This window comes from Cottoperca gobio, chromosome 11 (assembly GCF_900634415.1).
Source record: "Cottoperca gobio chromosome 11, fCotGob3.1, whole genome shotgun sequence".
Lineage (NCBI taxonomy): Eukaryota > Metazoa > Chordata > Actinopteri > Perciformes > Bovichtidae > Cottoperca > Cottoperca gobio.
Window position 1 is genome coordinate 21,215,211 of NC_041365.1, and position 57,500 is coordinate 21,272,710.

At 42.9% G+C, this 57,500-nt stretch overlaps 1 protein-coding gene and 1 long non-coding RNA gene across 2 annotated transcripts; one reads left to right on the forward strand and one right to left on the reverse strand.

Moving 5' to 3' along the window:
- Positions 1-6,698: 6,698 nt before the first annotated feature.
- LOC115015851 (uncharacterized) lies at positions 6,699-13,787 on the reverse strand. The gene is made up of 3 exons (XR_003833035.1): positions 13,433-13,787; positions 13,039-13,146; positions 6,699-6,810 (listed from the first exon to the last, which is right to left on the reverse strand). It is a non-coding gene; the product is annotated as an uncharacterized LOC115015851 (long non-coding RNA).
- A 2,715-nt stretch (positions 13,788-16,502) lies between these two features.
- LOC115015850 (cbp/p300-interacting transactivator 3-like) lies at positions 16,503-21,885 on the forward strand. Its single transcript, XM_029443450.1, has 2 exons — positions 16,503-16,675; positions 18,751-21,885. The coding sequence occupies exon 2, from the start codon at positions 18,764-18,766 to the stop codon at positions 19,568-19,570; it is 807 nt and encodes a 268-aa protein (XP_029299310.1). The 5' UTR covers positions 16,503-16,675; positions 18,751-18,763; the 3' UTR covers positions 19,571-21,885.
- Positions 21,886-57,500: the final 35,615 nt, after the last annotated feature.

Below are 57,500 nucleotides of genomic sequence, written 5' to 3' on the forward strand. Positions count from 1 at the left end.
ATAACAACTGACCCTCAAAAAGTCAAAAGGCTTGGAAACAACATCTTAGTGACTTCCTGTTTGGTATTTAAGGAGCTGCATCGGGAGGATTTGGAGTTTAACTCGTTTTTAATTTAAACTCCGGACAAGAATCAGGTCCGGATATTGTCTGAAGTTGAAGTAGCACACGACAGGAGATTGTCCGTGTCAGAAACGTTCATACTTACTGGTAATACTCTAATTGGTTTAGACGAGGGGTGGTGGCGTGCAGGAGGCAGGACCTGACGTGGATAGCACCGCGGTCACGTAGCCGGTTCTTAATTTGGTCATAAACAACAGAGTCTCTTGTTGTTCCTTAAATTTAACTTTCTGACTGAAGTTCCCAAATCTTCGTGAGTCTTCGTGTAAGTTATTCTTCATGCTTAGATGTTTTGTTTTCTTCCGCATGGAAACGTCTTTACCAAGCGGGAGTGCTGCGGACAATGACCGGGCACAGTCGGACATTACACAGACTTTGTACTAGAGAGCGGACAGGGTAAAGTCCGTTTAATGTCCAGTTCAAGTGATTTGGACATTTGCGTCTAATGTCTAGTTCATTTAAGAGGCTCGTCTCTAACATCCTGGCTACGGCCCTGCAGCAGAAGCAGAAACCTGTTCATTAGTCCGTAAACTGTTATGGATTCCTAATATGGACAGTTTCGGTAACAATGTCACAGTGGAACTTGTTGTTAACTTTCAATGGTGGACAAAACTATGTAAATAAGAGTCAAGTTGTAATTAACTAGAATTATCCAATTGTTATTGTGGGCCAGTTCTCAGTACTGGGTGTTTCTACTCTGTCACATGACATATCTTATCAGACACCATGAAAGTGAAGTTATGTGCTACAACAATGGAGCTGTCACATGGGTGTAGTGCTGCTGTTGCAGAGGTGCTCGTTTCCCCCTCGGTCAGCCTCCCTCCCCTCCCTCCAGTCGTCACCCCTCCCTCCTCCCCCGGCCACGTGCTCTTGCTCGTCTGGATGGGTATGAGCAGGACTACTTCAAACACGTGTTCTATGCCACCCTGCCCCCCTCCCACCACCTTCCACCACCACTACCTCTCTCTCTATCAGCCTATTTTCCTTTGTCCAGACCATCTTGCTCTGTGTTGTGTGATTTACTCGAGCCGGGGACACACGTGATCACTCTGCTGGATACCAAGAACTCCAGGCAGCCAGTGTTTTTGGAGGAGGAGGAAGAAAAGGAACAAGGAAAACAATCTGACACAACCGGCCAACGATCAGGACATTTTGTGCGACCTGAGAACATGTAGACTCTGCCAGAAGACACTGATTACACTTAACAGGAAGGAGTATCTAATAAGTACACTACGTAGTACGATCATTCCCTCGGCCTTGGAAAGTTGCCACTGCTGAGCTAAAGATGCAACTCATAAACAGTTTAGTTTGTATTTAAACCAGTTATTTTAAATATGATAAATAAAAGATTGTACGTGAATAAAGAGAAATATTTAAGAGTGCGCTACACACATTAGCAAGCCACACCTGCCTGGCTTTGTTGGAGTTTAAAGCTTAACTGACTTAATTGTCGTGAGCCACATTAGGAGCGGTGCTCCAGGGTTTACAAAGTCGGGACTTTGCGCTACCAGCAGGTCAACGTTTTCACTCAGTCGGAAAAGGGAGAAGATATTGTGGGTTAAAGATAAAAACAAGTGTAAATATACGTCTCATTGTGGGGGCTGCAGTTTGCAGTGCTGTTGAATTGTATTGAGTTATACCAACAGGTGTTTCTATTACTTTGTCTAACCCATTTATATCGACGAGGGTCGACTAAATTACAGAAACACTTCTGTCAATGAATGTATAGTCTACTTATTTCTAAAGTACACTGTTTGCAGTTAGCAGCCTAAGAAGTCAACATACTTTACTGTTTTATAGTAACAGTAAAGTATGTGCACAGCTCATCAAACTGCAACGTTAGTATGAAACTGCCAGTTAAACTTAAGACCGAGACGGCTAAATGTTTACGACAGTGATGTTTTGTTTTCCCGGGGCTGTTTCACCACCGTCCACAATTGATTCTCATTTTTCATGGCTGCGAGCAGATTGTCCTTTTCCTCAGTGCATTGTGGGAGAACAGTGTACATCAACAGCCTCTTAAAATTAGTATGTAGTATGGATTTGGGACACAGCTTTGTACTAAAAATAGAAGTGAATGAGATTCATCCAAGGGTAGCCAACCTTGTTGACTGTGATCCCTCAAAGACAAATGCATCGTTTCACTTGCTGTAAAAACTATTTTGCCAAAGCCAAGAACCACTTGAGTGACTGTAGAGATTCTCAAAACACGCCACAATGACAACGTGTTGATGCGAACATGTAAATGTGTCATCTGTTTAAATAAACTATGGAAATGCAAATGAAGTGTCGTCCTCTATCCGAGAACCTGAGTGGATTCAAAAAGGTTTTTGACAAGCGTGTTTCAAGACCTCATGAGTATTAAGCACGATGTTTTCTTCTGTAGTGTCAACGGATACTCTATGAATATTTACAGATGCAGGTACATTACAGATATCCTCTGAGGTTGGCGAATGTTGTGGAAAATATCTTGATTGGTGCAGAACACCAGCACTTTTGTGCAGCCATTATCCACACAGAGAACATGAACCGATCTTTCAGTAACATTCGTCTTCGTTTATGTAGCTGCTCACATTTCACAGCTTTATAACCACAGATTTCTACTGGAGCTAAGTGCTCTTTTTCCCAAACATCTTTTCATAAAGTGTGTATCCTGTAATCACCTGCTCACACATACTGCTTCACTGCTACAGAGGATGTTATTATTGACATTTGCACATGGATTTTTACTATTAATGGTGTCAGGGAAACTATTATTGTGGCCATGCTGTATCAAACAAAGTCTACCTTTTATTTAAATAGCAGAATTTGAAAACTGAATCAATTGTATCCTTTAAAAAAACCAAACTGGACTTATTTGTGAGCAAATGTAAAAGAATTATAAGGAACACAATGTATTCTTCACAATATCTCGGGTTTTCCTTAACAAGTAACCACCAGGCATCTTGTTGTTCACCTTATCATGACTCTTCTTCTCCACAGAACGTCACAGGCCTCGGGGGCCGGTTGTTATCCTGGCTAAGAACAGCCAGGCCAAACACAAGTTTCCTAACATGACCGAAGCGAAGAGAGAGCAAACAAAATAACAGGGCGGAGAAACAGCATTCCATGAGAGCTAAGAATAGCAAACTGGACCCTGTGCTCCCTGCACTAAGTTCACATCTAGTCCTAGGCAACAAGCAGAGGGAGTCTGAGCAAGTTGCCAAAACTTTGCCAGATCGATAAGTTTGCTGAGCTGAGGACTTTAGCAGCTGACGCTCCAGATCAAGTTCAAAAGAAAAAGGCCAACAGTTAGGGCTGAGTAACCCCCGGTGATACTTAGCATTGCAATAAACGTAACGTAGCTTACAGTATATAGTAGAGATGTCACAATACCACGATACTCAAGACCAATTCCATAACATGGTAAAAAATAAAAATAAAAATCATATCACTATTTATTATTGTGTGCATACTGGTTTTTGTCAGGAAGTTTAGCACGTCATAATTGCCCGTCTAATATCCATTTTATATGGCTGTTACAACATCTCCTTCAAACAACTGGATTCATTCAAGTTTCTCGCTCAAATTTGAACACATCATGATAATGCTATAACTTACCTTCACCAAATAGTCATTCTTACTGAATAGAGCTTGACCGCACCTTAATGCAACTCTTTTCACCGGCTGCTAACTGCTAACAGCTAACTGCTAACAGCTAATGCTAACAGCTAATGCTAACTGGCTTTCCTCTCGCCCATTTCAACAAAGATCTGCTCACAATGTAGAATTCTCAGGGAAAACATCGCTGGTGAGTTTACTGCATCTCAAACGCGTTTTCTATCGTCTCTTAGACAACGTTTTTCCTTCGATTGGTGCAGAGCATAGGTTCTCGTGACATGGTTTACATGCCGTAATTTACATGTGAAACAGAGCTTCTACAGTAATTGTGTTGCCAATCTGAAAAAATGGACAGCTGCAAGAGTTGAAAGTTAAACCAGATAAAAGAAGAAAAGCTCTTCTGAGCATCCTCTACATTGATTTATCTTCTGCACGGGGAGGGACGTTCATTACAGAGAGTGACTGCACTGAGCTGCAAAAAGCTTCTGGCTGGAGTTACTTCAGAAGTGTCTGCGTTTCATTGACTTGCTATCTGGTAAACTGCATCCCCTGCACTTTGATCAAAAAAGGCAAAAGCTATAAAAGATGATAGGTTAGTCATTTTCCACGCAGCGTCACATTATCTAGACAACTTTCAGCAAACGTTTCCAAGGTTTGACATCTTACGTGTACACTGGCACACGCCGCCTAACAATTTGGAATTTTCCAGTTTGCTCTGCCAAAGCAAGAAATGCCAACGCTCTTCAGTTGTCCTGTCTCCTTCAACATCCTCGATATGTGATCTTATTTACTGGTTTGTAGTTGTGTGTGAATTATGACATATTGTCTTAGTAAATACCGAAGAACCTGCACTAGTGATAATAGTGTAGGGAGTTAAAACCATAAGAACTAAAATGGTTAAAAAAGGAGTAAAAACTTACAGCTGAGAAAACAATTTCAGGACAAGGTCCATTTAGTAGCTCTTCTGGACCTTTTAATCACATCACACGATTTCCATCAGCAGGTGGAGTTTGCAGTGGTCAGCAGTTCTCCACAGCAGAGGGGAAAACACTCAAACAGCTTTGTATACTTCAGATGACTATTTCCCACTAATGCTGTACAACAGCATCAGTCACTTAACAAAACATCGATTCTGCAAAAACCTCCCATCACTTCTTCTGACGATGCAGAGCAGCTACGTGGGTAAAGTCCGCTCGACGTTATGCAACAAAGATTAATTAAACATATAATAATCGTGTAGTAATTATCTCTATATTGTAGTTACCTCCGCTATGACATCGGGTTGTTTGTCAGCAGGATTACAGAAAAACTACTTGCCTGGTTTTTATTAAACTTGGTGGAAAGTGTGTAGCATGGGCAAAGAAATACACGTATGATTTACCACTAATAGAAATGTTCCTGGCGAACGTCTGTGCTCTCCGAGTGCCCTTCTACTTTTACTTGTTAATCTGTCGCTCCTGCACTTGATTCAAATTCACAAGGACAAGAGCCCTCCCTTAGCACACGGAGGAGACTGACCACTGCTCAGTGTAGCATGGACTACCAGCGAAATAGTGCCGGTAGTCACAGCTAACCAGCCATGAACAGCTATTGTCAGAGTCTCAGTGTCGCTGTCTGGAGACACAGGGAGTCTGGAGGAGCTGTGACAGTCACTAGAAGCCCATTTATGGCCCTTTGAGAGTCACTATGTAGGTACCTGTGTTGTAGCTGAACTAGAAGCCCTACAAGAGGCTCTCCAACTGTGTGTGTGTGCGTGCGTGTGCGTGTGTGTCAGGCCGTAACCCTGTTGTTTATTGCCTGTAACTGTTCGTTAGCCATAAATATCTTTTAAACTCTGCATACAGCAGTTATGGCAGTGTGTTTGCTGTGTAGGCTTGCTAATGCTACCAGCAGCTTTGTGCGAGCACTAACTGGCACTATGATTAGCTCATTTATGCTTTTTTTCCCGCCATGGCAGCTGCCATATGATCTTAATACACATGGCATTAATATGTGAGTCTCTACATTCAATGCGTTTTGTAGATCCTGACGTTTTCACTTGAATTGGTGAAAATGTCAGATTCTATTCATGTAATTATCATCTCATCTGTGAGACCATTACCCTCCACATACTTCAGCCTTTCTTTGATAACTAATCGTTTTTAATAAGGGTTGTGAAGTTTAATTCATTGTTATTGACATTTAAACATGTAACCAACTACCCAATGTATCTCTTAAAGAGAGAGTGCAAAGGTAGGCCGAAAACACACGTGTGGAGAAGACAGAAACTGTATTTGCTATTTATGTAATGTAATTCTGTGCAATTCTCTGGCTTTGCAGGTACACTATGAAACTGCAATTGCAGAAGCGTGAGGACAGGAGGTTAACCTGTGAGATGGGTGAGACACAAACTAAGCCTTCATCAGACCTGTGTTGTACATTATGTCTGTCTCCTATATGATGTCATAGTCTGTGAGTCTCTGTAGGAAACATGTATTTCAACAGAGGAGACCATGCAGCAGTGACTCATAGGCACTAACAACTCCGTATGAACATACAGTCTTGACGGCACATTGTGCCACTATTACTCATTAAACGTGTTAATTAAACCTAAAAAGGCTTTATTTACAATGAAACTGTTGTGTTCTGATCACGGCAGCATTTAAAATGCAAAATGATTTAAACGTGAGGAGAAGCTTAGTGTAGGTACAAAAACAAATGTGACATCTTTTATTCTTACTCTGACAGCAAGGTCTGTTCGACCTTGCTGTCAGCTCATATTGGTATCAGATATGGGTTGTGTCCTAGAATAGATTTGAATAGTCATCCAACAGAATCAGACAGAAGCAGTGAAGCCCCGCAGTGTCAACAGAGCCACAGGCTGCTATCAGTGTTGAAACTGTTTTCTCATTTCAAGTGAAAATACAAGTGCCAGTAGGGATGTGATCATTCTCAACAGGTCGTAATACTAAAGTGACCAAATAAATCATTTTCCAGGAGCGTCCCCGTCGCTCACCTGGTGGAGAGCAAGCCCCAAGTATCAAGTCTGGGTCCATAGCACAGCGGCCCGGGTTCGATTCTCTCTCTCTCTTCTGCCTCTTTCCAAGCCGTCACTATCAAATGAAGCAGAAATGCCATTTTTTAAAATATATATTATTTTCCCAAATACCCACATGACACCCAGAACACCTACTTACGGTTTAGTTATGTTTAGGCTCAAAGTATTTACCCTTTACTTTTCTAAGTTGGGCGATTCATACGGACCTAACGGAGCAAAGCCACAAAGCGCTTGGTGCTTGCCATTGCTCCAAAGATACTCAGAAGCACATGGCTAATTATTATGCAGTTAGGTCGTCTCCTGGTCACAATATTGAAAATGAATTGAGTCAGAAATTATGTGAAAGTTTCGTCACAAACTCGTAAAAAGCTATAAATAAACATGACAATGTTCGGAGATATAGAATCTCGTAGAGTTGATAGAAAACAACTTGTAAAATAAGATGCTCGCAGTAGTACCGTGTGAAAATGGCCTGTGTTGCCATCACATGCTTTATACACCTTAACCTCATCTTATGACGGTGACATAACAACATCAGGCTACTTCCATCTTTTGATAAAGGTCAGTCGTTCCTCACGTGACTGCATAAGAGGCGCTTGCTAGGAAAACATAAACACAGGTAATGTTAAGCTTTTGAGAAGAGGACAGAGTCGTAATATAATTAGTTCGTTGTTCTTGTTTCAGCACTTTTCTGGATCTGTCCACCCAAATTGTAGATCTGCAGATATTTCACTAAAAGTCTGGTTGAGTGACAGCATGGTTCATTCTTACATCACATAGCTATGTGTAATGAATCCTTTACTCGTACTGCTAAACGGTCATAGCAATACTTCCCTGTCTGGAATCGTACACATTTAAAACGCTGATTACAAACCCGGTCACACGTACAAAAGGCTAAGAAACGGCTGGAGGAATCGTGTTTCTTTTTATTTTATAAATTTGCAATGTGCAAGCTACATGCAACATCATTCCCTGTCGCTCACATGTCACTGATCAAAACAACTGTCACACTTGTGAGCCATGCATCAGCACGCAAGAGCCAAGTAGGATGATCTGTAATGAATGCCGACACCGTGGCCCAAGGGTGCAAACCGTTCTCCTGAATGTGGCTGGAGGCTGCTGCACAAAGTTAACTGTCACCCGGGTACAGAAAGTCCCAGTTTCTCCTGGTAATCTACCTCGCTGTCAACTGCTCTCTTCTAAAGAACGTTTCTATGAAACCAAGAGAAGAGAAACAACCTCAAACAAGATTCCAGTCACCTACACTGTAATGAAGGGAGGCAGAAATGTATATTATGACATCTCAAAACTTAAAGCAGAACTATCTACAGAGCTTGATTCCTCTATAGATGGCAAATAGAAAGTTGTAATTTTGAGTCAACTTGCTCTTTACGACATGACAGAAGGAGGCAGAACACTCCAAATATGAGGATTAAGAGTTCAGTTCATCTGATGAAATGTTTCAGTGTCTCTTACTCTGAAAAGGGAAGTTGGACGGGAGCGTAACCACTGTTACACCAGCTTCCTGTTGCAGCTTTGTGTCCAGTTACATTGTGTTGTTACAGTCACATTCATATGAGCTGCAACCTCTTCATGTTTATCTAATAAGCAAAGCGTTAACAGGATCAGACCTGATCTTGGCAGGCAGGACTTGTAAAGGTTGTCTAATGGGGATGGGGGTGGGGTGTTGTTGGCAGAATGGAACCGCTGGAGCACAACACAGCTCACACCAAGAGACCCAGGAATCTGAGAGCCGGCCCTCCCCCTCCCATGCAAACACAGACATGAGGAGAGAAACAGCACCTCGAGCACACATGCATGAACACACGTGGTTGCACACACACAAACATAGACTAATAAAACAACATATGCTCCTGTTTCTACTACCTGGAGCAGCAGGTGGGACGCCCCTCCCTACTGAGGAGAGCAAGAGGAGGGAACGAGAGTAGACCCCCTCTGTGGACACTGTGGTTAGGCAGATATATAAGGATTACAGTCAATTTGTGCTAGAAGAATGCAGTTCGATTAATCACATTTATACCTGACCACTATATAGTGTGTGTGTGTGTATATATATGTATGTACACACGTACACACACACACACACACACATATATAAACTGTTAGGGGTTGAATCATGGCTACAGTGGAAGTTTATGTCGTGTTTCCATTGCGTGGTACGGCTCTCCTCGCCTCGCTAGTTGTGGATAGTACCTGGTCGCAGGCACTTTCGAGGGAGCCGATACTAAAAGGTGACGTTGAAACACTGCAGACAGCTGATTGGTCAGAGAGAATAGTCACTAGAGGGTCACAGGACTTCCTGCACAAACTGGGAGTTTTTAAATAGTGACAAAGTGCAGACAGCTGATTTCCCCTCCTCTACTGGGGGGGTACACTCTGCAGTGGAAAACAAAATGTCTGAAAGGTCCCTGGCTATAGTCCCATGATGGTCTAAATATTTCAGAGCCACTCGTATTGTTGAACTGAGCTCGTAGTGTTCACGTCAACACTCAAGTTATAATCATGTCACGATATCTGATTTTCACTATTATCATGGCAAAAATAATTCCCTATAGAAAATTAGAAAACAAAGAAACGCTATGAAACTAATTCATCTTTAACTTTGTTTGTTTCGACTCTTGGACATAACTTACACTCGACATACGAGTGTAGGGAGGGGCAAAGCGTCCGTAACCAAAGGGAGATTTAAGGAGCTGGATTATTTACACGATGTTATTATCATGATATCAGTATTTCATTTTCTAAATATCACAGATATGGTTAATACCTGTATATCGCCACACACCTTCTCTGAAATCCACAATTTGGTGTTTGATGATATGGAAGTCAAGCAAACATAAACACCTTGTTGTTCCAGGTCACTGAATCCCAATGAAGTTATTTATTACGGTCGATGCGTTTAGTATCGTTCCATTCTGTCCCTTCGCAGTATTTCTAACCAACACATTACCAAATGGAATTGCCTCGAGGTGTTTGATGTTATGGACACTCATAAATCAGAGACATGGGAAGTCATCCCGTCTTCATAATGCGGCTGCGCTGTAGGATTTGGGGGTTGGCGTTAGATTTTCAACACGCTTGTTGCTTTTTCAGTATTATTTTTAAAGATAATTGACAACAATGATTTCAGACTGTGAAAATCATATCAGACATTGAACCCAAGTCAACGCACCTCATAATTACCTTCACTGTTGTGTGGCCTACAATAATAAAATACGTCCCTACTGATGCACCTAAGGACTTCCAATGTCACAAACAAACGTGAAAACACCCGCAATCTTCTTATTTATCATAATGTCACAAACAGGCTCTAATGAATATGCCACTCATACTCGTGACTCGAGAGCCAGTTTAAGTTGCCGGAGGACACACAGAAACACATTTTACTGTACCTAAGAGGCAATTTATTCCAATGACCTTTTTACAAATCTATTTTGCAGAGCTCTGTGTCTGGATGAGGGCAAGTGGCAGAGCGGGGGCTGCTGCTCCAGCAGTGGTCTGTTGTGATTACCTTGTGTGTGGCTCTGCCCTTCTGCTGGGGAATAATTGCCTTTTGCAAAAACTGTATTAATCATGTTGTGACAATACATAAAGCCCTTATTGGAATAAGCATTCAAAGTAGAGACTAGTGTGAATGGACAGGGGGGGCTGCGGGGGCGGGAAGAACAGGGAACAAGAAGCAGAGAGTAATATGAAACCTGGACGTATACGATGTGAGGGGGTAAAACAAGACGAGTTGGCTAGATAGAAAGAGAAACAGAGACAAGTCTTTGTTGCATTTGCACATAAACAAATTAAATCCAATCCGTCCTCCTAGCTTTGCATAGAAGCTGTGGTCATTACATAATGTGGCACGCAGGACAATAACATTCTCTCGATAGCATGCTGGCTAAAGGCTGCAGAAGATAAGTATGTAGGGCCCCTGAGTCATGATATGGATGCAGCGCAGCTTATGAGTAATGATTAATAACTAAGAGTAACAGTTTCATTCGTTAACAGACTGTCTCAGAGCACATTTTATATCTCGCTCAAGTCATTCGCAGACAAACAGATGAGGAGAAATAAGCCGAGTGATCTGAAGGGTTGTCACATTATTTCATGCAGCCATGTCTAACAGCACTCGACAGCGTTCAGCAAAGCAGGAATGACTGATGTGTTGTGCTGTGGCATCTAGGAAAATACATCTTACATCACAAGGACACGTCCAGCCATTTAAAATTATACCTAGACATTTTGAGAATGTCTTACTACTAGCAGCTAGCTAACTTAGCTTAGCACAAAGCCTGGAAACAGCAACGTTGGTTGCGTGTCAACTGATCTTGACCCTGTGAAATGTTTTGTTTTGATACCTTTGGCCAGTCTTTGTGCTAAGCTAAGCTAATTGCCTGCTATATATTTAGCCATGAGAGTGGTAATAAATTCTTCTTATTTAACCCCTGGCAAGAAAGCAAATAAGCTAATTTCGAAAGGTCATCCTTATATTGTTCTTCATTGGATCAATATTATTGATTAATTAACATTAACAGTATATTAATGTTGTAGTGGAGCTCATTTCAAAAGCTGTGGTTGGACATATTGGGAAATACACTTTTATTTTCTTGCCGAGAGTTAGATGAGAAGATTAATACAACCCTCATGTCCGTACACTAAATGTTAAGCTACAGCCAGCAGCCAGTTAGCTTAGTTTAGAAAAATAAAGACAGGAAAGACAGGTAAGGTAACACTATTTGACTGCCAGCTCCTTTTGTGGACGCTGAAAAATCATAAATTCAAAGTCCAGCTGTATTTGGCAGAATAGACAATATAAAGCCCGACTCGAGCACTGCTGAGAACAACTGCTCCTTGTTAATAAATGAAGGAGGTTGTTGCTGCATGTCAAAATACACCGCTTCCTCCCAAAAGGGAAGAAAACAACAACACAATGGTCAAGTGAATCGTGCATTAGAAAGAGGCTGGGAGTCTGACTGACTTCAGGGGCCCAAAAATAGGACACATTCCACTGCAGCAGAGGGTGTGTGTGTATGTCAACAGGAATACATACCAAGCTCCTGCTGAGGGGGTTTGACTTTCTCCACACAGGGAGGGAGGCCAAAACAAAAGGACTGCATGGCTGGTGAGTGCTCGCTCCGGAGCTGGATGGAGGGGTTTTGATTTCCATCATGCTCCAAAGAACAAGGCATCGTGTTTTTAACACATGCTTCAGTGTTTTATAGCTTTTGCATTGAAAGATTATCAAATATAATCTTATAGTTTTGACCAATTGAAATGAGGTCAAAGATAATAATAAATAAATGAGTAAATCATGGGCGAACATTGACTCCAACAGTATACCTGTTCAGACTGCTCTCATGAGGAATTCATACTGAAAATAAGTGTCTTGTTTTTCATGTGAGAAGGACTCATGGCATGTTTTTACAGTAAAAACAGTGAAACCATGAGGAGAACTTCACCTCTACCTGGACTAAATGACTGAAGCTACCTGTAACCCCATAGCAATATGCAACTTTTGCTCAACAGCAACTACTATTGTTTACAGAATAAATTCAAATGACATTTCCCTTAGTGTCGTCACTAGCCATTGTTTGTCAGGCAGAGGGCCCAGTATCACCAAGGGGCCTAAATATTAAATATTTTTCCTTTTTACCATCATTTTAAATTCAGTTTCTACGGACTGAAAACACTCACTACTGTATGTACTGTGCGTTTTCCTGTAGCCTTCTATTCTGCTAGCATCGTGGTGTTCCTACACCATTGTGCCTGTCTAGTAGCCCTTGAAGGGGCCCCTGAACTTCAACCTGTGTTAGAAACCCTGAGTAAAAAGATTTTAATTTTATAATTGATTTAGTTCATAAACACGTCAGTTATGCAAGTTGTTTAGGGATAGTTGGCTCCACAGGGGCTAAACTTCTGCAAAATGGATTGAATACAAAAGTCTGGTGCACAAGGCAGGTTTACAGCATGAAGCAGAGGGAAGGACATCTACAGCTGGACATTAATGTGCATTCAGTTTGTTGTTTTGAGTTAACTAAATAACCTAACCCATTATCTTGGAGTTTAAGGCTCCACTGAGAAACACACAGAGCTATGTAAGTAAAAATATATATTTGTGTACATTTCTGTGTGTGCAAGATTGACAGTAACGGAAAAATAGTTAATGGTTTATGACTGCAAAACTGTGCTGCTAATCTTAGTTCAAAGGATTATCGTATTGTATTCATACTGTCGTCAAACAGTTGACAGAAGTTGGTTTACAGAGATAAACCTTGTTGCATGGCCTCTCGGCTCTCAGCGGTGCAGTAGTAACAGCAGCAGGCAGGGTGCGGGGATCCTGTGGGTGTTTCACTGTGTTCAGCTGAGACTGCAGCAGGACCTGTTACACCATATAACATCAAACATATCATACTAGAGAATACAATAACCTCATGAATATTTTAAAGTGATGTTATAAACTCCATACTAGAATATGGTAAGGCTACTTGAAGAAGTATTTTTACCTCATTCCGAAAACTGTCAAACGTCAAAACCGTTAGCATGACAAACCGCTAAGCTAGCGCTAGCACTAGCTAGCTAGCAAGATACATCATTAATTCATGTTAACTGTAATAATATCTGGGAAACTAAATTTGGCTAAACAGTTGTGTTTGTAATGTACTTACCGGGGGAAAGAAGAGCAGAGTCTTTAGAGTGCTTTTTAGTACAAAAGCTAAGCTAACAAGCTAGGTATGGTGAGCACATACATCGATTCCTGCTAGTGCTAACACCTAAATGAAAGAATAGCCTACTAGAATGTCACTTTCACGGAAAGCTAGAGCTCAGACTTCTTAGTTAGTACAATTAACCGCACAGAAAACCGTATTATGTCCGATTTTAGCATGAAGGAAATCCCGACTGAGAGGTCAAGTTCAGTGACTGGGATTAGCTGAGGAGACACAGCTAGCTGCTAGCAACAGCACGGACCTGTCACTCAAAGTGGCCGCGCCCCTAATTATTCTTACTATGATTGAATTTAGCATTACACTCCTATAACATCTGTTAACCGATGAGCAGATATATCATCTTTTTGATTCCTCTTCCGACTCAAAACCTGGTGCCTACATTACCCACAGTGCATCTCGTCCGCCAACAGCTCAGCCAGAGGTTTTGGTGCGTTATGATTGGAGCAGCTGATGTGGCGTTAAGTGTTTATCCTGCAGAAGATGAGGAGCAGCACAAATGTCTTCTTTATAATCCCACACCCCCAGATTGTTTTTATTTTTAGTCTTGTAGTTTTTTTTTTGCCCCAACTGACTCAGATTACATTATTTGAGGCAATTTAATATAATGCAATACTACTTCCCAAAACCTAGAAACACACTTTAATGTGTAAAACCGCCTGAATAAAACGAGGCAATTTAGTCTTGCTGCCAGTTTGTCAGTGGACCACCCCAGTACTGTGACTAAAAATCCCCTCAACCACCATTATAAAGGTGACATCTGTAACAGGACACCTTCACCTGCCAACAAGGTCAATTATTAATCTTTGTGTTATGAATCTTTAAACCACTGAAGTTAGATATGTGTCAAACTTTCCTCACAGCTAAGAAAAGCAATTTTAGTACCAAGTAAGGCTGGTGGACTCAACTTCTTTGGTCGACCCTGGCGAGGCCTGTTCCGAGTGGAACCTGTCCTGGAAAACCGCTGTATGATCTTAGCCACTGTGCTGCAACTCATTTTCATGGTGTTGGCAATCTTCTTATAGCCAAGGCCATCTTTGTGAAGCGCAATAATCCTTTTTTTCAGCCGCTCAGAGAGTTCCTTGCCATGAGGTGCCATGTTGTCCAGCATTCAGAGAGAATTGTGCCCAAAACACCAAATTTAACAGCCCTGCTTATCATTTACACCTGAATCCTTGTAACACTAACGAGTCACATGACACCAGGGCGGGAAAACAACATCATTGGGCACAATTAGGACATGTTCACTATGGGGTGTACTCACTTTTGTTGCCAGCTGTTTAGACATTAACAGCTGTGTACTGAGTAATTTTCAAAGGACAATAAATCTATACTGTTATTCAAGCAGCACACTGACTACTTTAAGTTATATCAAAGTTTCAGTAGGATAATGTTATCCCCTGAAAGGATATAACAGAATATTTGCAAAAATCTAAAGGGTGTACTCACTTTTGAGATATACTGTAGTTCACAGATAAATAGTTGAAAATCTAATCTTGATCTGTAATTTCCGTAAAAATCACCAGGACATAACCAGGATTTCTTCTGTGGTAATGTTGGGTTTTCTCCTGTGTTACTATTTGATAGTCGAGTTTCACTTGTTGGGAAAACTGACGAGTCATCACATTTCTGGTTTTGGCTCCTCGTGTGTTTGTGCAATCCTGTCTTCTAAAAAAAAACATTTATACACAACTAAGTGGTTTTACCTAATACATTTTGAGCGGAGTGTAATTGCTGCATAGATTATGTTCACTGGCAAATGTTTCCTTTTTCCAGTCGATGAGGTTGTTTCTTTTATACCTGAATGGATTTCTTGTACATTACTCTTCCACCCTACGGATATTCAATCTATCTCACATTCGCTCCTCGGTGTGTCTACAGCCTACGTTTACAAATAACACCGCAGAGAAGTATCTTTGGAGAACCATAACTCCCGTTTTAGGCTATAAAAACACGTTGGTTAAAGCTGCACTCACTAATAGTATATTTTAACAATGGATCACAAAAATGTAGAAGGAGTCGTTTGTAGTGACAACCTATTGAGATTATCACCAAACTCTGCACTTCTGCGCAGCTTGTAAAAGCTTTTTAGCCTCTTTTAGCCTCTTTTAGCTCATTGTTTTGGTGTCACCAGATTTGATTTGTCAGATCTTGAAAAAGTAAAGACGTGCTGTGCTTCCACAACTTCTCTCTAACCTTTGAAATGTCTTGACATAAGTTTAAAAACCTTCAACACGCTTTAGTTTCCAAAGGCAGATAATATAATGAAAACAAATGAAATGAGACATTGTTATATTTATGTTGATGCAAAAACAAAATCTGAAAGTTTATTTAAAAGATGTAATTGTAACTTTGATGTTTGCACGTTCGAGCACGAGTTTAAGTCACAACCTTTGTCACATGTTACCTTTTTACCAAATTTGCTGTTGTAAAAATGAGGTAATGACACTTTTATTGAGTAAATAAAACAATAACAATTCCTCTGATACTCTCAATGTTGCTGTTCAAACACTCATTGGGATATAAACCTCCTTTTAAATGTAAGTACAGTAAATCTGTATTATCAGATCTTATGTTCTATCATTATATTGTTGTTAGTTGTATTTGATTGTGTCTATAATGCCGTGTTCCCTAAAGCCCTGTGTAACGTGTTTTAAGAAGTGCTATCCAAATATTATCTTATTATAATGAAATCCTCATATATTCATATAGTGTGATGCAGCTTGTTAAGTGGTTGTTATACATGTGCTCAGATGCACTGTGCAGAGAAAGGTTTCAGGTAAGAGAGAATGGATCATTAGGATTACAGTATGAGGTGGTGAAGGCAGGCTGCAGTGAAGCGTCTCCTGCAGGACACCCAGCAGCGGGCTCTGCTGCTCCTGTGGATCAGTGGAGGTAGTTAGTGAGTGTTTCTTTGCACAGTGATTAAGGGGGAGGACCAATGGCAACAAAGGAGACGGAGAGGACGGTGGCTCCTCCTCTCCCTATCTCTCTCTCTCTCCCTCTCTCTGTGCTTTATAGATGTATATAATCCCTGAGTTGACCCAGAAAACAAACTCCTCTGACTGCCGAGACGCCGCAGAGTTCGCATCCGCCGCAGGGCTGCATGTAGCCGGAGCATCAGCTGGAGAAACAACCCCGGCACAGATCCAACTTCTCCGTACGGATTCGACATTAATACATCGGGTAGGTGTCGTTCTGTGTTACTCCTTAAACAGGTAGAGAGGCAGCACTTTGCCTTTGTGCGCCGGACTATTTCATGTAATAAAAACACGCTGATTAGATCCGTTTATCCTGTTTCACCTTGTCACTTTGCGGACTTGTATGTGAGGCGGTGTTTATGGCATCGAATGTCAAATAGTCCCGAGGATAAAGAAGAAGAGGGTTCATGCTCTGTAATAATGTCAGCAGTTATTATCCTCCCTCAGATTATTTATTTACAAAGTGGCATTCTGCTGAATGAGATCCAGATCTGCACAGAAGCTCCACACAGAGGCTGTAATTAGGTAACACAAGATCAGAATGTTAAGGAGGATTTAGGCTGGGGGGGGGAAGTGTCTGGTTTTATCAGCACTACAAGGCTTGGATTGCTACAGGCAGGGGCCACACCACAGTCACATCTTCTGGAGGATTTAAAAGCCTGAAATGTCTTTTGTTTTTTCAGACGCACACATTTATTCCGTTGCTCTTTTTATTTATTTATGATCTCATTTAAAATGATGCCATCAGCTTTAACAAGACCATCACGTTGACAGCAAATTAGAGTTTGAGCGCGATCTGTTTGTCATCTGGAGGTAATCTTAATTGAAGATCTTTTGTAATGAGTGTGTGGAGACAGAGGCAATGTGCTGTGTGTTGAGGGGGGGGGGTGTAGTCTGGAGGAGCATTCCTCTGCGTCCTTTTGGCTGCAAGGGTATTGCTGCCCCCCCTCGACGGTGTGATAACTCACTGGTGGTGTAATTCTGCAGGTTTGAGATGTTTTTAACAGGAACACTTGTGGTGTGTGTTCAAACTGGGGGAGGAGTTTGAACAGAGACACTCATGAGAGTTTTATTGTGTTGTTGTTAAAGAGATATGTTGCTGGAGTCCAAACGGAAGCAGATGCTGAGATACGAGCACTGGATTCTACATTTCCTCAGATGCAGCTGGATAGTTTCTTTTGTTTGGCCTCCTGAAGGCTCTTCACACCAACACGTCCAGTTTGTAATGAAGACTGAACATTAGCACGCGCTGGACAGAATACACCCCGATGACATCATCATGTGCGATATATTGAATTAATTAGATTTAATTAAAATGTTGTTTTGTTGATCTTGACATGTTTTGGATTTGAAATGTTCCAAGTTTCCAGCTGCACGACGCCAAACGTAAACAAAAAACATGGCCGACCATGACAAACTGGTGGCCACGTTTTATTTGGGGGGCATTTTGAATGTTTTCCCCAATAACGTTTGTGCAGAGAAAATAACTTTCAGGTTTATAACCAGTTAATAACATTGGCCACATATTTTGACTTTAACTTAAATGCTGAACTGCTTTTACTATATGATAGTATGTATTATTATTTAAATACAGGCACATATACTTTACATTGCCTTTTAGTTGATAGTTTACCATTTGCAATAAGCGCTTCCATTGTTGAGTCAGACCACTTCTTCTTCATGAAGTCGGGGGTGATGGATTTTGCCAGAGTTTACAAGTTGGGTCTTTGAGTGGCGCAGAAGGTTCCTGGTTGTCTGGAACGCAGCATAAATCCTGAGACTGTAATCATTAGAATATAAACTGAAAGGTAACTGCTGGTAGCTGTCTGGAGTAACAACAGTCCTGTAGCTGGCGATCTGAATCTACCGGTATCATCTCCAGAGGGACAGACTGACGAGGGCTGTGCAGGATCTACTTTATTCAGTTTGTCTCGACCTGCTGGTAGCTAATGCTAGCTAGCATCTCAGGGGAATCTCTGTCAAGAAACAGAAACAACAAGAGCAGATGAATTAGTTTTATTAAAGTGGATTCTCTACTTAGTTTAAGCATCTTCTACTTTGAATATTCATAACGGTGACAGCCGTGCAGGAGCTGCAGGTCTTTATTATTCAACTGTCTTGTTGAATGAATGTGTTTCACTAATGTTTTTGTCTTTCTCCTCGAGATGAGTAAACATTGTGGATTGCCCCTTTAAATGATGGGTATTTTAAGCGTATTTAGGTTGTAACGATAATGAGTTGTATTAAAAATCTAATTTAATGTGTTTCAATGTTTTTCAGGGCGATATAGGCCATGGCTGAACACATGATGATGCCCATGACCCACAGCTTCAGGATGGGCATGAACGGATCCCCGCAGCACAACGGCCAGCCCGGCCTGCGCACTCTGCCCAACGGCCAGGTGATGCACTACGGGAGGAACCCTCAGAGCAACATGGAGGCTGCCATGAGACAGCGGCAGGGCATGGTGGGACTCGGCGGCATGGCCGGCCCCGTGAACGGAGCTCCTAACCCTATGGCCAACCACCACCACCAGATGATGTCTGGGAACATGATGTACAACGGCCAGGCTCCGCAGCAGCAGCAGCACCACCACATGCACCCCCAGCAGCAGCAGCAGCAGCAACAGCAGCAGCAGGGACACCCGCAGCAGCAGCAGGGACACCCGCAGCAGCAGCAGGGACACCCGCAGCAGCAGCAGGGGGGACACCCGCAGCAGCAGCAGCAGGGGGGACACCCGCAGCAGTACCTCCCTGGTAGCCTCACCTCTCAGCAGCTGATGGCCAGCATGCACCTGCAGAAACTCAACACTCAGTATCATGGACACCCGCTGGTTTCAGCCAATGGCCACCACATGCCCAACAGTGCTCAGTACCGGGTGGGGCCGGCCCAGCTATCGGGCATGCAGCACATCGGCGGCCCTTTGGGACTAAACGGCATGGACATGGACCTGATTGACGAGGAAGTTCTGACGTCACTGGTGCTGGAGTTTGGGTTGGACCGCGTTCAGGAGCTGCCCGAGCTCTTCCTGGGACAGAACGAGTTTGACTTCATATCGGACTTTGTGTGCAAACAGCAGCCGAGCACGGTGAGCTGTTGAGCGAAGCTGGTTGGGTCTGTTTGGACTGGACACCCCCAAAGAATGACTGAGCGGTCACAGTAGCACAGCGAGAGGAGACAATCTCTCTGTTCTGTTTGGGTGTTTCTGTGTCTGTGTATTTGACAGTGTCTTGTACGCCTTCACACTGACCTGCCTGCGAGTTGATGAAGAATTGTTGAGAGAGAAAACGCAGCAAAGAGCACCAGGTTTCTCGTCTTTGAGCCGGTGCCAGTAAGATCTGTCGTCTTTGGCCAAATTGAGGCATCCTGATGCAGCGGGCTCTGTCTGTACCCATCTGGCCCTCAGCACATGTGCCTGCACTGCCAAGGCTTGGGGATATTTACAACTTAACAAGCAGAACGGGGGAAGGCCTGAAAAGACTATCCATCTGGGTCTGCTCGATTCTGATAATGTATTTTATCTCTGATGACACCTTCAAATAGTAGCGGACATTTGACAAATTTACAAAAGGTAGTTTCTTCAAGGATGAAGGGATTAAGAATAAGGTTTTTTTCGGACATGCATATTGAAGGCTGGCTCTTCAAAACTTAGTTTCTACAAATAAAAAAGATGTGCAAAGTTCAGTGAGGTTGTGCAGCGTTCCTGGTGACGTGATGGGGTTTATTGTGCTACATTGATACATTGATAGCTTTCAGAGTCATTTACCTGACTCCAGATTAAATCTGCAATCATTAAATGTACCACATCTGTTCCGCGCTAATTAACTGTGATTGAATCATTGGCAGAGTAGCGCTTCGCTTCGAGTGTCTGCTTAAACAAAGCATTTATCTAGAAAATGGCCTGGAAGTCTCTCTGCTCCGACACTTTTAGACGATCATTGCGAGCAAAGTTTAGGGTTACTGCTTCTTAGAACTGCTAAGGAAGGAGAAACATGTTCGTATATGAGAAGCAACGGTGGCCTGTTACAAGATACAAGAGAAGCAGAGGGTGAAGGTGTGAGTCTCAGATCTGAGGTGGGATTTCTTTCTGAAACTCGATTGGTTTAAACAGAAAAAGAAAAAAAAACAAGTACGTGATTGCAGAATTTGCATCTGTGTGTTGTTTGTGTACGTCTGTGTGTGGTCAGTGCAGTGTGGCATTTAACACCCATTGAATGGCGTCCTCCTCCCTAAACCGTGGCCCTGTGTGCTGAAGGTGGTCGGAGGGGAGAGAGGTTGTGATGTGTGGACGCAGCACTCCCCGGCAGCACTTACTTTAATCATTATTTAAATCTGCTACCTGTGGCATTGATTTCATTTGGCAGAAAGAGCGAGCAAGGAGCGCAAAGCGTGCAAAAGTTGTTGTTTTTGCCATAGATTAGCTTACTCTGCTGCTTTTCTACTGATTAGATTTAAATTATATGTTCTCACACGCTTGTCTTAATTGAGGTCGGCTTGCACATTCTCCAATGACTCAATAATTATAAAACGGACATGTTCTGTGGCGCTTTTATTTTTTGCGCAGTTGGTAATTAGGTTTTTGTCAAGGTTGCTGCTTTGCTGCTGCAGGCTGGTGGAGAGAGAACTTCCTGCTCTGGTAATGCTATTTGTGGAGCTGTCAGAGGGGTCAGGCCTGCGCTATAGTGCACTGTGTTAATCTGTTCCAATGTAACTGTGCTGCGTTCCCTGTCTCTCTGGAGATCTGCCATTTCCAAGCTCTTCAGTCAAACAATGGCCATTGAAACGCTGTTGTAAAGGCAGAAAAGTGGCCGGGGGTTCACGCTCTGCTTCACTTTCTGCCTTAGCAAACTCACAAGCTCACAGTGAAAATGGAAATCCTTCTGGCCTTAGCGTGACAGTGGCCTCTGATTACTGCTATATCAATAAGCGCAGCCTTCTTGTGTATTGTATCTTTGTACTGTAGACTAGAGGTGAAGTTGATCTAGAGACATTTAAGGTACTTTTGGAGAAAACATTGTCAGATGTAAATGTAAATCAGTGGCTGATTTTCGATGTGTTAACGAGAGATTATATCCTACATTTTTACAAACGAGTGTGTAGATACAGTGTGAGTATACCAATGGGTGTTTGTGGTGCAGGGCCTGAAGCTTTACGAGCGAGTCGACTGCATGTTGAACGTGAGGGACGCCACCACTTTCCCACAATGCAGCTGAGAATGTACAGTACAACACAATGTGGGGTCTTAAGATGGTAGATAAACGTGTGAGATTGTACTCCTTGTTCCAAGTTACACATCATTCAGTTGGGTAAACCCCCCCCCCAGTCCTGTCCCACTTCCCCAAAGCTTTTGTAATGTTATTGATTCTATTTTAAGAAAATGTATTTATTTTCAAATAAAATATTTATTTAAAGAAATGTTTTCCACCGTTGTTTGATATAATATATCATGTTGCATGTGTTGTGTCTGCTGTGCATCCATCCTGTTGGAGTTTCACCCTCTTGTTGGTTCTACACACTTCTCCTCCCACAAGAAGTGATGAGCAAACACAAGAGCAAACATACAGTATCCCAAACAGGCGTGAGTCAGCACTATCTGCACAGAGCCGCTCGTGTTGTAGTAGTAATGAGCTTACTTTAAGTACTGCATCAAAGTAAAGTCACTTATTACACTTGAGCACTTTTTGATGAAGCTTCTCACAAATGTTTCAAACGAGGCAATAAGGTTTGACATACAGTAAAGCACTGAAAGACGTTCCTGTGCGACGTCATGACAGACTGCATTGATTTGATTGGCAGACGAGAGGCGGTGCGAGTTGAACAGCGTTAAAGATGGAGCCCGTCTGGACGTAGAGACAGATATGTCGGAAATATGTGAAAAGAAGTCACTCCTGCACGGCCAACACCTTCATTAGTAACTGTTTCATGTGATGAAACCTTCGCACCCTCGTACTGTCTCCCTTTAAAAACATATTCCATCTCCAGCTCCAAGTTTTGTTTTCAAGAAGAACATTTCTGTGGGGATTTATGGGAGAAAAAAAATAGAATCATTAAAATTCTAATTAGCTGCGTAGTAAAGTCACATTAAGAGGACCTGAAATACTCATGCTGCTCTACAAGGCAGCGATTTGTCCTTGAGCTGTTTTTAATGGATTTTTAAAAACGATCCGTGACTTGTGGACGTGCAGTAGAGCAAACCTGCAGCGGGGGCTCATGTTAGAGTAAGTCTACCTAACCTTTCAGACTAAATGCTGTGCAACACAAACACAATTACAAGAGGTTTCAGTTGTCAACAGGAAATCTAAAAGTTCCCCCTCAAATAAATGAAGGCGCACTGCTTTTTAAAGTACAACAGTTTAATAGAAACCATTATTATAATGGCTACACTATTAAAAATAAAGATAAACTCGTGTCCCTCAGGGTCACGAGTGAAGACTACAAACATAAGATATGTAACAGTAAAAGCAATATATGACAAGTACAAAGCATGCTTATAAATGAATAATGACAAAATAATTCAAGTTGAATAAAACAACACGTTTACAATTTTATATTTATTTATTAAAATGTGGTTTTTATGTGACATTTTCCACGAGTGTCACAAATGGCGCCTCACACCTATTTCCTGCTGTGCCATTTACCGCATCAACACCTAGTGCAGCTTGCAGTTCTGCAGCCTACGAGGGTAGATATAAGGCTTTTAGTAAAAGAGTATAAGAAAAGCACAACAAACACGTGTCATGAATAAACAAGGAGAACGAGAAGGGGTTGTGTAAACAACGCACAACTGCCATTCCCTGCAAAACTGCTCCCAACCTCACTGATGCTGCCATGTGGGAGTTCTTGAGTTTCAAACCTGTTTGTGGAAGTGACAGAAATGCTCCTCTGTCAGCCTTAATAACTGTGAGGAACGGTTGAATACAGTGTCACAGAGGGCGCAGCGCTTCACATCACAAGCTGAACGTTTAGGAACATGCATGAGAGCAACCGATTAAACATTCAGCCTCCAACAAACATGTTTATTATAATCTACGTGCTTTCGACTCAGGAACACATGAACAATCCAGGACAGTGTCATGTCTTTATTTGTACCCCCCCCCCTTAGGAGAGAGATCCAGAATATTATCCAGGCTCCATTACATAACAGACTCCATTATTAAAAATACCAACGGCTACACCTGAAAATGCAAGATGCAGTATGTGAGTCACACTCAGTGAATAACAACATGTTCAGTCTTGTCTGCTACAAAGAATTTGACATGGAACAAACGCGATATACAGATATGGATCTAAGATTATACAGATGTGGATCTAAGATTATACAGATATGGATCTAAGATTATACAGATGTGGATCTAAGATTATACAGATATGGATCTAAGATTATACAGATGTGGATCTAAGATTATACAGATGTGGATCTAAGATTATACAGATCTAAGATTATACAGATATGGATCTAAGATTATACAGATATGGATCTAAGATTATACAGATATGGATCTAAGATTATACAGATCTAAGATTATACAGATGTGGATCTAAGATTATACAGATATGGATCTAAGATTATACAGATATGGATCTAAGATTATACAGATGTGGATCTAAGATTATACAGATATGGATCTAAGATTATACAGATCTAAGATTATACAGATGTGGATCTAAGATTATACAGATCTAAGATTATACAGATGTGGATCTAAGATTATACAGATATGGATCTAAGATTATACAGATCTAAGATTATACAGATGTGGATCTAAGATTATACAGATATGGATCTAAGATTATACAGATCTAAGATTATACAGATGTGGATCTAAGATTATACAGATATGGATCTAAGATTATACAGATGTGGATCTAAGATTATACAGATGTGGATCTAAGATTATACAGATATGGATCTAAGATTATACAGATATGGATCTAAGATTATACAGATGTGGATCTAAGATTATACAGATGTGGACTACTAGCTGGAGAATTTGGGTTGTAAATGAATGCTGCTTTAAAGTTTTCTGAGCAACGACCATCGTGGCCAAGAGGAACAACTATGGAATAATGGCAAAGGATAAAATAGTGTGAATAGGAGAGCGGGTATGAAAGAAACAAGATATTCCTAACTACGTCTTAAAAACCGTGTGGATACGTAATACTGCAGCGTCATTGAACGCAAGTAATGTTTCGTTAGTCAGATTATTTCGTATTTAAACATCCATTTGTTTTCAGGAGTCTTTATCGGGCCGGTTTAAATGTTGCTTTCGTCCCTCTAAAGCAGGGGGGGGGAACCTTTTTCCTATCAAGGGCCTTTTTTTTTTCCAACATCCTTCGAGGGCCATACTAATTATTGAACTCATAACCTCTGCAAAATGTTTTTAAGACACAGCCCATTCATTTCACCTTCCCACAACGGAGACATTTATCTCGTCACAGCAGAAGAACATGAAGTAAAAAGGCAGAACACTATAATTAAATAGAATAAAACATAATATAAGTACCAAGTGATATAAATAAAGTGAGTATTGCACATGGCAGTGATAACTGCACAGCAGTGGTGCAACAGTCTGTTCTTGGTGTGGGGGTCTACCTCTCTATCTGTCCATGTTTGTATGTTCCTGCTCTGCAGAGAGCTGCTTGTTGGGCCGAACTCCACCGAAGAGTGTTAACTTTATCCAAACACTCGTCCTCTCAGCTCGCGCAGTTTGACATGTTTCGTGCAGTAATGACGCTCGAGATTATTTTTAATCACCGCAAGTACGTCCGCACAAACTATGCACACTGGCCTTTAACTTCCACAAAGAAATCATCGTTCGTCCATTTCTCCTGGAAAGTGTGACATTCTGCATCCAGCGTTCTCTGTTTTACACTCGCCATGCTGCGTTCACTGACGTCAGAGTCTCGTTTAAAATTGAAGTTTTTTGACATGAGGTGACCACGTGATGACACGTTCCGCTCGTGTTGTGTTCAAGGACCCTGACCGTGGCCAGGAAAAACAGTCAGTCCCCCGTTTAAAATATTGCGTCTAGTTTTTTTTGCTAGGATCAAATGGTCTCGCGGGCCGTATACGGCTCCACACCCCTGCTCTACAGTATCACAACAGGCCGCTAATGTGTTAGAGCGTTTAATAAAACATGTGTATGTCACCTCTCCCCACCAGAATACGCCTTGGGAAGGTTGGGTGCAGCGTGTCTTTTGTCTGCTGGTCCCGTGAGGCGTGTACTGAGGACACGGAGCACTTTCACTGTGATGATGCAAAAGAAAAGAGAAATTAAATGTTAGTGATGAGCAAATTAAATGTGTTATTATCAATAGAATTGTGAATTGTTACATATTATCAAGAGTATGACAAGTGACTCTAATATCTATCGTAAGTTACAGTTAGCTACTGCTCATACCTGAGGCTGCAGCAACACCCGTAGAAGTTTAATTGAGCAAAGATGCATTTAACTGCAGATTCATAGCAGCACACAGATTACACCAGCGCCGTGTTGATTCTGCTGGGCGCTGTGAGAGCTCCACAAATCTATACAACCTTAAGTTTGAGCGTTAGCCCAAGAGAAGCTTATCTCTTAAATATAAACAGGAAACTGTATCATTGAGCCACTTCCTAAAGCAAGGCGGGGAGGTTGATATCCACTCTCAGAATAGCCCTTCTGGCTGTAAGCATAGCAAACATGAGAGCCTGCTGGGTCACATATGGCAGCTCAAAGGCCCACTCAGAGCAGCCAATTAAATCAAGAGCACAGTCAAGGGAGACTTCTTTCCCCAATTATTAGGCTGAGCAATTGAAATGTTTTCTCCAAGATCTTCTTTAATTCAAAGCACAACCCAAATCGATGAGTCAAAACCCCCGTCCTGAATTACAGGCTGAGTCCTATTCAGCTAGTTTTGTGAAAACGTTGTATGAGCTCAAGTATAGCGTTGGATAGATCAGCACTTAATCCCATCTAACCCTTCTTCTCAAAGTGTGTCTGAAATCTTGCTGTCAATCAACTCTGCGCCTCTTTCACGTAGCTGGAGGAAGTGTTCTGTGTGAAAACATCAACAGACTTAATGTGTTTGTGTCCCGTGGGAAAGTTATACTATTATTAAAATTCTCACTTTAACTTCAGTTACGTAACAAACGTACTCATTTTAAATCAAACGATGATCGTTTACTAAACCGTAACCACTATGCTAACACTATGCTAACACTATGCTAACCACGTGTTTAATAATAGCGACCGTTAACGTAATTGAGAATGCAGTTTAGTTGCATGGAAACGTTATGTTACCATCTGCGTCTATAACATGTGAGTGAGCTTCAGAGGGCTGAGAGGTGGATTCTGTTACGTATGCTAGCTGTTTCCCTCTCGTTCCAGTCTTTATGCTAAGCTAAGCTAACGTGTCCTGGCTGTAGCTTCATATTGTCTGTGTAGTACAGGAAACACAGATATCTGTATCTGTTACCACATTGATAATAAACGAGCTGCGACTGTGTTTTCTGTAAGCAGAAGAACAGACTGTCCTGAGAGGAGTCAGTAGATTGCGATGGGGTGTCACATTGGCAAACATATTTACTGAAGTGGAGATAAAACAGCGCTGTGATCATCCTAAATTATTACCGCAACCGCTGAACCATCCAGTTCGTGCAGCAGCTCCATTTAATGGCAATACCAAGTTGTCTGTGGCACATAAATCATCTTATATTGTATATTTAAACAGGATGAATACATCACATGCTGTCTCCGGGAAGATGAATTACTCTGCGGAGTCGCAGTCCCACATTGTGATTTGATTAGACGAAATGACGTCTCGTGTAGTTGCGTTCAAAATCTAAAATTGCATTTGCATTTATTTCGAAATCTATGATTGAGTCTTGCGAACACAACGACAGTAATTGTTTGAATCGTCGATGCTTCTTGAATGATTGAGCTGAACTGTTTTACTGACTCACTTTCTCTCCTCGCAGCAGCAGCAACGGAGAAAAGTGAAGTACATTTACTCAAGTTCTGTACTTCAATATCATTTTGAGGTATTTTCTGCCACTTCTACATCTCGGGGGGAAATGTACTTGTTCCTGCACTACATTTATAAATAACATGATGTGTTTATATCATATATATAATACTAATCTACTCAGTAGTCCACAAGGTATCCTACATTTCCTCCACATTGACGAATTACAACATATATAATTGTAAAAAAGAGAATAATATTCTATAATAATACAACACTTTTAAATGAGCCTGCATCATGAGTACTTTTACTTCCTGATAATACTTGTAATGGAGTATTTTTAGACTGTGGTATTACTGCTTTTACTGAAGTAAAGAGTACTTTATGGGTCTGTGGCAGACTTTGAGTTTAGTAAGTAGAGAGGGGAAAACCCTCCACGATGTGAAAACAATACCAAATTCAAATTCGATTTTTGGATGTGTGATACCAGATCTTCAAAGTCAAACTGGCCACACTGCTCACCATGAAGGGAAACAGAAACTCCCAGTAGTAGTGGAGTCACACCTTGCTGTGTACAGTACACATATCAATGTGTCATATGTTCCCTGACTGTCCCTTTGTCTTCTGACCAAACTGGTTCACTTCAAACAGTACAAGCGTTAGTGCCAACTGCTCCGCACGTGCAACCCTCCCTTAGCCCCAATCTCTTTGTTATGTCTGCCAGCCAAGTCCAATCCAGGACACCAAGTCCACCTGGTGGGACAGCAGGGTGTGTGTGTGTGTGTGTGTGTGTGTGCCACATCTGCTCTGACGTCGTAATACTTCAAAGCTCTGCCGACCGCATGGCGCTCAGACCCACAACACTGCTGTGACGAATGCTTTTTTGAAAATGAGAAAGTATGTTTTGTGAAGTCAGACAGATTTATAGATAACGTCACAAAGATCATTTACGAGCTGTGAGTTACACAACAGTCTGGTCTTTGCAGCGATGACAAGCCCGGGCGTGTCCAGGGTTACCTTGTGCTGTGTGGTTGAGAGGAAGAATACACCAACATGCAATTAAAGTAGTTTTAAAGGCACAATGAGTAGGATTTTAAAGACAGAAATAATTCCTCTCAACCATCACTTGTGACCCTCTACAAGTGTAAGGCCGTGTCTGTATCCGCTTTCTTATTTTGCCGTGTTCGGGACTTTTTCTGCGCATACAAAAAAAAAGACACAGCGCCGGAAAACACAAATAAAGTGACTTGAAACGCCAAATCCTTCTCATTCTGCCGTAACTATTAGTGCGTTGAATACAGTTGGCTGCTAAAGCTGTGACATTGAGTCTGAAGGTCCTTTCTGAAACGGTATTTCAGTCGTTGGTCTTCTTACTCGCGGTGCAGTTGAAAGCTGGTAATGGTCCTTAAGTGATTCATTTCTGTCATGCAATGGTAAGATTGTTTTAAAAAGTACAAGGTTATTGTAATTACTCTAAAAACAGGAATATAGGACCTCTAAGTAGTACAGTGAATCAAAATGTTATATTTCTTAGTATTGGAAAATACACTTATTTGTTTAAACGTCAACTTCTAGTTTAGCTTCAAACCTCGATCGAGTTGTTACCAAAGAACAGTAGCAGGTACAATCCACAACTTTTGTGAATGGAAAAGCAAAGTATCATGCAGTGGAAATGTGCCACTCTCATATCTGCATGTTAGCATGGAGCCAGGATGAACCTAGCTTAGCATAAAGACTGGACACAGGGAGGAACAGTTAGCCTGGTATATCCAGAGTTTAGAAATAGATGAAAACAAACACCTCTAACGCTCACTGATGAACAAGTAGCATCTGTATCAATGTTCTAACACAAATGTCTTGTGTTGCTACAGGAACACACTGTAGTGCGAGTAAACGGATGTTTTTACACTGATGGAAGAAGACAATCTGTTAATCCCAATCACACAACTGTGGTTCAGCGCGGTGCCTCCTCTCTGTGACCACAGGTACCCGCTTCAGCTCTTAAACACAGCTTCCTGCACATTAATGATGGTTCAGTGTAACATCTTCAAACGCTTTGTGATCCTGAACTGCTAAAGGTTCAAAATGAAATCAAGGACAGTATGATGCAAGAGTACGAACCTCGCCCTTTCCCATGAGCTGCATGTTTCCCTGTAAACACTTGTGACAGTCAGGTTCATGTAATTCGCTCTCTTCACTCTAAAGCAACAGTGACGCATGCGAGCGTTCACTTCGGTGTTTCTCTTCCTGTTTGTTCACGTCTGTTTTCAGTCCTATGGCTGCGTCTCGCCGTCTGAGAAAGTCCTCGTCGTCATCACCTTGCTCACCGGATGACACACCTCGGTGCTTCAGGGTCGGACAGAAAGTGACGATGCACAAGCATCCGAGGAATGTGCAGCGAGGTCAGAGGTCAAACCGCACGTGCTCCCGTGTTGATGATCGTCTGTCAAATCGTTATTCATTCACTTTTCTTCTTGTCATTTTTATTCTATTTTTCCTTGTTTCCTTTATTTCCCTTTATAATGTGTTTATTTTGCACTTCGTCTGGATGCTATAAATGTTTTTGTGAAGCACTTTGAATTGCTTTGTTGTTTGTATTATGGAAATTAACTTATAATTTACACATTTATTTGCCCAAATACAAATCTCTGTGTAACTCCGTCCTTCAGTTAGTTGATTTGTTGCTTCATCCACTCAGCAAAATGTCTCGATAATTACCAAACTGTCACCGTGGGACCTGACACCCCCGCAAATAAAACCTCCTGTTTGCTGTCCGGGATCCAAAATGGTGGAACGAGCTCCCCATTGATGTCAGGTCAGCAGGACGTTTGCACACCTGCCGTCGCAGACTGGAAACACACCTGTACCTGCACAATGGTTTGGCCTGATTGAAGAGTTTGTATCCTGATGGATATTTGTACGTAACGTCATCTCATTACTGTGAGTGTTTAATGACGTCGGCGTTCCCAACACCTGCTTTGACATTCGTTCTCATTATTCATAAATCAGTGTCTGTTCAGGTGCAGCCGTGACTCACACACAAACATAATTGTAGGTTTCTGAATATCTGTATCAGCTGAAGGTGCAGTCTGATCATCACACCTAAACAAATACCTTCACGTCAGCGAATCTGCTGTAATCATTTTCAATCGTTTACCTAATGTGGGAATAAGGTGGGAATTGTGGGAATAAACAAAAGGTAAAGAGGAAACGCCCGTTGTGTCAGCGCCCGAGGCCGTGCATACAACACTCATCGTGATGCTGTGAACCAGCTGTTGATGCTTCGCAAAACCCAACATAGTGTCTGTGTTTGAGAACTCTCCAATTTAGATTGTATTGTATAGTCGAACCTCTGATTGAAGAGGAACAATGCAGATTCCGTCCTGGTCGTGGAACAACGGACCAACTCTTCACTCTCGCAAGGATCCTGGAGGGGGCCTGGGAGTACGCGCAATCCGGTCCTACATGTGTTTTGTGGATCTGGAGAAGGCGTATGATCGGGTTCCCCGGGTGATACTGTGGGAGGTGTTGTGGGAGTATGGGGTGAGGGGGTCACTTCTGAGGGCCATCCAATCCCTGTACGCCCAAAGCGAGAGTTGTGTCCGGATACTCGGCAGTAAGTCGGACTCGTTTCCAGTGAATGTTGGCCCGCAGGGCTGCGCTTTATCACCAATCCTGTTCGTGATTTTCATGGATAGGATATCGAGGCGTAGTCGTGGAGGAGAGGGGTTGCAGTTCGGTGACCTGAGGATCTCATCGCTGCTCTTTGCAGATGATGTGGTCCTTATGGCATCATCGGTCTGTGACCTTCAATAGTCACTGGATCGGTTGCTACAATGCTAAAATGCTAAAATGCTACAATGCTAAATGCTACATTCTCTACAGTCCCGGGACACTCACTTCATCAGAGGCATCCTGACTCACATAATGTAGCCTGGTGGGTTCTCCTCATTAGACCCTCGCTGCTTCCTAAACTCCAAATGTCTTGAACAAAATGACCTCATCAAGGTTTTATGTTATTTAGCCTTTGAAAGGTTTCCTGTAAAGCCACAGAAGACAGATTGTTAGAAGTCAGTGTGATGAGTAAACTAAACTCCGTCAACACTCAAGTGTTTTTGTTTTGCTGATGGAAGAGAAAACTGAGAGTCATGGTATCTGGGACGGGTTCTTATCAGACCAAACCTGCGTGACTGAAATGTACAAAACATTTTGACTTGAATGATCCACGAAGAAGTCAGGAATCAGGACGAAACAACATTAATTCCCTTCTTTCAGGGAATATCATCTGGATTATCCTGTGGTTTTGCATTTGCTGTGTTAGCAAAGCTGTGGACTCTCTAGTTCTTGATCATAAGTAATAATCATAACAAATGCACATGTGCACGAACAATTCCTGCACAATGTTGCTTTAAAGAGCTCGTTTTGGGGGGAAAATATGCTTAAAATATCTGCTCCCAGTACTGCAAATAACCCTAAACGAAGAGATTGAGAAGATCTTCTTCAGAGGGTTGTACAGAGACCGTTTGTATCTGTGTAAATGTGACATAATAAGCGGTTCCTACCGAGAGAAAGAGAAAGTTTAAAGGCTTCTATGCCGTAAATGTCAAACGTGTCAGAGTGAAAGTGGTTTAAAACTTGAAACAGATCCTGATACTATATACTATTATACCGCATTATGAGTCAGTGTCAGCACAAGAGCAGTATTTTCTTCTCCCCTGCAGCTTGAAATTATCAACATGCAGAACGGTGTCATTTAGACAATGACGGCAGCAACAAGCTGCAATTGTCCTCGATAACAGGTCGTCAGACGCGGACGGGCTAATCTGTCTGAAACAAGACACGGTCCGAGTGCTCGCAGAAATGTGATGTGTGCTTGTTGGTGTGACTGCACAGAACACAGCGCTGTTCTCACACTGTGACTGGAGATAAAGTCATTAAGTAATGTCAATGTTATTAAAATAAATGTCCATCTGATACGTCAGCTGGTCTGACAAACAGAATTAAGAAATGTTTCACTTCCTGCTGTTATCTGTCATATTAAGTCTTCTTCACGTATTTTGACATTAAATTCCAGTTATGACTTAGTTGTGATTAATTGATTTAAATATGATGTCGTTCAGCTGCACGAACACAACACGAGCAGCTTTTGACACTTCCTTGCCGTCTGTATGTTTCTGAGAAAACAGCTTTTTTAATATTTCAACAAATTCAGGAGAAAAATCGAAGGATTCCTGCAAATGTCCACTGCTGTGTGCAGGTTTAATGTGTCTCTTATATTCATGTATGGCTCGCTGAAGTCTTCCTCCTCTGGGATCCACGAATGGCTGTTTAAATCCATCTAGTAGATGTTGAGATATTTCACCAAAGGGAAATCTTCGACCTGCCGGTGGCCCTCGAGCAACAGTCAGTGTTCAGTAAAGTTATTTTAATCAGGAGAGACAAGCGTTCAAGGATAATTTATTGTCATTATGCAACAAAGGGTTGCGCACGAAGAACATGCCGGAGCAGAACAGGAACAGCAGAAGTGGATTCCTGTGGTGTGTTTTATGAATTTACAACAGGAGCAACGTAAACAAACAAAAACATTTGTGAAATCTGTGGCCAAGTGAAGATAAGTGTTTATTACAACAGATGATATGTGATGCTGGAGGCTGATGAAAGGATGAATCTGTGAAGACGTAACAGCAGCATGAATGCACTAAAGCCAAAATAATATTTAAAACGACAACAGCAGCAAGATTACAGGCCGACCGTGCAGGTGTGACGCTGTGCTATTGGATAGATGTGACCAGCTGATGAGAACAGCTGCTATCATTAATGACAGACAGCAGAACTTACGCTACAGCCACTTTAAAGTTCATAGATATTTCAGTCTGCACCAAAGAAGCACAACAGACCGGCATCTCTGCAGCGCTGCATGGACGACCAGATGTTAGCATCGCACTGGTTCCCTTCACACAAAGCAAACAGGATTCTGGATTATTGCAGAAAATACTTCAGAAAGTTAATCTTCACAAGTGCACACTATATAAAAGGTGGACTTTTAATAATTATAGTAAGATAAAGGCGGACTCGTCTCATTTAGCCACTTGTTAGTAGCCGCTGTTTGTTAGGACACATAGAAGCTTCAGAAAATGTATTTTATGTTAAAACCAGAGAATTTATTTCAGGCTTCTAAACAAAAACCAGAGACGAGGGAACTGGAGATGCTACAATGCTAACATGCTACAATGCTAACATGCTACAATGCTACAATGCTAAAATGCTACAATGCTAAAATGCTACAATGCTAAAATGCTAAAATGGTACAATGCTAACTCCTTTCTCTACAGTCCCGGGACACTCACTTCATCAGAGGCATCCTGACTCACATAATGTAGCCTGGTGGGTTCTCCTCATTAGACCCTCGCTGCTTCCTAAACTCCAAATGTCTTGAACAAAATGACCTCATCAAGGTTTTATGTTATTTAGCCTTTGAAAGGTTTCCTGTAAAGCCACAGAAGACAGATTGTTAGAAGTCAGTGTGATGAGTAAACTAAACTCCGTCAACACTCAAGTGTTTTTGTTTTGCTGATGGAAGAGAAAACTGAGAGTCATGGTATCTGGGACGGGTTCTCATCAAACCAAACCTGCGTGACTGAAATGTACAAAACATTTTGACTTGAATGATCCACGAAGAAGTCAGGAAGTGAAAGTGCAGCATGGTGTTATGACGGGACGTGTGACAGAGGAGCCACACAAACAAACAATATCACCTCATACAACTTTAGGAAGATTTTAAAGTCTTTAGAGACAAACTACATGTTTATCTCACATGTAGCATAACTCAGAGTTTATTACAGCATAATGATATAAACACAGTGTTGTGTGGAGATGTTTATCTGTTCACTGTTTTCTCTCCGAGCCTTAAATTGAGAAGCATTTTCACACACGTTGTTAAACAAGTCAATGTTTGACGTGGAGCAGGTTCTGCAGCTGTGCGGTCTGTGTGAAGACACAATAGTAAATCCTCACTCGCATCACAAGCATCCCATCATGCTGCACGTGAATCCGGGTGAAGAAGTTCATGTGACTGTGAGTTGACTGTCTAAATAATGTTAATGGACTCTTTCCAGGATGTTCTGCTTGTGTAACTTTAACCCTCAGTGAGTCACGTGATCCCGTCTCGTAGAATGGATGTGAACTGAGAGTTCTTCAGCTGTAAACAAATCTGTGGGCCTGAAGTTGTGAGAAGTTTTGTCAAAAATTGATTTAAAGTAAATGTTGGATCAGAAAATGTGCGAAAAGTTAAAGTCAGCTGCTGAAGGTCACCACAATGTGCAGGAACGACCCTGAAAGAAATGAAGTCAAACACAAAATGAAGAGAACAGAAATCATCCTGTGAAACACGATGTTCTGTGTTATTACAGATACATACAGTACATGTGTCTCTGCATCAGGTTCTTCTGGTCTGTTCTGTGCGCTTTGTTCTACAGTGTTTCAGAAACAAAATGCACAATGTACTGCCCACTTTGTACTTCTACGCTCTATAAAATCTGAGCATGCTTCACTGTTATCTGCGTCCAGAACTCCCTTGTCAAGATGCTGCTCTTCACTTAAGAGGGCCCCTCTCGGAGAAGCACGCAGGACCGCTGCCAAACGGCGAACGAAAGAAATGCAAACTTGTTGTTTGAGCCTCCCCATTGCTTCATTTCATCTTCAGCCAGGAATCACCACGGTTCACCGGGCACAAGTTGGATCAGAGCCATCTGCTTGGTTTCCTAGATTTGCACGGCTGTCCAGACGTCAGCAGTCCCCCCCCTCCCCTCGCCCTCCACCGGCTCCTAAATGCGTCAGCAGTCATTCCTCCCCTCCTCCTCTTATCCACGCTGCCTCCCTGCAACACCTCGGCCCGGCTCCCAGAGCACACTGTGTCCTTGAGGACTCACTGACTGGAGGCTCCCCTCCCCCAACCAGGCTCTCGCTGCTCATTCTTATTCAATGTGTTTATGTGCGCTAAGAATTCAGCTACAATCGCATTAATGCAAAACTCTGATTATTGCCAGTGAACACCTGAACCTCAGGGTGTCTTTGTTCAAATATCATTTACCATCAGTTTTAACCTCATTCATTGGTTACTTCACTGCAGCTGCTTCATCAATGTGAAGACATGTGAAGCGTCATGTTGTGAGACACTACGCTCATGTAAAAGGAGCCGATGTAACGTTTGCTATACAGATATATAATATATTGTAAACAGATAGTGTAACATTAAGTGTAGCAGTAGCACAGGTGCAGAAGAGCCATAAGGTGAAATGACCGACTACATCTGCAGTAATACATTTATTACATTACATCACAGATCATCTAGCAGACGCTCTTATCCAGTTTATTAGGTCTATAAGGTATATGGTCGACCCAGACACCCCAACGCGTTCACTTCGCTCTGCGTCGACCAATCGGCTCGCCGCTCCCTCACTGCGAGTGGGACCCAGATTCCCCTCAAACAAACCCTCCTGTTTGCTCTCCTGCTCCAACATGGTAGAACGACCCCCCCCAGTGATGTGAGGACAGCAGACAGTCTTCACACCTGCAGACTGAACACTCACCTGTTTCCCCTGCACCTCGACCCATGAAGACAATAACTCTTCTTTATATGTTGCACTTCAAACTGTCTGAAGACAGAGTTCACTGATACGATTGTGTTTGAAGATATTGTTCTTACAAGATTCTTGCTGTTCAGAGTTGTATCTCCAGGATTGTTTGCACTTTTGTACGTCACTTTGGACAAAAGCGTCAGCTAAATGAACTGTAATATAATGTAATAAAGTCTGACTATCATAACAGTAACAGCTGATCCCAGCGTTGTGCAGGAGAACTCATTCTTCACGTTGCACGTTAGCAGCAGATGCTAATCTCCACAATGTAACACATTCTCACTTCTGGTGAAGTTAAAAGAAGCATGAACTGACTAAAAGCAGACTAAAAGCATGAAGTCTGAGCACATCCTTTCTGACACGCAGAAGAGATAGAGGTGCACATAACAAACCTCCATCACATGATCTTCAAGAATCTGTTTTTTATCTGTTGACTTTTCCAACTATTTATCTACAACTCCCACTCAGTCTGGGCTCCAACCAAACACATAACATGCAGGATGTCTGCTGCCGGTCATTGAGCGTTGAGCCGTTGATATAACACGGCACACTGTGTCAAAAGTTTTGCATCCCCTTGTTTTGGTACGTGCAATGGAAATAAAAGCTTTGATAGTGTTTGATGCTGGAGTGGAGGGTACACAGCGCTCTCACTTCACTCTTGATTTCCTTCCTTTGCTCTGGCTGACTGCTGACTGCTGACAGCTAGCGGCATTGTTCACATCCTCTGTGTGTACTCAATATATTCACAGTCACGACACCTTATGTACTCTCTACAATCGTGTTGTTACCTTTGAGATCACTGCAGAAATGTCATCATGCACTTAATTGCAGACAAGCTTTAGTTTCTGTTCAGTCTCCCGATCTGTCTGTGCAATTACTTGTGTTGATCAGGTCGTGTTAATTACTAGCGCTCTGAAGGAATGTAGGAAGGCATCATGCAAACATGTGGTTAACAGTGTAGAAGACAATAGTGTCCGCCTGTTTGTGAAGAACTGGTCCCCCACAAATCACACATGGGTTGGCGTTAATGCAGATACTGTGCAGAGGGAGTCGGGGGCCGTCCGGGCCTCGGATGAAGATGCTCCCTGCTTGCCTTCCTTTGGAGGTTTTCTAGGCATGTTCAACTAGAAGGAGAGCGAGAACACACGGGGGTCAGGGCCGTGACCCATGGAAGGTTGCAACAACAGAACCTGAATGAGCGCGCTCGGGGCTGGCTGTGCTAATCGTGCCGACCGTTTTCTTCTTTCTCCAACATATTATGACTGCGTTATTCCTACCAGAGCTGAGAGCCTTTTATCTCCGTGAAACATCGAGCAACAGTGGTTTTATCCAGCAGCTCAGTGAGCATCTTGAAGGACTGATTTCAGAAGTCAGGTCTCTCTCCCCTGCACACAGTGTGCAAAGAAAGGCATTGTATTGACACAGCTTTTAAAGAAGCAAGTGATGTGAAGCAATCAATCCTCCGCTCGCCGTCCCCCACACCGAGAGGGCTGATTATCTCATGAGCTCTGTTCTGCAAACAGGCGTCCCTATAGAAGCCAGGCAGCCAGGCGGCCAGCATCGGGGCGCAAATGAAATAAAAACATAACAAAAACAGAAGACAGGAAATCCCTGTGAGAACGGCAGGCTAAAAATATATCCTCTCTTAGCCTCTCCAAGGTCACTCTGTCATTTTGTTTTGATTGGAACACAGCAGCCATCTTCCTCCTGAGCCTCACTAACAAGCATTACTCTGCCAGCAAACATCCACATCTGAAGCCATTATTATCCCCTTAGATGCATTTTGCTTATACTCCGCTCTGAGCACTCACAGTGCTTGAACAAGAATGCTCTTTGTGCCTGATGTAGTGAATCATTGGTGGAGTCCTGCAGACTCTAAACCTGCTTCAGTCTCATGTACATCTGTGTCATGACATCGTGTTATGTGCAGCGATGCACGGATATCGGACAGATACTGATCATCGGGGACAATGGAGACGATCTATTAAACTCTATATGTGTGCAGCAGCTGAGGTTCTACACATTCTTGCAATATCTGCAAAGCTAATGTTTCGAGGTTTGTCAGTAATACTGCAAATATAACACAACCGACAGTTTGGACCAAATGTGTTGCTGCATTCAAAAGGTTTACACTTGAATTGGAATTTTGAGGATGTGTTATTAAGGTGCAGAGTTTAACACTTAAAATAAATAACAATTGAGTAAATGTATGTATTTATTTGTCATTTGTATTTAGGATAGCAAAGTAGCATGATCCCAGTCATTTCACACAACCAGGCACTAAAAACATTTGTATGGGAGATTCTTATGGACAGAATTTGAAGGAAACTATCAAACGCTTCCCTGCAGGTATCCAGATATCCAGAGATCCAGAGATCCAGATATCCAGATATCCAGATATCCAGATGTCCAGAGATCCAGAGATCCAGAGATCCAGATATCCAGATATCCAGATATCCAGATATCCAGATATCCAGGTATCCAGGTATCCAGATATCCAGATATCCAGATATCCAGATATCCAGGTATCCAGGTATCCAGATATCCAGGTATCCAGATATCCAGGTATCCAGATATCCAGATATCCAGGTATCCAGATATCCAGGTATCCAGATATCCAGATATCCAGATATCCAGATGTCCAGAGATCCAGAGATCCAGAGATCCAGATATCCAGATATCCAGATATCCAGATATCCAGATATCCAGATATCCAGATGTCCAGAGATCCAGAGATCCAGAGATCCAGATATCCAGATATCCAGATATCCAGATATCCAGATATCCAGGTATCCAGGTATCCAGATATCCAGATATCCAGATATCCAGGTATCCAGATATCCAGGTATCCAGATATCCAGATATCCAGATATCCAGATATCCAATCAGAGATCCAGATATCCAGATATCCAGATATCCAGGTATCCAGGTATCAAGATATTCAGATATCCAGATTTCCAGATATCCAGGTATCCAGGTATCCAGGTATCCAGGTATCCAGATATCCAGATATCCAGATATCCAGATATCCAGGTATCCAGGTATCCAGATATCCAGGTATCCAGATATCCAGGTATCCAGGTATCCAGATATCCAGATATCCAGATATCCAGGTATCCAGGTATCCAGATATCCAGGTATCCAGGTATCCAGATATCCAGATATCCAGATATCCAGGTATCCAGGTATCCAGATATCCAGATATCCAGATATCCAGGTATCCAGGTATCCAGATATCCAGGTATCCAGATATCCAGATATCCAGGTATCCAGATATCCAGGTATCCAGATATCCAGGTATCCAGATATCCAGATATCCAGGTATCCAGGTATCCAGATATCCAGGTATCCAGATATCCAGGTATCCAGGTATCCAGGTATCCAGATATCCAGATATCCAGATATCCAGGTATCCAGGTATCCAGGTATCCAGATATCCAGGTATCCAGGTATCCAGATATCCAGATATCCTCGATGTCTGTTGACTCTGGTGGCTGTTTGCCTTCTGGTGATCATCAGCTGCAGGTCATAGTCTAGCGAGAGTTTTATTGAACACACCACCTTGTAAATATATGACAGGTTTGTTGGGCTGACTCACTGTTGCCATAAGTGAATGCCTCTAACATTGGAAAGCTGTCGCACTTCAGTGTAAATATTAGTAGAGAAAAAGGCCGAACGCTGCAGCAAAACCAGCTGAATAAGCTAAAAGGCCAAAAACAGTTGGACATCTGCAGGACTGTAGCGGAGTGATATACGTTCACGCCACTTGTGCAAAGAAACAACCTTGTAGGTTTGGAGAAATCTGTAAAGGAAGAAGCTGTTTATACCTTTTTTAAAAAGACATGTTGGATTATTCACCTGTGGCACACACACACACACACACACACACACACACACACACACACACACACATACACACACACACACACACACACACACACACACAACCGGATAGCATTCATAAAGAGTGTAAACACTAAACATATGTGGAGGTATTCCCCTGATTTATGCAAATGTGGCATGACGTGTACACACACACCCACACACACACACACACACACACACACACACACACACACACACACACACACACACACACACAAACACACACACTGTCTGTCACAATTAGATCGTGTCTTATTAAGGCTGAAAGTCTGTAGTTGTAGTTTAGCAGGTGGTGTAATCGCAGGATGGCACGTATATAATCCTGGGAAGTCTTTTACATTCGCTACATGTCTTATGGTTCAATACATGTATAGATTGTAAACATGTATTTATGATTCCTCCGCTCTGACGACACCCGGACACGAGAACAACAGAACACAACGTGTGCTCGGTGTGTTCTGTGTGTAGGCAGGCCGGGAGGAGGGAAGCAGTTTCTGCATGGTAAGAAGACTTAGTCAGCCACCCCCGTGCAGCTTAGCTGGCTGATCGACACTAACTCACAGCTGCTCCTGCGTGCGCGGTTCTGCTTCAGCTAAGTCAACCGCACAACTACAACATGTGAGATAAGAAGTGAAGGAAGAGAAAACAACCTACACAGATGTTTGTCGCAGGGCTGAGAGAAGAAACGAACCGGATATGTGACATGAAACTCATATCAGAAAGAGGAAGCAGGCTGTAGTGTCGTGGATAGATTACAAGAGAAACCAGGTCTCCAAAGCTGAGGTTTGAATGTGAGTGTTTTACCTTCAGAGACCAAAACATGTATCACAACCCAGTCCCATCATCAACAATACATAGCCTGAGTTTACTAAATGTCCCTCTTGAGTTTCCATCTTTCTTATCATAACTCCTCTAATTGTGCCCGTGTATTAAACCCAGTTGTTCATGAGGATGTGGGAGAGTGATGTGTACTGGAGCGTGTTCTGAATGGATGTGTGCTGTAGATAAATGGACAGGCAGGGACCCTGGCAGGAGAACACAGAGCAGGCAGATTCATGGCCAGACAGTAGAAATCTGTCAGCCTCCTGGCAACGTGAGAGGACACCTGGAGGTAATGCTAGCTCCCCCCCCACCCTGCACCTCCTCTCCCTCTCTCCTTCTTTCTCTTCATCTCTCTGTCCCCTCCCCCTCCCACCCCCTCCTCGTGACTCATCAACAGAACCTTAATCACCAATGAGTGGGCACTGCCTCCCCTTCCACGAGGCACAAGTGTCGAGGTAAAAAACTAAACCACGCCGGTGCTCTGTTGCCCCCTGCTGGACGCTCCAACACATTGCATTGATGAGCAGTGTGAAGTGGATTCTATTGTGTTGTTGCTGAAAACAAAACAATGAGCTAAGAGAGGCTAAAAGGTGCTGAGGAACTGTAAAGGCACTCCAGGTGAACAGAGTCATACATGTTGTACACACTACAGGTGAACAGAGTCATACATGTTGTACACACTACAGGTGAACAGAGTCATACATGTTGTACACACTACAGGTGAACAGAGTCATACATGTTGTACACACTACAGGTGAACAGGGTCATACATGTTGTACACACTACAGGTGAACAGAGTCATACATGTTGTACACTACAGGTGAACAGGGTCATACATGTTGTACACTACAGGTGAACAGGGTCATACATGTTGTACACTACAGGTGAACAGAGTCATACATGTTGTACACTACAGGTGAACAGGGTCATACATGTTGTACACACTACAGGTGAACAGAGTCATACATGTTGTACACTACAGGTGAACAGGGTCATACATGTTGTACACACTACAGGTGAACAGGGTCATACATGTTGTACACACTACAGGTGAACAGGGTCATACATGTTGTACACACTACAGGTGAACAGAGTCATACATGTTGTACACTACAGGTGAACAGGGTCATACATGTTGTACACACTACAGGTGAACAGAGTCATACATGTTGTACACACTACAGGTGAACAGGGTCATACATGTTGTACACACTACAGGTGAACAGAGTCATACATGTTGTACACACTACAGGTGAACAGAGTCATACATGTTGTACACACTACAGGTGAACAGGGTCATACATGTTGTACACACTACAGGTGAACAGGGTCATACATGTTGTACACACTACAGGTGAACAGAGTCATACATGTTGTACACACTACAGGTGAACAGAGTCATACATGTTGTACACACTACAGGTGAACAGGGTCATACATGTTGTACACACTACAGGTGAACAGAGTCATACATGTTGTACACACTACAGGTGAACAGAGTCAAACATGTAACTAACAGATATCATGAAGCTTCCCCACTTCATGACTCACATCAACACAACTTTATATTACAGGTGTTTAATATGTACATGAGGCGTTATGTAATGTAGCTGTTGGTGACACAAACACACAAAGTTGATAAAATAAACTCTGAATGTAGATTTTGGATGTTTTCTTTCAACTACTCTGAAGATGTTATAACTCTCAGAATTGACCAGTGAATGAAAAAACAACTTTCACATTACACACAGTAGTTTGTTTATATAAATATTGAGCTGTACCACTTTAAGTAAACGTGACTGAGACATTAGAGTGTAATTGAGGAACAAGTCTTTTCTTATGCTCTGCTTTATTTTACTGTCTCAGTTTAAGCTCACAGCGAGCGGCTGTGTCCTGCAGGCGGAGAGGTCTCCTGTGTTAAATCCAGAGCTCTGGTGTCGTGAGTCGGGCTGGAATCTGGAGTTCCCACAGAAGGCAGGGAGATGCTGGTTTCTGAGCTCTGTCTTAATAACACTTGCAGCTTCTGCTTCGTGTTCCTCCTCCTCTCCCAGGAGGGGGCGCTCCTCTTCTCCCTGGAGGGGGCGCTGCTCCTCTGCATTAATCTGATGATCTGCTCGAGTGACTTGATGACCTGCTGCAGCCCGTGGACCTTCCCGGCTAAGAACCACCTTTCAAACCTCGACTCCATCTCAGACTGCTCAGTCCACTGCACCCTGTGAGCCCAAATCTGGAAAACATATTGATATTTAAATACAAACGTGTATTTGTTTATAATGTTCCGAAGATCTTTGATTTCCTCACCTGTCGGGTAAATTCTATGATGCCAGAGGGACTCAGGGGCCCACGCACACTGGCATCCAGCCTGATGTACACCTGCCCTCTGTTATTCTGGTACACGGTCGGCTGCATGGAGTCTGGAGGCTTTATGAAGGTGAGGCACAGCACCTTGAGGCCACTCTCCTCCTCCCGGGGTCTTATCACAGGCAGGAAGCGCAGGCTGTAGTTGTGGGGAAAGAGAGGAGGCTGGAACGTCGACGCAATCTGGTCCACCTGACAGCGGGCCTTGTCCTCCTTTGTATGGTCGAAGTACACGCCCTTCACCACTCCATCGTCCCCCACCCCGACCAGCAGGCTGCCTCCCTCGCTGTTCAGGAAGGCACAGCCGTACTTTTCAACGTGTTCGGAGAAAACCCACTGCATGTAACCTTCTGAAGGTTAGGAGATGAGACACATTTGAAGTCATACACACACAGAAAGCTAATAAACATGCAATGACTGTTGTAATAAACATGCAACGACTGCTGTAATAAACACGCAGCGACTGCTGCAATAAACACGCAACGACTGTTGTAATAAACATGCAACGACTGTTGTAATAAACATGCAACGACTGTTGTAATAAACATGCAACGACTGCTGCAATAAACACGCAACGACTGCTGTAATAAACACGCAACGACTGCTGTAATAAACACGCAGCGACTGCTGTAATAAACACGCAGCGACTGCTGTAATAAACACGCAACGACTGCTGTAATAAACACGCAGCGACTGCTGTAATAAACACGCAGCGACTGCTGTAATAAACACGCAGCGACTGCTGTAATAAACACGCAGCGACTGTTGTAATAAACACGCAACGACTGCTGTAATAAACACGCAACGACTGTTGTAATAAACACGTAACGACTGCTGTAATAAACACGCACGACTGTTGTAATAAACACGCAAGCGACTGCTGTAATAAACACGTAACGACTGCTGTAATAAACACGTAACGACTGCTTGTAATAAACACGTAACGACTGCTGTAATAACACGTAACACTGCTGTAATAAACACGTAACGACTGCTGTAATAAACACGTAGCGACTGCTTGTAATAAACACGCAGCGACTGCTGTAATAAACACGTAACGACTGCTGTAATAAACATGCAGCGACTGTTGTAATAAACACGTAACGACTGCTGTAATAAACACGTAACGACTGCTGTAATAAACACGTAACGACTGCTGTAATAAACACGTAACGACTGCTGTAATAAACACGTAAGCGACTGCTGTAATAAACACGTAACGACTGCTGTAATAAACATGCAGCGACTGTTGTAATAAACACGCAACGACTGTTGTAATAAACACGCAACGACTGCTGTAATAAACACGCACGACTGTTGTAATAAACACGCAGCGACTGCTGTAATAACACGCAACGACTGCTGTAATAAACACGCAACGACTGTTGTAATAAACACGCAACGACTGTTGTAATAAACACGCAACGACTGTTGTAATAAACACGTAACGACTGCTGTAATAAACACGCAACGACTGTTGTAATAAACACGCAACGACTGTTGTAATAAACACGCAACGACTGTTGTAATAAACACGTAACGACTGCTGTAATAAACACGTAACGACTGCTGTAATAAACACGTAACGACTGCTGTAATAAACATGTAATGACTGCTGAAGGTTGTAACTCTCTCGCATATCAAACTGTTTTGTATTGCAAAGTGTTTTTTGAGCCCAACTGCTGCCTGGATTATTCTCCTTGAATGATTCCAGTTTGCAGAACTTGCAGCACTAATATTGTAGTATTGCTCAGTATTTCCTCTATGATTAGCAGCGTGAATGTTATGAGGTGTAAGTTGTGTTGTAACTTTACCTCCACCTTGTTTGAACTCCATGGTGCGGGTCTCGCTGCCAATGTAAGCTTTATAGCTGAACGACTGGCAGCTGGTGATGTCGAAGGGCTGGGAGACCAAAATGTATTATATATAAATTATAATAAATTATAAATTATATATATATATATATATATATATGTATAAATACATGCATTCAAACATTTTTTTAATTTTGAACTCAAGACTGAAGTCAAATGTTCATGAAATATGTTTGCAATGAATAATATCTGTGATATTTCGAGTATATGAGACGTGACGTCCTCACAGCTGATCCCACCTGTGCTGATGTCCCCCCCTGTGTCCCCTGGTCTCCATCAGTCTGACTTTGGACTGTGGCTCTCTCAGGACTGTCTCCTTCGTCACGAACACATCTCCAGGAACTGTTTCCACTCACTTTCTGTTTCCTAACTGGACTGTGGATGGATCGGGTGGAGGTGTTGGATTGGTTTGATTCTGGAGTCGGGGAGGAACGCCCCCGCTTCCAACCACCACCCTCACGTCTTGAACATGGGAACCTCCCCCTCCCTGTCCACTTCCCTGTCCACTTCCCTGTCCTCTTCTTGGGCATTTTATCTGTGAGTTACAACAGCTGTTAGACAATGCAATGAAAGATATACATTTACACACACAGTAAGTTGTGTGAGGAGCTCATGGTGTGTGATTCAGCTCAAGATACACAGTGTTTGATGATAATAAGGGGGCGTCAGTGTGTGCTAAATAGATAAATGAACACGAGGAGGCTTGATAAATCATAAAGTCAAGGCTGATCAAAACAATGATCAATCAGAGCCATGAGGCGTGGCGAGGGAGCCGCGCTGCCACTGCGCTGATGATGACAAAGCTTCTGAGTGTGTGCAGATGTACAGCAGTGAGCATCTTACCTGTTCCTTCAAAGTCAACCGCTCAGTGCTCTGCAAGAGTCCGAATATATAACGAACTGTGGCTGAACCTCAAGTGCACCTCAGCCCTGAGAACATCATGACATCACCCTCAACTGTGACGCAACCAGGAATGGAATTATCCTGGTGAATAAATTAGAATGTCCGCACGAAGAATCCAAAAACATTTATTGGTGAACTGAAATCATTTTCAATCTCATTAGGGGATATGATGCAGCTTACTCCTTTTACATGAAATTAATTGAATTTGAGCAAATTTAGTTAAGACCTTTATCAGTGAGGGAGCTTTCTCCTGATTCGACCCTAATCTGTCACATAACGTTCTCTTTGGCGCCACCTATAGGTGATAATTGGTGCTGTGTTTTGGGCTCTTAAATCTTGTCAGTAGCAGTTTGAAGTTTCGTAATTCTTTCCTTTGTTCGTTTGACGATAGAAACCAGTTCCTCGCTGACAGAGACGGGACAAAACAGTATCCCGAGTCCGATGCGTTAGCTCCGCCCTCTCTGGCGGAACCAAACTTTGCTGGGTAAATGGAAAACGTGTCAAATGTGCGGCGCTTGTGATTCACGGGAATGCAGCCACAGACAACCCGTGCGTAATGCAAGGGGCATCGTGGTATCTCGTTCTGTGACGGGTCAAAGACTGTCACTATCTGAGTCAAGTAACACACTTTCATTGTAGGCCTGCGCACATTCCAGGTGTAACGGAAACATGCTGCTGGAGCAATGAGCTGTAACTAAAGAAGCTTTCATTCCAGTTCTGAAAAAGGCCAAAAGGTGAGGAAATGCTCCCAATGTGAGGAAGCATTCAATGCTCCAAGGACGGACGTGAGATATTCTATATTCTATTGTTGAAGGCCGGTGCGTGCATCTGTAGGAGACTCTCACCCAAATGTCCCTAGCTCTGGTCCTGCTGGCCTCAGGCCTGGACGTCCCCCCTGGCCTCAGTCCCCCATGCTGACAGACTGGATGGGAGGCTCGGGGCGCCGCCGATGGGCCCCGGTGACATGATTTACGGGCAGAGCTACAGGGGTTGCTGGGCGACGTCTCGCTGCGGTCCCTCGCCACTATAATCGGCGCTCCACGTCCGGCTCCGAGGAGTCTGCCCAGGCTCACATCACCTCCTCCCCTCCTCTCACTCCTCCTCACCCCCTCCCCTCGCCTGCCAGTCCAACTCAACAATGCACTCCCTCCCACTTCCCCTCTTCTTCAGGCATTGTGAGGCAGAGGGAGGGAAGGCGGAGATGATTGCAACAATAGTAGCTGTGTGACGAGGGCCGCTGCTTTGAGGCGAAGACACTTAGATGCACACAAACACACACACACACATGTACACACAGACACATACACACATGCAAAAATATAAAACAAAGGGCAACACCAACACAATGGCGCTGCGTTGTCTTGCCTTCCACTGCGGTGTGGATTTATTGGATACTATGTGGCGTGCAGATCCATCCCTCTTGTAAAACACATTGTCTGGGCTCCACAGAGCAGCAGCTCCAGTGTTCTGAGCCTCAGCACCTCCACTGCTTTCCTCTCCACCCACTATAATCAGCGGAGAGCGCTGGGAGTGACTTGGAGCCTGGCTGGCTGGCTCAGCTCGAGTGCTGGCTGCGAGCGAGGTCATCCGTCTAGTCTCTGGGGAGAGCGAGCGAGAGCGATGCAAGGAGCTATTGAGGAGCAACGGAGGACAAGGAACACCCTGTCTTAAAGTTGCACCGGGCAAGGTGTTCCTGTAAAAACATACTTAATTAACTTTCTCTTAAGTTCTTATTTTGTCTGTAACCTTAGAATGTCTTTCAGTCCGATGTTGTTTTACCACTACAACATTATGTGCCCTGCACACCTTTAACGTTTCTCACAGAACTGCAAATTCACTTAAGTTGTTGTCTCTGTATATTCACTTAGAACAGACTTGTGTCTTTGACTGTTTTTCAAAGGAATAGTTCTTATTTAAACACTTATTTACTTTCTCTTCTAAGACTTCAATGAGAAGATTGTTTCCACTCATGTTCATGGGTTTAATATGGAGCTGGAGCCAGTGAGTCTTAGCTTAGCTTAGCTTAGCATAAGGGCGCAAGCGCTAGCACCTTTAAGGATCTCTAATTAAAACATTTATTTTGATAAATCCATACTCCTACAGAAATGTCTGTTTGTGTTTTCATAGGGGAGTACAATATCTATAAATACAGTCTGTACATAAAGATCTTTGTCGTGCTACCAGCTAATATAAAGAGCAAAAATGAAGCTAAATCTCACAGAATAATGAACATCGCACTAATACAGGATCTCTAAGTTACTGCTGATGTCTCCATCTATCTTTGGGGAATCATTACAAACCAATGAGCACACACAATGTTATAGAATATCATTTAGTGCAGAATTATCTGACCTATAGTCCTTCATCTAACCAGAGCCTGCTGATCAACACCCCAGAACTTATACAACAAACTAAACAAGCGTGTGTCATTTATACACCTGAATAGATAATGTATCAAATGGAAATCAATAGTTAAAGCTTCGGTTGGTAATTCTTCAAAAACACTTTTTTGCAATAGAACAAATCTGGTGTCTGTGTCTTTCCCCGGAACAAGAGTTCCTTCTGAGAAGCTTTGGCCTGAAGAGACGGCTCTCACTGTTGTGAACTTGGGGACTTTTTCTCTACTTTTGGAGCTCGTGCTGCTTCTTTCATTGGAAAACAGTTGGCAACACTGGGCTGGGTCACTCTTGCAAGTTTCTCAAGATCACAAGCTTTAAGCAGACACAGAAAAGTGTCTGAAAGGGAGAATCTGTACATCCAGTCTGAAACACACGATCCTGAACAGTCACGGTTATGGAAAGTTACGTCTCTTCTCTCGCACAGTTCTCGAGCCTCCAGCTCTGCGACTTCTTCCCTCAGAGCAGCTGTCAATCACAGCTGTCAATCATGACGTCACAACATCTTTTTTATAGCATCAAATGGGTAATTAAACAAAACTTATTTGAGAGTAATGAGCACTTGAACATACATCAGCGTGATAAGAAGTAAACTTAAAATGACGAAAACACAAATGTGTCGTGTACTTCCAGAGTAGAGCCGCTGCTCCTCTGCGTTGAAAGGAGCCAGTTGAGGTGGTTCATCTAGTAAGGAGCCACCTGGGCGCCTCCCTAGGGAGGTGTTCCAGGCACGTCCAGCTGGGAGGAGACTCCGGGGAAGACCCAGGACTCTGTGGAGAAATTATATCTCCTCATGTGGCCCGGAGAAGGGAAGTTTGGGGTTCCTTACTGGAGCTGCTGCCCCCGCGACCCGACCCCGGATCAGAGGTAGACGATGGATGGATGTTACTTCCAGATGTTTTGGCATAATTTTTGGGGAACTGTCACATGGTCCATCTTCAGACACAGCCCATGATCTCTCCCTCCTTCTTGTTACCTGCAGGAAACTCCTTCCAGCATTCACACTGATGTAAATACAGACACAAGTTATAGGATTTGACAGTTCTGAATCAATGTTTGTGGTATTCCTACAGAGAACAGCATCTAAAGCAACATTTAGTCACCGTGGGGATCAGAAGCTCTGCTCTCCTCCTGCAGGTGTGTGAGCTTCAGACTGGAAACACATCAAGGAGGACACGAGCAGTAAAGGCGTTTAAAATGCTAATATCTGTACCATGATACATGCATTTAATATTCAACTTCAGTCGGTGTGACTGGAAGTTCTTCCATATTTTAATGAGAGCAGGGCAAGTATATCTCTCGGACCCCCGTTAAGGCATCCATTCATCACACGACGTACATTTCTCCTCCAGCTGAGCCTGTGAAGCAGCCGGGGAGGCCGGCAGGACTGTGATCTGCACGTGCACACACAAAGCAAAAGAAACACGAGGCAGAGGAGCGGGGGAAAGGAGCGAAAGTGAAGAGTTGTGTCAGAGCTGTCTGCGCCGAGGCCTTCAACAACACAGAGCTGTGATGGAACCAGGCCGCCCGACGGAGGTGTGTGTTGGCGTGCGCGGCTGTGCGTGCGTTAGAAAGCGATTGGAAGCAAGAGAAAGTTTTGATGGAAGGTTTGTCACCATTGAGCCTCTCATCACTTTTCAAAAGATGAACAGACTCAGAGAATATAAAACCACTTTCTCTGCTTCTCCTGAGCTTTATCGAACTAGAAAAGAAACCCCCCAAATACCCCTTTACTCTGTTCCTCTTTATCATCAATCATCTCTCTCTCTCACACACACACACACACACACACACACACACACACACACACACACACACACACACACACACACACACACACACACACACACACTTAAACTGTGTTGGGAGCCCAAAGTGTTGAGGTAATGACTTACACATGTTCCTATTAAGGATCTGGCACATGGCGGGGAACTTTCCCACCCGTCTATAATTGATATTAATCCCTGCTCTTTGGAGTGGCTCGGGGGAATGGTCGGAGGAGACGTTAATGCACATACAATGGCACAGTCCCAGACCTTGGAGAAAAAAAGAAAAAGAAAGCCCTTTGAAAGAAACAGTGTAATACATTAGATTAAATCCTGCCAGACAAAGAGTGGAGGAGACAAGCATTGACAGAAAAGTCACAAAAAATGACAAGAAGACAATTCCTAAAGATGTGCGTTAAGAATTAAATGTGCACTCCCCATACAAGAAATACATTTCATATCAGAAGATATATCTTCGTTAACATACAGAACTGTGTAAAACTTCGAAAGTCGGACTTGAAACAGAAACTCAACCGCAAATTCAAGAGATTTTGTTTTAATACAACAAAGCATCATGGGAAATATGTGTGAAGGGTCACACTGTGTAATTGCAAAATAAAGCAAAAATGAAGCGGATATTCATTTCTAAACATTTACTGTAATAATCATAAAGTGGAAACACAAGGTAGAAAAATGCAATATTAAGGTCATTTTTACCCAAATTACTTCATAATGCAACATAAAAAAACAAAAAAACTTTATTAAATTAAATAAAATTCAATGTAAAAAGACAAACAGGAAAAAATTGACACAAAAAATACTAATAATTAATTACTTAGTTTATACATTTTCACCCAAAGCCAATATAGAGTCATACAGAATGACACCAGGATTTTATAATTGAGGTCCCAGCAGAATCCACCCACCACACTAATGCTGTTAATTCATTAACTGCTCATATAATTATAATAATTATAAATGTTATCTTCTTATGTTGTAGTTCAAACCTATTAAACCGGCTTCTCCACACAGGCAGGGATGTGATTGTAATGTCCCCTAAATTGATTTGTGTGTGTCTAACAACTCTCACATTTTAGGATGTTTAGTCTGAATAACGAGAAGAATGATCCTGTGAAATATGTGTGAAATCATAGACTTCATGTCACTCCCAAAATTCCCAGAAAAGTCACCGAGGACATGACCTCAGTGTCCCGTGTGGAGCCTGAGACGCTGCTGGAGGGAGTTCAGCGAAGTCTCAACTAATAACTGAAGATTTCATTCTGTGACGTTCAGGAACTGCAGTTAACAGGAAAGTTTAGAAACTGAGAGAATCAGATACAAAGACGTGAGCGTTTACCAGGAAGTCTAACATTCAAGGGAAATCAGTTGCATTGTGGGAAATGTAGGATCAAGGGCTTAAAGTAAGGGTATGTTTTATCTGTCTCTAGCAAGCTCGCCCGCTTTAAAGTTTAATACTAAACTGCAGGAGTATTTCTTTAAGACTATACTTTTTAACTGCATGTGTATAAAATTGAATTGCATATTAAACAATAATGTGTAGGTGTATAAACATACCTTTAAAAAGTTATTCAAATAATCATGTAGCCGTAGCTAACGGATTCCCATTGATTCAGCTCAGGTTAGCTAGCGTGGTTGCGCGAGGCTTCATGGGTAACAGTTACACTTTCATCCATCCATCCATCGTCTACCGCTTATCCGGGATCGGGTCGCGGGGGCAGCAGCTCCAGTAAGGAACCCCAATCTTCCTTTCTCTGGGCCACATCCCCCAGCTGGACGTGCCTGGAACACCTCCCTAGGGAGGCGCCCAGGAGGCATCCTTACTAGATGCCCGAACCACCTCAACTGGCTCCTTTCAACGTAAAGGAGCAGCGGCTCTACTCCGAGTCTCTCACTGATGGCTGAGCTTCTCACCCTATCTCTAAGGGAGACGCCACCCGTCTGAGAAAACCCATTTCGGCCGCTTGTACCCGTGATCTCGTTCTTTCGGTCATGACCCAGCCTTCATGACCATAGGTGAGGGTAGGAACGAAGATCGACCGGTATATTGAGAGCTTTGCCTTCTGGCTCAGCTCTCTTTTCGTCACAACGGTGCGGTAAAGTGACTGTAATACCGCCCCCGCTGCTCCGATTCTCCGGCCAATCTCTCGCTCCATTGTCCCCTCACTCACTTTCATCTGTTGCTTAAATTAAATTAAATGTATTTTCTTTTATCCGTTTAGCCGTTTTATCTTTGCTAATAATATGTTGGATTTATGTTACTGTAATGTACAGCTTTCAAAACATTAGCAGACCCCCTGCAGTAACTCTGACGACCCCCTAAGGGTCACAGACCCCCTGTTGAAGACGTGCTCTCTAAACCCTCTAAAGAAAGATCCCTTTATTCTTTATTTTCTACACACATGCCTCCCTCAGTTCTTTCTGGAGTTTTTTCCATTTTTATCCCTATTAGCGGGTTTCTTTGGGGAGTTTTTTCTTCTGCAAAGCAAGGGTCAAACCCCTGGAGGCAACTTTGTGGTGTCTGATATTAGACTCTATAATCAAACACTCTTATCTATCTCTACTGAATCTAAATGGCAGTTAAATATAATAGAGCAGAACAAATCAGAACTGATGGACAGGCATGTGCAACAAATGTGTTGAATGAGGCCTGATATGACCTTATCAGATAAAGAAGATATATTTATATCTGTTCACACACTGTTATAATATCTGCAGCGTGACCTCCAGTAGACTGCTGGTGGCCATCGGGCAGAACGCAGCAGCTACGTCCACTCAGAGGGTCTAAGGACAGAGGGTCTAAGGACAGAGGGTCTAAGGACAGAGGGTGTAAGGACAGAGGGTCTAAGGACAGAGGGTGTTGTATCCTGTACAGTCTGTAAACACTGAGACAAATGTATAATTTGTGATATTGGGCTGTATAAATATAAATACATTTGATTTCATTTCATTTGATTTCATTTGACAAAGCATTAGTTGAGAATTCTCTCTTTGTTCACACTTGTTCTATTATTCTTTATGGCCTTTGCTCTCCGCTGTTATAATATCTGCAGCGTGACCTCCAGTAGACTGCTGGTGGCCATCGGGCAGAACGCAGCAGCTACGTCCACTCAAAGGGGAGAAAATATCTGATTCGTGGGTTATTTCAGAAGTGGCAGAACGCTGACGATGCCGAGGCTCCCCGAGGGTCCGGCCTGAGTTCCCAGCTGGGTGTCAAACACACCCTGGGGTCTGCCTGAGTGGACACCCATCTGCCCCTGCTGTCTGCCCGAGGAGGCAGCGGTGGAGCAGTGGGAGCTGACACGGAGGTCATCAAGGAAGAGGGAATCATCAAGCAAGGATACAAAAACTTACTTCTTTTCCATGCATGACCTGATACAACAGATCAGTTTCACTAAACTCATTTTAAGTCAAGCTTGTGCATCAAATGACATGCAATATGATTGTGCATCATACACATGTATGATGCACAATTCAAATCTGTGCAGATAACATGAACATTAAATGTGATCGTCGTCTAATCTGCACAACGAAACACAAACTGTCCCTTTAAACTGAAACTCCTTACTGAGAGTTCAAGTTGAAAATACATTTACCATTTGTTCATTTGTCACAACCACACATTTTCCCTAAACTTAATATATACTGTAGAAAGCAGGAACTTTAAAAACAAGTTTTGCGGATTAGTTTGGTGTTTTTCAGCAACAAGCTGGAACTTTGTTTGTTTAAATCTATCGGTTTAAACAAACAAACACAACCCAGATGTGTTGCAGTCAAAGCAAAGTGCCATCTAACACATGCAGACTCAAACTCCTTTTTGCGTGGGCGTGTAAATCAAGCATCCCTGGCTGGACTCTGGACCTCTGGACCAGTCAGTCCGACCCGCTGCACCTCCTCCCTCTCTTCTGGTGTCCCGTCAGGAACATGTGTGTCTTCACACGCAGTTGGAAAACACTTCTTGCTAAGTTGTTGTTTTTCCCTCCAGTGTTGTACGTCAACAGAAACAGATATAATGGTCCATAATGAAGTAAACAGCTTCAGTTTGCTGCGGCAGATGTTCAGAGTAGTTGGGATTCTATAAGTTGTTTTAAAGCTAAACGTCAGTTTACAGGAAGCAGCAGCAGCCACATGAAGGAATACCGATATCTGTCTCTCCTCCTGAGTGCGTTCATTGTGTTCATTCTTTCACAATATAATGGCTTTGCCAGCTTTTCCCCTGCTCTCCTAGCAACCACAGCTGGTGCTATCACAGGCCCGCTGCAGACGTGACTCATATAGTCTCTGAACACAGAGCAGGTTGTCAGGAAACACAGATTTACCTGTACAAGTCCACAGCAAACCACAAACCAACAAACTCAGCTCAGGGAGTTGGAGAAGGAAGTGCAGATCCGATGTCGCTACAGGTTCAGTGAAGGTTGCATGAACTTCAGAAGTTTCCTCTGACGTGGGGGGGGGGGGGAGTCGATAATGACCGGATTTTCATATCAGGACGGACATTTCTTTCAGACGTGAGGTTTTTCATCATTCTGTTGGCCTTGAAGTTACATGGCGTGCTGTGAGCCCTGCTGTGTCTCACCACGCTGATTGGACTTTTTTTTGTTGCGACGACACCCTGACCGCGCTGCGGCCCACAGGAATCCCAGAGTGAAGCCTCCAATCCCGACACACACACACACACACACACACACACACACACACACACACACACACACACACACACACACACACACTGATGAGCAGGGACATATCCAAATGAGGGAGATTCTGTGTGTGTTGTGTCCAAGCGGATGATGAGAAGTTAGCGGATCAGTGAGGTGGGTGTTTGGTGTTTCTGGATACAAACGGCAGCAGAGCAACTTTCGGGGGAGTTTTTAATTTTGATGGGTGATGTAACGAGGAGTGAAACTCATCTCCTGTGCAGCAGTACATCTCTGAAGTTATATGAAACAAAAGCATGAATTTAAATGCAACAAATGTTAACGATGTTTCTGTAGACGATGTGTTTAATGTTGAACTTCACCTGATTACCTGAAGCTGGGAATTAAAAAGGAATCTATGTACAATCTGCTGAAAACTAAAACTAAAACATAACTTAAAACAATTAAATCAGGCGCCTTGATGGTACAACACACACACACACACACACACACACACACACACACACACACACACACACACACACACACACTACTATGCATCTCTGTATATCTTTATTTTGCAAAAATATCTGTTTTCAGATTTGCATCTAAAGTTGCCGTTTCCGAAATTGTTGGAGAAATTTAGTTGAAAACCAATTTATTAATTTGTTTTCTAATTACTTGTAGTCATTCTCGTTGTGTTCTTTACTAATTCTCTAATTATTTTATATAAAAATCTTAATTATTTAAATATTTTTAATGGTCTCGGTTTTTAATTTCACTGATATATCTCCTGTCTTTGTATTGTCTGTTTGTCCTGTTTAAACACTTTGAGCTGCATCTCTTGTATAAAAAGTTTATAATTATTAATATTATTATTATATAAATATGTCGAATATCAGAACAAAATCAAAATTTTGAACAATTCAAAAATAAAGGTTTTTGATAAACAGTTCCAGTTTCGCTCCCATCACGAATGCTTCGCTCCAACCTCCCCTACTCTCCAGCTGAAGCTGGTACCGGCGCTGATGCTTGAGGTGAGACTGACCCAAGCTGTCGGGACCACACAACGTTTGTCCCGCTGGGTCAGAACCTCCGATCAGGGGCAGAGGAAAGAAGAATCTAAACCAGCCCCTGAACCGAGCTGAGAACTCAGCATCAACTCTTGCACTTCCTGTTTTGTTTTGAAACTCACCTTTCCCTCTCGTTCCAGGTCACTTAACTTCCTGCCTTGTGTGTTTTCCCGCTTCTGTGATCTTCTGCCCCGCCCCTGATTGTTGTCACCTCGATTGGACATTTTAGCATCTTTTAGCTCATTGTTTTGGTTTTACAGCCTGAAACTTTCGAGCATCAGGAAATTGATTTCAGTTGCTAACACGTGATAAGAAGTCGGCGTCGTGTTCACGGCATGTTGTGGAAAATAAATGGATTTTAATCGAACACACAGTGACATTTAGACGCTGCATTTAACTCTTCTATACAACGCTCGGGGACAGACTGGGGGTCCGGTGCCTTGCTCCAGGGAACCTCAGCAGTGTGCAGGAGGCGCACTGACCTACCTACAGTCTGCGCTCCGTACTTGGTCCATTCGGGGACTTGAATCGGCGATACTCTGGTCCACAGCCCAGTAGTAGGATCTACTGCCACCGTCAGGTCGCGTGCTGCCCCCATATGGCCAAAAAATAAACTAGTGGAAGTTTAAAGCTCTGATCAGCTTTCTAAAAACGATTACATATTTGACATTAGCTGCTAATTATTAATTAATAACCTGCTCTGTTGTTTATTAAAAACGTGGCAGAGTCCAGCATGTTGTGCAGCCTGTCGGTAACAAGCGTATGAATAAAGTTGCTCAGTTGCTCTCCCTGAGGTTTCTTCCATTTTTCTTTTGGGAAGTTTTTCCTTGTGCGATGCGAGGGTCTAAGGACAGAGGGTGTAAGGACAGAGGGTCTAAGGACAGAGGGTCTAAGGACAGAGGGTCTAAGGACAGAGGGTCTGAGGACAGAGGGTCTAAGAACAGAGGGTCTAAGGACAGAGGGTCTAAGGACAGAGGGTGTAAGGACAGATGGTCTAAGGACAGAGTGTCTGAGGATAGAGGGTATAAGGACAGAGGGTCTAAGGACAGAGGGTAAGGACAGAGGGTCTAAGGACAGAGAGTCTAAGGACAGAGGGTCTAAGGACAGAGGTATAAGGACCGAGAGGGTCTAAGGACAGAGAGTATAAGGACAGAGGGTCTAAAGACAGAGGGTGTAAGGACAGAGGGTCTAAGGACAGAGGGTCTAAGGACAGAGGGTCTAAGGACAGAGGGTGTAAGGACAGATGGTCTAAGGACAGAGTGTCTGAGGATAGAGGGTCTAAGGACAGAGGGTCTAAGGACAGAGGGTGTAAGGACAGAGGGTCTAAGGACAGAGGGTGTAAGGACAGAGGGTCTAAAGACAGAGGGTCTAAGGACAGAGGGTGTAAGGACAGAGGGTATAAGGACAGAGGGTCTAAGGACAGAGAGTCTAAGGACAGAGGGTCTAAGGACAGAGGGTATAAGGACCGAGAGGGTCTAAGGACAGAGAGTATAAGGACAGAGGGTCTAAAGACAGAGGATGTAAAGACAGAGGGTCTAAGGACAGAGAGTATAAGGACAGAGGGTGTAAGGACAGAGGGTATAAGGACAGAGGGTCTAAGGACAGAGAGTCTAAGGACAGAGGGTCTAAGGACAGAGGGTGTAAGGACAGATGGTCTAAGGACAGATGGTCTAAGGACAGAGTGTCTGAGGACAGAGGGTCTAAGGACAGAGGGTCTA

What these genes read in the sequence shown, in the direction of transcription:
- LOC115015850 (XM_029443450.1), top strand. Translation starts at nt 18,764, where the DNA reads ATGGCTGAACACATGATGATGCCCATGACCCACAGCTTCAGGATGGGC.